The sequence below is a fragment of the Vanellus vanellus genome (genome assembly GCF_965231255.1).
Source record: "Vanellus vanellus genome assembly, chromosome: Z".
Classification (NCBI taxonomy): Eukaryota; Metazoa; Chordata; class Aves; order Charadriiformes; family Charadriidae; genus Vanellus; species Vanellus vanellus.
In genome coordinates this window covers 29587862-29659950 of record NC_138908.1, presented here as the reverse complement: position 1 = coordinate 29659950, position 72089 = coordinate 29587862, and the positions used below count along the sequence as shown (strand labels likewise).

Below are 72089 nucleotides of genomic sequence, written 5' to 3'. Positions count from 1 at the left end.
TTATTGTGCTGCTACTCTGAAGTGCACTCACCCCGACAGTATTTGCTAGAAACACTTTAAAGAGCCACTCCACTCCTCTACCACTACCCCTCTCCCCACCCCTAAAACCCCCTCAGACCAAAGGTGACCACCAGCAGCTGCAGCCCTGCCCCTTGCCTCACATCTGCGAGGAGGCTCATGCAGCAGGAAGAGGACATTTGCACAGCTGGCCACGCTCCTAATTACACAGCATCAGCTACAGGGTCACACCATTAACATCAGCTTTCTACACACACACTGCCTCTCTCTCTCATTGTGTTTACAGTGCTCACAATTTGTCCATTACTTCATTATTACTGATCGCTTTCCTGGACAAAATTTCCTTTCATGTACTTATTTCTGCCAGTTATTTCAGTCTTTATTTCAGAATGCCTTTCATAAGGCAACAAAATCTCTATTCTTTAATTAAAAAAATTATGCAGATATTAGGCACTCACAACGTGTCAAACATCACTGCCTGATCACCTTGTTCTTGCTGAATGTAATTCCCATCCATAATCTAGTCTGACTGCAACAAAGCAACCACAACAGTGAACACGCTCTAAATTCACTGTCTCAGGATGATAAATTTCTACTGGAAGGAAATATTTCAATTTATCCTACATTCCACCAAAGAGAAGCTGTAAATATACAGTTGGCCCAAATCAAATTTGAAAACAAAGTATGTTTTTAAAATATCCACACGAAATGTTTGGGGGTCTTGTTTGTGAAACGGTACACTGAAAACTACTTTGATATGTGCTGGGGAAAACCTGGTTTCACCAAACACAATGCATTTTCAAACAGTTAAAGTCTAAACCACTTCTCTGCACATATTTTATATGTTGCATTGGAGTACAAGCCAAGACAGTGACTTAGCTGACCCTGAGGACTTCATCTAAGTCAAGTAACAGATGCTTGTGTTCCGTACTACTTGGGCATAGGAATTTGTAGGACAGTAATCCTGCCTACAGCATTATCAGAAAGTAAGCTGGTCTCATACATAAGTCTAATCACACTTACCCAATGAGTTTTTTGCTCTGCTGTCTATAAAATAATAGACATTGGTTTTCTACCTGGCCTTCTTTTCACTTTAGGTTGTGTCTCCATCAGAAGAGAACGAAAAGAAAAGCATTCAGGAGAGTTCTTTGCCAGCTGCATCATCAGCTACTTCAACAGCGATATCAGCAAGGGAAAAAATCCATAGTTCTGATGTATACCTTATTAATGAGCTCAGTTTGAAGTCACATGTATTATGGCTCTTTCCTGATTTACAAGGTGTTATGCGTTCAAAAGTAACAGGTTTTGCCTTTTGCAAATTAGAAGTTTGCTTAAAAATTTTATTGATCAGCTTTATTGCTTCAAATGCATTTAACTAATTTGGATGGTCAGCAATATTTCTATACTTCATGAATTAAGTAAATATATAACTGCATGTTTGATCTATCCTACTCTGTAAAATATTTGCTATTTTGTTGAGGCAACTCAAGAATTGGCTTAAACTAGAACCTGTATGCTTCTCTTCTACAGCTAAGGAGAGCAGCGCTGCTGCAAACCAGACATTTTTTCAGAGCCAGAGTCCTGCCATATTGTGTTCTGCCAGAGGGTACTGTCACCTCCTGTGAAGTCCAAAGACTGATATAAATAACAACTGAGTCGTTTTCCATAGATCTTATACTATTTCTTTCACACTGCCTGCATGCCTAACCTTCCTTTTCAGGATTTTGACCCGCAAGTAGGAAACTGTGTCTGTACGGTAAATAATGGTGCATTGCTCAGAGTTACTGACTTCTCGCCCCCCAAGTCACACAATTTTCACGTTGCTCTGCTCTCCTGCCTAGCAAGGTTGGAGCTCAGGACACTGGCAGGTGACCTGGTGAGGATGGAGTGATTGCCCTGTGACAAAAGTTTGGCTGCACACAGGTGTTTTCTCAGTTCACAATGTTTCTGCTAATTCTCTTCTTAATGTTGGTGGGTATATATAAGATACAGACCTTTTATATTCTGTAGAAATTACCAAAGCAGCAAGCAAGCAAGAACACTCTGAGGTGGAAAACACTTTCATTATAACAGTACAGTGTTTTCTTAGTAAAAAAAACCAAACCCATTACGAAGTCAGAGCACTATCTTCAAACTTTCCATTATAAATTTTAGTTAACAGGGAGTATTGCTATGCAGATTAGATCCTCTGCTTAGTGGCCAAGATCCCATTTAGATGTGTACTATATAAAAATAGAAGGACTTTTGTCTTAACTCAGCTACTTCTTTTCTGTCTTTCTGTTGATTTTCATTACGGCAGTAATTGAACTGAACCTGAAATTTATCAACACTTTGCAGTGCACTAGTTTAAAAAAGTCAAGGAACTGCTGAGAAATATACTTTATACAAACTATTTCTATGCCAAATAATTACAAACACATATTTTAATGCTATGTGTTACTCAAATAAACCCACAAATAAACAGGATACAGAGATGAAAAATCTTTCCTACTTTTAGAGAACTACTAATTTTCAAACCACAAAGTTCTCTTTTTCTTATGACTGGTTTCAACAGCAAATTGGAGAAAATCCAAATTATCATTGTTTTTCAGCGTGTTTGCCTGCAAACCAGCTTCCAGACATATTGGTCTATTTAGCTCTAAAAATAAAGATCAGAACAAAACCATATGTTTTTAAAAGATTTTCCATTAATTGACATCCTTTCCAAAATATGAAAGTAACCAATAAACAAGTGTGTCTAGAGTCACTTGCTTCATCATAGTCACCTAAAGGTCTGCTCAAGCCAGAAGCCATGTTAAGGCTATACAACTCTAATCTGGTCTAGTGACTCACAAGAATCTAGGAACAAAATTCTCCTGGGCTGCATGGTAACTCCTTGAAAAACAAGTTACTTTCCCTACCACGCATTCCGCATTATCTTTCCAAACTTCATCATACGCTCGAGATAAGAAGCTACTAAACATGAAAGGGAGACTAGATTTTTACTCACCTGCCTTTGTGTCACAGCTGATACTCCTAGCGCGCCAGGATTTCAAATACTAGCAGTAATCGTAGAGACTGGGAACTAGGGTTTACTTCTGTTGAGAAAATAAATATCTTAATTTTCTTCAGGTATTTTTCTGTCCTGTATATGGTCACGTTGCTCTGTCTTTACCTACAGCTCACTTCAGCCAGGTTTGCTAAGGCAGTAAGGCTTATATGATGTCATTGGCTGTCTGTCAGTTCATCCTAATAACTTAGCCAATGAGTCCAGCACAGGCCCATTAAGATTAAGGGACTGAAGCATATGAGGAAAGACTGAAAGAGCAGGGACTCTCTTCAACCTGGAGAAGGCTCAGGGAGGTCTCACCAATATGTATAAATCCCTGATGTATTGGTCTCACCAATATGTATAAATCCCTGATGGCTGGGAATCATAGAATCATAGAATTGTCTAGGTTGAAAAGGACCTTTAAGATCATTGAGTCCAACTATGAACTTAGCACTGCCAAAACCACCACCAAACCATGACCCTAAGCTCCACATCTACACGTCTTTTAAATACCTCCAGGCATGGCGACTCCACCACTTCCCTGGGCAGTCTGTTCCAATGTTTGATAAACCTTTTGGTGAATAAATTTTTCCTAATATCCAGTCTAAACCTCCCCTGATGCAACTTGAGGCCATTTCCTCTTGTCCTATCGCTTGTTACTTGGGAGAAGAGACTGACCCCCACCTCGCTACAGCATCCTTTCTGGTAGTTGTATAGAGCAATAAGGTCTCCCCTCAGCCTCCTTTTCTCCAGGCTAAACAACCCCAGTTCCCTCAGCTTCTCCTCATAAGACTTGTCCTCCAGACCCCTCACCAGCTTCTTTGGCCTTCTCTGGACTCGCTCCAGCACCTCCATGTCTTTCTTGTAGTGAGGGGCCCAAAACTGAACACGGTATCCAAGGTGGGGCCTCACCAGCACCAAGTACAGGGGGACAATCACTTCCCTAGAACAGCCAGCCACACTATTCCTGCTACAAGCCAGGATGCTATTGGCCTTCTTGGCCACCTGGGCATACTGCTGGCTTACATTCAGCAGGCTGTTGACCAATATGAAGAATGAAGTACGCACTGACAGGACAAGAGGCAATGAGCACAAGTTAAAAACTGGAAATTCCATATGAATACAAGAAAACGTTTGTTTTTTTTTCACTGTGAGGGTGGTCAAATACAAGACCAGGCTGCCCAGAGAGGTGGGGGTCTCCATAGCTGGAGGCATTCAAAACACAACATGGTCATGGGCAAGCTGCTCCACCTGTCCTAGCCTGAGCAACAGGATTTGGGCTTGATGATCACCAGAGGACAATTCCAAGCTAAGTGATTCTGTGATTCTGTCCTAATCCCTTGATCAAATTCAGCCACATGTGCTGTCTTAGACATTTTAAATTTCTAAAACCCTTTGGAAATAAGTAAGTTACAAGAAGTTGAGTGAGCGCTACTTCTGCTGCTGCAGGAAATACAAGTAGCAGTCTGCACTCCCTCTGCAGCAACAGCCCACTCCCTAAATGTGATACAAGTCTATTAGCATGGGCATATTAGGCCTTGTGTAGCTGCAAACTGGCATCATAGGTACTTTTGCTTGCCTGGCTTGTGAGCTTCTCCTGCCTTTGCAAAACAAGTCCTCTGTCCCATGCTGCAATACTGGGTACTGGAGGGATGTGGGATTATTGGAAGAGGAAGCAGCTCAGTGAGAGGATCCTGGAAGACACTGGAAGTAGAAAGGTAGAAGGTGGAAAGGCAGTGATGCAGCTAGTATGGGAGGAGCTGAGGTTACTTCAAGACATAACTTTGTAAAATCAGGCTTTACTCATTGTACTACTCATACGATGACTTGTTTGATGAACAGTTAGAGCTATTATAGCGCTGAATGCTGTTTGTGTATCACACAGCACTCTTCTGTGAGCTGTAGAAGGAGAGCAGAAAGCATTACCATGATGCACTGCCCAGGCTACTCCATCCTTCTTCTAAAGGAAGCAATTCATCCATATGGAGTACCATACTACAATAGCTATTCTTCTTCCAAGCTGGTGCATTGCTACATAACGCTGCCTCCAGGATTCAAATAGTCTCTATTCACACACAGATTTAGGAGTTAGCTTGCACTTGCCAATGATTTAGGAGGAGTAAGAACAGAGAGCTTGGAGAACAAGTGGACAACCCCAGAGAGAAAGGGTGAATGCCGTGCAGTTGGGGGTGGAGGACAGGGACAACTGAAAGCATCTGCTCTTATTTTATTACTGTTTTTTCTTCTTGCTATCTTCATACTATCATAATGTCATTAACCTTCACTTTGACTCTTGCTTTTCTGCAGTCTGAGGATTATATAGAAAAACAATGTGGGTACTGGCTGCTCAGACACTGTTCCTGAACTTACCAGACCGAAAGCTGTTTTTTGTTAGTGCAAAAAAGCAATGGATGGAGACAAGAATTTGAATGCTCCAGAACAGCTGCTGAGTGATGAAGGTGGGTCTGAGAAACCTGACAGCAAAAGCAGGCAGATTCGTTGGATTTATTAGCAGCTGTCAGTCCCTGAAAGGAACAGGAGCTACTGAGAATAATACTCATGAGGTAATAAGGAATCAAAAGAAGTCTTAGAAATGCCACCTGGACAGCACAGCTAGCTCATCAACGAGATTTTTTTTGTTAAGGTACTATTTGAAAAAAAAGGTGTGCACCAGTAAACACACAGCCTGCACCTGCCTACCTTCTACCACCCAGGGAAATCAACCATTCCAGCCCTTCTGTATTAGTGAAATACTTGGTGAGACAAGAAGACCAACTACAAAAAGCACACAACTCCTTAAAGCATTTGTTAGAGATACAGATCAGTATTAGGGATGATGGTGACTATTTGGAAGGATATGTACAGAACATATTTTCAGACAGTCAGGGCCTTGGCTGGTTCTCCATGCCCATTCTGACACTGGAACTAATTACTTTCCCAGCATTACATTGGTCTGGGATTTAACTTCTGGATAGCATCTCAGTCCGTTAATAGGCTTTCTTTTGGCACGGGCATTTCCAGGAACGCCTTTGAGTGTCCATAAGAAGGGGACTATGTTTAAAGGCAGGAGTCGAACTTTAATTCAGTAGACTCGTAATTGTTCTCTGTACATTATCCACACATTAACATAGTAGTAACACTCAGAGCTATTCAACCACAGTAAAAAGAATAAAAAATCCATTAATAATAATGACCTACAAAATGGTCCAATCCTGAGGAGAAATACAACAGTCCCATTTAAGCTATTGTTTTACGAAACACAAAAATCTGAGTTCATCCACAGGTACAAAATCAAAAATGCTATTGTTTAAGCAAAATAAAATGTTTAGGTATTTATTTTTCTCTGGAGTAAATAAAGAGCTGAGAAACTGAAAATTTTCTATATAATTTTTGGAAATGTTCGTACATGTAGTTTTGGAGAATTTGGAGTCCTATCACAGCAGTTTGCCATTCCTGACTGGAAATGTTTTGTTTCATAATGTTTGTCTGAGCTTTATAAGAAATATATTTTGGGCAGGGGTCTGCATTTTCCACTCTGGGATAGAAACCGAGTCTTCACACCACCTCTCAGAATGGAGAACAGTCATGAGATGCCCCCTGGCTCTTCAACAGAGGATGCTTGTCGGTGCACCACAAGAGATGCTAGTCGGTAGAGGAGAAAGGGGACAAAACTTCCCATCTAACTCTAGCCAGCTTTAATAGTAACAGAGTGAAGACTGTATTTCCTCTCTAAGTCTTTGATGTACAGGTAATATCTGACGTGTCTATAGACCTGTTTTTCCTCACTCTTTCAAAAGACTAAATACCATTTTATTTTAATCTCACTCTGCACTGAATGTAATAATCGCCACTATTTCCACTCAAATTAGGGCAATGGAAAATGAGTGGAAAAGGTAAGAATACCTAGAGTACGTATACAACAGTCCAGAGAAAATGGAATGACTGTGAGGAGACTAAGATTCTGACTTGTAATTAACAGACACCTTTTAAGGGGAGATGTTTCCTGTTTGCTCTAAAACAAAGAGCACTGAGACTCAGGCAATGATATCTCCTTGAGAGCAGACCCTTCTCATTCTATCTTTATCATTTTATGTTTCTCCCTTTGGAATACATTTTAGTCTCCAGGAAAGAAGTATTCTTTTTCTTTCAGACCACAGCCTCTCTACTGTGCTGATTAGCTACCTGTGCAGTTGGCTAGCTCTGTTATCACCCGAGTGCCACAAAGGGACAACTAAACTGGAAGTGGAAATTACACCTCCTTTGGCAGTACTCCTTCGAGAAGCAGTCTTTCATATTGTTATTCAGGTTTCTTAAGGCTTAGAAGGAGCACCTGAATCACATCAAATATCTTTAAAGTTTTGCAATAAGAAAACGGTGAAAACTTCTCTTTGATTTATATACCTATTTATTTTGGGACATAAAAAACAAATAGAAGAAGAAGGTGGCATAAACTGAATACAGAAAGGTGGACCTCACAAGGCCACTGTTAAAGGCTTCAGGAGAAAGCAGAGCTGAATATTGAGTGTAAGCAAGTAATGACAGTGCAAGATTTTTTCATGGACAGTTACTGATTATCAATTATGTGCTTATATTTTTGCTGTAGTAAGTAATCAAAAGACAGCACTTTCCCAATAAAAATGGATAGTCATTTAAAATTATCTAATTTATATTATAGAGCTATAAGCAGGATTCAGCAAAATACGGCCTCTTGTGCCTGTGCCATGAAAAAGAACACAGCTCAGCAAAATATTGACTGTCATGGCATTTTAAAATACAAAAAAGCTCCAACAGTGTGTGAAGGCTGAATCTGTAATTGTAGAATAAAAATATCAAATTCATTATGGAAAAGGTTGGGGTTTTTTTTCTATTTTCTATAGCCAGGGTGGAGTTGTGTATTTGTTTTCACAGCATGGCTGGTAAAGTTTTAGAAATATGTTATTGATCGAAACAGGATACAGATTGATTTAATAGGCTTTAAAGCATAGTGTATGTTTTTTTGCAGTATTGTATATGATTTCTACAAGCTATGTTTTCATTTTCTTTTAAATTCTGAAGTGTACACAGTGATTAATTCTGGACCTCATTGGGTAAGTTTTGCTCTCACATGAACCACTTCAAAGATTTTTATAACAGATTGTATCAATGGGGTATTATGAGTGGCTGTCTCCTCCAGCTGCCCCAGCCCAGGACCTCTCCTGCCCAGCTGATGGAGCCCAGTCTGGTGCCTAGGGACCCGGGGTCTCTGCCCAACCTGAGGGACATGAGTGACCTTCTCCCATTTGCAGGCTCAACCAGAAGTGAAGCTGAGCCAGTGTCCCTGTGACACACACAGACACACTCACAGAGGTCATTGACATGGCCGGTCACTCACATGGCCACAGAGGAGACACTGCCCCCGACGGCACCCCAAAGCGGACAGACAGGACCAGGAGGGCAGACAGCCCAGCCCCCTCCTCCTCCTGGACTGGCAGCAGCAGAAGGTCACTGGTGCAGCACACGGGACACTCTCCACGTTCACAAGCACACCCACATTCGCTGATCCCCCGAGCACAGGCACAGACCCTCTGCCCGCCCAGCACACTGCCCCGAGCCCAGCTCCCCGACCCGCCGGCCGGCCCAGCTTGAAGTTTGCTGGCGGTGACACACACACACCCCGCACACACCAGGTTTGGGGAGGACACACACACTCGTCCCCAGCAACCGGCCTGGCACGCAGGCTGTGACCTGCAGTCCTGCTGCAGCCACCAACACTGAGCCCCTCACTCGCCTCACACATGCTGGTGACCCCCAGCAGCTGGTTTTGGGAACACACACCATTGCCACCCCAAGGCTGGAGGTTGAAGACCCCCACTTGCTCCTGTTGCGGGGACTGAGACCCCCCCCGGCTCCAGCAGCCGACACCACAGGCCAGGGGCACCCACACCCCCAGTCCGATTCCCGCAGATGGCACCCACTCCTCTCAATGGTCCCCCAGCAGCTGGCACCGAGTCCTCGCAGCACTCACACGCACAGGACAGAGAGTGAGATTACGCATGGGTTGTTAGGAGAAGATTTAATGGGGAGTTAGGACAGACTGCGGCAATCAGGCGCAGGGCTCAGCCAGGCAAGCGTACTGACCCGCCATGGTTCACACGCGACCGGCCCCTTTTCTGGCTATTCCTCCTCTCTTCGTCCCCTGCTCATTGCCTCACCAGTTTACACAATCCCACCGACCCCCCTCCAACATCCCGGACCCTCAGGTCTGCATCCTTATCAGTCGCACTGTCCCGTTTGCCTGCAGTTTCTTGATAGCTGTTCAGGGAGTGTGACTGGTGAGGTTAGCTTCTTGTCTTTGTCTTCATTATGATTTGCCTGTCAGGTTTGTGTCTCCATATACTTTATTGCTTCCCCCTTTTCCTTTGTATCCCATTTGACAAGGTCCTTGATCAGATAATCTTACTGGAACAAACGTTCCTACACTAACATATCCTTACCAGTTAGTGTGACTGATCGGTTTTTGTTCCTCATCGCTGCTTCCCTCACCATTTGTCAGTCAGGTTTGTGTATCGTTCTTGTTTATGGCTTCCTCCTTTTCTTAATATCCCCTTTTGTGTTGAGAAAGTCCTTGACCAGACACCTTAAAGGAGCAGACACTCTCCTTCCACATATCCTTACAATTAGCACATCATCGAAAAATTTTATCACAACTGTGTTGCAAAGGAATACAGAACAGAATATAGCAGAAAAAATGAAAAAAAATTCTTTATTTTACAGTTATACAAATAAAAACCAATCCCCATAGCTGTACTTGAAATAATATTAACAGTGTCAAACATGACAACCCTGACAGAACACATATCAATACTTTAAACCACAGAAATCGTATTACATATGCTCAGTAGCAATAGTACTGTGCAGGAATGAAGCTCTCTGTAAACGCACTTCCTTTATTTTATCTACATTTAGAACAATTGTGCTTTTCCCTACACAAAGTAACAGTGCTCTTAAAAATAAATAATGTGCAATTTCAGAGTTATATCCTGAAATATGCTAATCTAGATCCCCATCTAAATCCTGGACATGTCTCTCCCAGGAAAGTCACTGTAAAGAGTGCTCAGCACTTCGCTAGATCAAACACTAAAAAAAGGTACCGAACCCACACCTGTTTTTCTTCAAATTGCAGTCAATTAGAGAAAAGGTGCTGACGTCAAGAACATGTTGCTTATATTGTTTAACAAAAGAATGATACAGTTTTTATTACACATCAGACTGTGTAAACCAGCCACGGTTTGAAAGGTTCAGTAGATCTTACATATGTAGAGTTGCTCAGAGCTGTGGGAGAGACAAATGTCCCAAAGCTGAAAACTTAACAATCAAATATATTTATCTATTATTTTTATGAAATATGAAAGACTCTGCCACAGAAACATTAACATGTACTTTAATAAACAATTTACAATAAATTTGTCTGAATGAAATCAAGTTGCTCAATGTAAAGCTGCCATAAGATTTGGAAAAATATACACTGTTTGCTGTCTTGATGTACCTCCCAGTTCTTACTTTTAACAATAATTTAGGAACCATAGCTGGCAATTGACATGACTGATGTGAGGATAAATTTGAGGAACACTCAACTGACGGGCACTCCTCAGTTGTTCCTCACCAGGGCAGATATCATTACAATATTAGCGATCTTTCTTCTTTTTATCCCATCTACTTCATATTAGTCATTGATAATGCTGGATGATAAAAGTGGTAATTATAATAAAGCCTGTTTATCTGATCTGTGCTGTAGGCAGCACAGGAGGTGCAAATATATATAAACAGAAATCATCCAAGGCAGCTATGAAGGCTTGAGCTGTTGACTGCTGCCCAGTGAAGGACCGTGAGTTAAAGTTTATTCCACTGTAAAGTCCCTATACTAAGCTAAGCCTTTGGTGCTATGGAGCCTTTGGTCACCTTCAGGGAAGAAGAGTCACACAGTGGAACTAATCCCTTTTTTTTATTCAGGACCCAGAGTGCCTCAACAGAAATGCACAAAGAGCCCCAGGGCAATATAGAGCCAGGAGGCATGAGGGAAAGATAAGAAAGGGTGTCTGCAATGAGTATACTGCTACAGCTTCCCAGCAGTGAGAAATCTTAACAACCAAGGCCACGTAACCTAACAGGAAAAGCTTTGGGTATGTCCCACCTCAGGCCACCCTAGCGTATCCAGTAACTGGTGGTCACAAACCACCTCAAAACAGACAATTTGTAGCACAACAAACCACACATCAGAAAGCCCCAGAAGCTTTGGGCTCCACATGGAAACAGATCTTATACAAGAGCAATAGAGTGAAATGACTCATAATGCTTGTGAAAACCTGTACAGTCAAAGACTACAACTGCTACTTGCCTCAGAGGATGGTTTGAAATCTGCCACTCACTACATTACACTTCAGCTCAGGATAAAGCTGAAGCAGGTAAGACAGGAGGTGGGTTAGTGAGGAGTCGTATGCTTTTGGTAGGGAGGCACATCTGGGTGTCAGTTTGCGGGGAGGGTACTATAAGAAGGATAAGTGTGGATGACAGTAGAAAGCCATGAGACTATGGCTTATAGTGCCAGGAATGTGCAATATTGAAGGTGGAAGGCCTGCAGGGGATGAGGTTAAGGCCCAGTTTTGAGAAGGTATGGGCAAACTGTTGTCTTGGAAGTAGGTGCCTAACTAAGAGAAACCTTGCCTTGTTGCATCAGATTTAGTGACAAGGTAAAAATTTGGACTCCATGGTTTGTGGACTAAAGTTAACTTCACTCGTAGAGAATCAAATGTGACGTTTGCAAAACAGGCTCAGGCCAAATTTTTCTTCATCTGCTGACTTCTAAAGGCAAACTTTCTTATCTGTCTCCCTATGTATGTCTCATTGTTTTCAGTTATTCAATTACACAAGTATTCATTTTTTTACTACCATAGGAATTAGAGTGTATCTGTCTACTTTGCTCTCAGAGAAATAATCAATTGGTGTATTAAAATCTTCCCTGAGGTGAAAAAAATCACCTGTCAGCTAATATTTTAGTCCAATTGATTTCCCTTTTTGTTGGAATGGCCTGACACTAGACAGAAGAAAAGAAGACATTCCCAGAAGAAAAGATAAAGCTAAAGAGATGCTTCTCTGAGCTTCTGTGAGACTGGCACCTGTAATTTCTTTCTCAATAGAAATTCTGTCAATGTATATGTAATATGTTTTAAAAGATCAACAGCAGCAAAACCCTAAAAGAAAGAGCAGGAATATGCCCACCTTTCATCAAGGAAATAACCTTGTCTTACACTGTAAGTATACACAGTGTACAAGTAACACCCTCTGACTTATCAACAACAAATTAAACACGTTCCAGTCTGTGTTGCTGTTTAGTTCCTCGTGATGCCTTCGTTTCAGTGGTGATCATGTTAGGACCACATCCCACACCTCAACATATAGCCAAAGTAAACTGTCCTGGGCAGGAGAGACTGGTGAATAAGGAAAGACGCTACTGTGTCTTAGATATAGCAGAATGACTTCCTATTTCCCATCAACTTTTGGTAAAACTGCAAGGCAGTGATTTAGCTACTAAATATGCACAATCACAGATTTCTATTCATGCATGATGAAACACATGTGAACTTAACGAGGAAAAATGGGTAATAAATGACACCTTCAGCTAGTAAATGTTTGCGAGTGTTGTGCTACATATGAAATTGCTCAAGATAGTTCAAAATTCACTCGATACATCAAATGTCATATATGGAGATAAGGACCTAACACAGAGCTGAAAACATAACAAGAAAATACCCAAAGATTGTATCTACATGCCTTCTCCTTAGCCTAGCCTGACACAGAACCATGGTTTTCTTCGTTTACCTCCTCCATAAGCGCTATACCATATCATATGCAGACAGGTTTTGTATCTTAATATATGCTGTACTGACATTCCACTCTCTCCTAACCTCCTGTAATTTCTTGTTCTCTTTTTTGAAAGGAGAGAGTGAAAGAATTCTTGGTTTTGTGGATAAACAAGAATGATGCTCAGAAAAATCACTGTGAGATAATGCAGCTCTGTGTTATTTCAGTCAATTACACATCAGAACATCAAGCTGATATAAAAGAGGTATATTAGAGAGACAAATCATCCAACACCATTAGAAATTTAAGTTTTAAAATAACTGTTTGATCTACAGTTCTTTTATTTTCCATTTAGTGGGCTAGGTCTTTTTTTTTCTGTAGATGTGTTCCAATGCCACCTGAGTTCCTTTAGACTTTGTGTTTTCATTTCAATTAGGAATAAAGATTGTGTGTGTATATATATATACTTGAATGTATTAAATAATTTCTTTACTCCTGCAGATTTTTCTAAAGAATGAAATTCCGTATGTAAAGTCAGTAAAGAGGCTTTGCTTTGAGATGCCTAATTCAAAAATTTAAATAACATACAGAATATATTCCTTTCAGCAGCAAAGAAACATCATACTCAATCTACACCTTTTCTTTAAGGAAAGGAAAAAATGTGTAAGAGTAATCTTTGGTACCAAAAATAAGGGCACCTTCTCATATGCCTTCAAATCTGAACACAACAGAAAACCTTCTATTTAAAAATGGATGAAAATGACCTTTGAGTGGTTCCATGTAAGTGGGTATTGACAGCAGTAGCTAGAAAAATGTTAAGGGTTGTGTGACAGCAGGATATAAACCAATAACAATTGATAAAATATTTGATGTTTCCCTCCACCCTCCCACCCTTACAAATTTTTTGCCTAAGACAACTCCATAAGATACATACTTTTAATTACTCATAACATCCTTAAAATCCTTTAAGGGCTCCAATACTTAAAAACAACAAAACCCAACCAACAGCAATAAGAAAAACAGCAACAAAAGCTGAGGTTATAATACAAGATCAGAAACAGTCCTCTGACTGAAGGCATTTACTGATTTGCTTGATCTTAAGGACTTCACTTTCTCTACTCAATTCCAGCATGGTCTTTTCTGCCAAAGCCTGGTTTGTTTGCTCAAGAAAATATTCCATCCACTGGGGATTTCTTGTGTGGGCTGTCTGACCACAGTGGCAAGTCAGCAGTAAGCAGGCTATATTTTTCTTCTTTAACTCATGATGAATGTGTCACTGGATCCTGTAAACACTACTGAGTATACATTCAAGCTTTGTTCTTAGTGAAAGTGGCACTTACTTGAACCCTTGCAGTCAAGATAGCTTAGTTATATAGCACTTTACAGGTATAATAGCTGGTTATGTACTTCTGATAAAATTCCTTTTTCTGATGGCTTAGTGGGTATTGAAACATATCCTCACTGGGATCCCATTGCCATTCCACAACATCTTTATGATGAAGTGTGTATTCTGTACTTCTCTTTGTACTTTACATGTGCTTTATTGCTGTACGCATTTCCCTGTTGTTAATTTAAGTGCTCCTCTGTTATGTAATACATACAGTGTTTTAAACTCTAATGGCATCCTATGAGGACTGGCATTAGAAAAGTACCGATACTTCAGATCATCATAGTAATGATACTTGACTGGTTTTCCATGCAAATCCTTCGGGAATGGCCAAAATCCATACAGGTGAATTTCATCACAAAATCTGGTGGCAAGCGTATACATGAGGAGACCAGTGCTGGGTCGTTTAATGTGGACCTTGTTTGTCAGCCAGTAGCTGCAAAGAAAGAAAAAGTACATTAAGAAATTCTGATAAACTTCATGTGAATAAATCTTGTAAACTTGTTTTATATATTATTCATTCATTTCACACTATAAAAAAGCAAAAGTTTCCTTCTCCTCTCTAAACTGAGCAAATGACGACGCTGTTTTGTAACACCTTTATTCCACATAGAAGAAAAGTGAGATCTTATTTAACACAGTGCTGAAGAAGAGCCGTTCAACTAAGTTCTTAGTTCAGGCTTTAACCCTAACAAGAAGCCACAATGCCTGCAAATGCTAGAAAACTGCAGTTAACCTCCTCAGATCAGGGAACAGCCTCTTGCTACAAACTTTGAACTCTTGCAGTATCCAGTTCACCTCATCAAGTCACCCCTACACTGAGTATTTGATTGGCCTAGTTACTACTTCACAGATTGCTTGTCTAAATAGAAAGTAAATGGAAATAATAAACATAACACCTTAAGAATCTAACTTTCAGGAGTAAGCAGAAGTGAAGCTTTAATTACTTTGCTTGTGTACATAAAGGTTCATGGCTGCTAATGGCACTCTCCAGAAATGCAAAATATTACATGAATAATTTTAAAAAGGTTTTGTTTTGTACTCAACAGTTGACAGATCTGACTGAATCTATTGGACAGTTTTCCTGAGCCAGTAACAACAGTTCAACTCAACCTTGCATGAAAGAAATTTGAAATAAAGTGAAATCAAACGAAAAACTGAGTGTGAGGAGAATGTAATATAAAACATTCTTTTTTTGATCAGGAGTGACCTTCTGGCAAAACGATTGCCCCCAATCACTTGTAGAACAGTTCAATAGTTGTAACCACTTCTTTGCCAGTGGGCTCTGAAACATTTACAACACAGTACAAGTTACAAATCAGGTCTACTGTACATTGGCCTTAAGCCTTGTGTCAGCAGTAAATTGATATGATTTGTGATGATCTGGAAGAATTAAAGGAACCATGAAGGAAAGGAGGAGTATGAGTGGAAAAACTCCTTCTACACCCGAAAACTGTAAGAAAAGCAATTAAAGATGTAAAGCCTGCCCTGATGAATATGAGATACATCAATTTTTTACATCCATAATAACTGTTAAAAGATTGCTTTGACACTTACATTTGTCTTAGTGTTTACGGAACCTCAATACTTTGGCCTTTAAAAATACTGAACCTCTTTCTGCGAGATCAAAACATCACCTGTGGTTTAACCTACAGTCGAAACCACTAGACTTTCACCTATATTTAGCAAGATACCTTTACATTTATAAAAATGGAATATACTACTATCAGTATGATTGCAGAAGAAATATTAATTGAATAGCATGTTGCTACCAGATAATGACGTCTTACAGCTATTGCCAAAAATTAAATTCAAATAAACACAGAAAAACATAGACATCTGTTTTCAAAATAGTTAATGTTAAAATGATCTTCTGACAAAACTCTATTACAATGACTAATATATGCAACAACGGATGCCAATCATTGCTACATTAAATGAATACTGGAGAATTCAAATGGCAATTGTTTACTCTGCGAGTGTGGAATAGATGACTTCTGACTAGACTGAAACATGAGATGTGCTTTCCCAAGGCTGCACTCAAAACGTTATGTGTCATCTCAGACAAGGAAAACCTGATAGAGGAGCTACATTCAAATATCAGATAATTTACCATACTTCACATCTTTATTGGCCATATCTACAAATTCTGTAGGATTCCTAAGTATAAATGAGATCAGAATCTGTTTGTGTATATTTCCATAGATTTTTAACTCCCTTCTCTGGACAGGACTGAATCTGGGGAAACTTATATGTTATAATCCTGAATAGCTCAAAAAGATTATCCACAAAGCTCTGTTCATTGCATGGCAAGCTGATCTATAAGTAAACCCACTCATACATACCTGCCTGTCACTGAATTTCTGTTCCTTTTATCGCCATTACATGAAGACAATATTTTTTAAAAGACCTTTCTGAAAAATCTAATATGTTATTTGAAAATTTAAAATAGTAGCATTAATAAGAAAGTTGGGAAAAAAGCTTGTGAGAAAGAAGACAAAACATTGCAGTGTTACTCAGGAGTGTGTGTATCGGTGAGAGCAGCTAGAAGATTTATATTGTCCCAATTACACTCTCTCAAAAAAATACTATAGAACAGGGCAAGACACAGAGAAAAGCAACATAGGCTATCAGAATAATACAGTAATTTCTGCAATTTCTGAGAGAGTAAACAGTGTAGCTTGAAAAAGAAACAACTAAGTGTGGATATGGCAGAAAGCTCCCAAATCATGTAGTGTGCAAAGAAGGAAAATTGGGGTTTAATTACTACTTTAACACAAGAACTGTAACATAAAAACTGTGGACCCGATGGAGTTATTCAGTGGTAGATCTAAAATAAACACATGAAAGTACTTTTTTATACAATATGCCATTGAACAGTGGAATTCACTGCAACAGGTTGTTTTAGACGATGGCCAACTAAAAAGACAAAGTTCACAAACACAGCAGTGCAGACGAAGCTTCTTCTCAAGAATTTGCTAAGCTGCTGGCCAGGGGAGCACATCTCACAGGGTAAACGCCTGATATTTCCTCTGTTCCGAACTTTTCTTCTGAGCCTCTGTGTTGGCACTTGGCACAGGCAAGATGACAGGCTACAGAGGGATCTATTTAAACAGTCACTTTTATGTTCTTGGACCCAGTGTCTGCTTTCTCTAGAAGGTGTTAGCTAAAATAACTTACTCAGACTCAGAAAGAATAAAGCCTTTGCTTGTGCTTTCATGTCTTCAGTGGGATTAATCACATCAATGATATGACCAATCCTTCAACTGACCCTCTCAATTTATCTGAATGTATTAATTAAAAATGCAGCATTTGTCCTTTTCTTACTGAGATATGCCTTGGGCAGAAGGCTCCACATGGAATCTAGAGTGTGAAAGAATTAAAGTGTGAATAATAACACTGGCAGTATGACAGCCAGCATGGAAACACTGCTGAGTGTTTGCATGAGATCTACTTTACAGTTTTCAATGTACAATATTTTGAAATAGCTTTCACAGAAACAATTTCATTAAAAGGAATGACGCATTTTACAAAGAGCTGGAACACTCCCCATAATTGTCATTTGCTTTTTAGCAAACTTAATTCACTGCTTTAATGTTAAGACTTATTTTTTGTTCGGGGTTTTCTTCCTTTACCACTTCACCTTATACTGTCAAGTAAACTCAAATTTTTGCTTATGAAGGAGATTTCAAGGACCGCTCGAGAATCTGGACTCTGCCTGGCAATCTTCCTTAGAAAGTGAAAGAAAAGACCTGTGATATCAATGGTGAATGCAGTCACATTACATACCTTGCGTTGCCACAGCTCAACCAGAGTGTGGCCAGCAGGCTGCCATTCAGTGTCACTGCCACTGCAGAGAATTTTAACTAGTGTGAGAATAGTCTTTACTGGCTATGGCAAAGTAATTAAGAATATATTAGAGCTCACTTTTACCTGTCTTAAAATAAAATGGTTCAGCTTCCCTGGTGTAGGAGACTATTCTGCTTTGCACCATTGCCCTAGCGTGATCTGGTCCCAAAGCTACTTTAATCAACTTTTCAAAAATCACCTTAATAAGAAAAGGATCTGCTAAGGATAAAGTACTATCAAAATGTAGGATAACATTGCCTTTCTGTGGCCAGTGAATCAAGAAATATTTGCTAAAGTTAAGACCAGTTAAGCCTATGAACTCTTTTCACATCCATGAAAATAATTTGATGTAACAGCTAGAATCCTTCACAGCCATAAGACACATACCCTATATAATATTTAGAAGGATGGGGCAGCAAGGCCTATATACGAAGGAAGGGCCCTGTGAAGAAGAAAGCCTTCAGTACTAATTAACAGGATATGTTTAAGACTGGGAACACGTCTCAACTTCTGTTCCACTTCTGCAATATTTCCAAGCTATCGGAATACTTTTATTTGAACCCACACTAGCTCCTTCAGTTTTCATCTAAAAAAAGAAATTATTTACCTAGGTTTAGAAGGAAATCACAGGATGAATAATCCTCTTTAACCACCTGACAAAAGCATTCATCCAGAGGAACAGACCCATGCTTCAATCCTCGACGAACCAGTGACAACAGTTTTTTGTGTTAAACCATCATTAGTTTCGAAACATAAAATGCCCACGCTGCAGAGACCTTGATTCTTCCTTCATAAACAAGGACTTTGAAAATTGCCCACATATTTTTTGATTTTAAAGTAGAAGCATTCCAGCAGGACAGACAGACAACATCCCTTTCTCCAGCAAAGCCCCCAACAGGTATGAGGCAGAGCGCGACTACAGAAAACGTGGGTCTCAGTCTGGTCAGACGAGGGAGGAGGCAAGTTTGAGCCTGTGCAGGTACTGTGTACCCTGTGCTGCAGTACTAAAGGAGAATGAGAGCCATCATCTCCTATCTGCGTAAACAACTTCTGCAGTGTACCTGTGTGAAAATTTATTTTTAACAGGCACAGGGCTGCCTCAGAGCACACCTACAGGACCAAGCTCTTCTTACAAGGCTATGAGAAGGTCATGCTGTCCACACCTCTGCAAAGCTTAGCAATGAGGTAGCTGGCACCCTGCTCACTGCTGTCATGACCAAGGCATCCCAGAACACAAACAAAAGTTAAACTGTATGACCAAAATTCTAAATTTTTGAAAAATACAAGCTGTTTCCCTAAACACTTATGCCTGTACGCGAAACTGCTTGTACATAACATATTTCAACTGATGCCAGATCATTGTCTTTGCTTTGGTAAATGCTCTTTTATTGTCACACTACTACAAGGTACATTATATCTGTAAAATTGGTTAATGCCTATCTACCCATATGGATATAAATCCATTTAAAACCTACTACAGTAAGTAGAGTGGAGACTCTTTGTAAAAAAGGAAAAACTTTCTAAAAGACGGTCTAAAATTCAAAAGATATGTCACAGTTTCTCTTAGAAACACTTTCCTTGTTTAAGAAGTTGAGCCTTGCTTGGTTTGTTCCAGCGGTAGACAGTAAAACCCCACAGAAGAGACTTTAAGCAACAGGAGTTGCAAACCTTACAGAACAAGAAAGAAATTAAAATGAACCTAAATTTAAGCAATAAAAAATACACATTTATTGCTATTCAAGACAACACAATCCAATTAATTCTGCAATTAACCCACAGAAATGGTTGGGATACTTATCTATGTATATTTTTGAAAAGCAATTGAAATTATCCTGAAAAAGACTGCATGTCAGAAAGAAAACAATGATTTAACAGCTAGTTCACTTTAGATTTCACTGATGACAGTAGTTGCCATCAGTGTAAACAGTAATAGCATACTAACCTTTTCCGGAAGGTCCATAAAGAACCAGACTGTAAAGTAGTACCTTACATTAAATGACAATCTTTAAGCTATGTGAAAGCAACGGCAGTGCGGAGACACTAGCCCAGGCCTGCGTATCTTTTCTTTTGCAATAGTAGGTTACACGTAGGACTAAGAAGAAATGTCTCCAAGTGCTTCTGTGACAAGAGAATTGATGCAGCTTCCAAAACGCTAAACATGTCAAAGTATGAAAGTAATGTCTTTTTTTCAAAAGACAGCCAAGGTGTGATTGAAAATTATTTGCTTTGATTCCATGAGCAATATACCAGTGATCAAACTGGCAACATAACTTATCTGGAGATTCACAGAGATGCTATCATTAACGTTATTTTGACACTAGCTGAGTACATGTACTCTGAGAGCAAAAAATAAAATTGTTTGCTGCACTTCCAAATCTATTTTGCATGAACATCAATAGCCCTTTTGAAAATATATACCGATTTCTTTTAAGGGACAGTATTACTGAAGGCCCACCACTGTAACCCTTTGTACAAATAACCCTCAAGTGCCTAAATTGACTTACACACTGATATAAATGCATTCACAAATAACTTGTTTAAAGATAAGGGACATAGGATTGCCAAGGACATTACATACGCGGAAACTGATTCACTTTGAATTTGAGTGCTATTTACATGCTACTGGCCTGTCAAATGTTTTGAACTGATTTCAGTCTGAAATTGCTATGGCAATTAGCTTGCTAGAAGGGATTCCTTGATAAAACAGTTCAAAGTCTTACATGAGTATTCCTTGAATATCTCTCAAGTCAGATACTAACAGATGCATAAGCACTCCAGTCTCAAGCATTAAAAAAAGCTAAGCTAGTTTAAACACCTGCAAAAGTAAAATATTGTCCTGTACCAAAAATGTTAGTAACATTTTTTAGTCAACAGTTTCTGCCAAATCATATGGTCACAGAATGCCTCATACCAGAATCCATCCTTAAAACTGATCACAACTACAGAAGTGTAGAGCCAGGCTTGCTTTCCTTTATTCGGAGAGGGAGGAACTGTTCTGTCTTTACTATTTATTATGTTTACTTCTACAACACAATCAAGATTACAATGCAAGGTAGAAAACTGTTTTATAGGATTATATCTGCCTTGCAATGCTCCACAGTTGTGCCATCGCCCAAACGCAGAATGGGATGGGCAAGAGAATACTTAAAATCTTCCCAAATAAAGTTACCTGGATTTTTGTCCCTCCCTGGAGTCAGTGACTGGCACTACATGATCAATCAGTGGGGACCATTAGGAGTTGCTCTGTAGGGTAACACAGATGGTGCTGAGTACAGAAGACACCCACACCACACTCATTGCAGGTTTTTTTCACCACAGACTGAGTTGAGGCGTACTTGGTGAGACACAGGAATGCCCCGGGTTATTTGAATCTGAAAATCATGTGCTTTAAGACCCTTCCATGACATAAAGAACAGTGAAAGAGAACAGTCAGGACATTTACTTAAAAAATACCTTCTGATGCAAACAGAAAACACCAATGTAGAGACACCCAGTGAAACCCAGTGACAACTACTGACTTAAAGGTAACAGATACAGTCTCCAAGATATTTCCTGAAGACTGCATTTAGCATGTTTGAGCAATTCTTTGAGGTCTCTCACTAACACTGGCCTACTCAACTTGAAAAAGCAACAGCACTTTTTTTTTTTTTTTGTATGCTGAAAGTCACGCCCCTTGATTCTCATCAGAGACTACACATACAGATATGTATGTGGAATGGAGATCACGAGAAAAATTGCCAACTCTTGTCTGGTAGCACAGGCTGGGTTTAGCACTCATCAGGAAAGAATGACTACAAATCTGATGTTAGCACAATAGCTAGACCTGAATTGCCATTGTCATGCTTTAGTTGTCATTATGAAGAACAAAGTAAGTAAATAACGGAGAAAAAGACAAAAAAAAAGAGTAATGGTGTGCATATGTGTGCCTGTATGTGAGACAGTGAAATAGCAGTTTTGATACAGAATATCCTCTAGGAAACAGCTACATATTTTTCAGGACAGTGAAGACCAAAACCAAAGCAATGGAACAAGGATATTTTAAATGTATTGTGATAAAGATTATTTTAACTGGTCACTAGAGAAGCTTGCAGAATGAAACTTGTTCATAACACGTTGCTATTATTAACAGACTGGGCTTGATCTACTCCAGACTAATTACTGGTAGGAGGATCATCATGTCCACATTTCCTCTATTCACTTCCCAATAACCATCTTCTTATAGCCTTACTGGCTAGGCTGGAATGCATGCACAACCTCTAATGTTGACGTATTATTTTCAAGACCTACTTAACAAGTTCTTTTGTGCATCTTAGAATCTGTATTAAAATTCCTGAGATACTATGTTTTGGTCCATTCAGCATTCCCTCAATAGCTTCTAGTAGCCAAGGTCACTTTTGTTATTTGTTTTCAGTAGAAGGGCTTTTTTTTTCCTGCTTATCATTGGTCTTTCAGATCTTTTATTCACTGTAATCTACGATTAGCCACACAATAATTTTTCAGAGGTGAGGGAAGATACATCTTCTCTTACTTTATTTTCATGCTTTTCTCACAATGCAAGTCACGTTCATGACAACTTTTAAAATAAGTTCGCTAAGCAAACCTTTTGCTGACATCTATGGGACACCTTAATCTTCAGGCTGTGCTTTCAGCATTCTCACAGAAGCACCTGAACAAGGCTTTCCACAGCTCCATTTTACCTCCTCCTTTCTCAAAGCGTTCAAACTTCTGGGAAGTCACTTCAAACACTTCTCTTTTCACTGTGACTTTCAAGCCACCGAAATGACTCACTGTCTCCAGCCGGACCATCAGAGCTTTACCTGCACATGTTACTTCTGTAACAAGTCATCATCTCTGTACCCATACACCACCAGTTAGTATTCCCTACTGCTCCAAACATGCTGAGTTTGTCCAGACTGTTGTCTTCCTCCAGATCTCAAAACACCTCAGAACACTGATCTGCTGCCTGGGTAGTCAGAAATATTCTTTGTGATATATCACACTACAGGAGAGAAAGGGAGAGTAGAGACTGCCTACTTATGTAGCTACTGAAAATCACAAAGAATATCCATAAATATATATTTTTTAAGTCATTTAAGCCCTTAGGAATCCATTTACACCAAAAGAGTGCTGAACCTTTGACAGTAGACATGGTTAGTCTTCTGTTGCATAGTGACTTAAACACTTATCCTTGTTGGAGTCATGGAAGTCATCAGCTGAAACTCATTCTAGTATATGTCTCTGCTGAAAAGCACTGCTCCCTCAACCCAAGCACGAAACCATTTTTTAAGAGTGAAACATATCTAAATTTTAAAATAAGTCAGTTATAAATAATTTATTTAGAGATCACGGGTGTAATAGATGTGCAAACAGGTACATAGCAAAGGTGCAGTAAAACAGAACTAGAGTACATTTCACAGACTAAGAAAGCTAATAGATAAAACTTCTAGAGAGGAGGTTTTCCCTTCTGACAAGTCAGCTCCTTCCTGAGGTCTGGTGGAAAGAGATGTATCTCTCGGTGAGTTGTCCCATGGCTACTCTATTTCTGTGACATACTTAGACAATAACATATTTCTGCAATACAGATAATGGGGCAAAATACAGAATTCTATGAATTATAAAATCACAGAAACATTTGGGTTGGGAGAGACCATTAAAGGTCATCTTGTCCAACTCCCCCCTGCCACGGGCAGGGGCATTGTTCACTAGACCAGGTGTCTCAAAGCCCCATCCAGCCTGGCCTTGAACGCTTTCAGGGATGGGGCATCCACAACTTCTCTGGGCAACCTGTTCCAGTGTCTCACCACCCTCATCGTAAAAAATTTCTACCTTCTGTCTAACCTAAACCTACATTCTTTCAGTTCAAAATCATTGCCCCTTTCCTCTCAATACAGGCCTTGGTAAAAAGTATCTCTCTGTCTTTCCTGTAAGCCCCCTTTAACTATTGAAAGGCTGCAACAACATGTCCCTCTTCTACATTTCTCCAGGCTGAACGACCCCCAACTCTCTCAGACTGTCTTCACAGGAGAGGTGCTCCAGAACTCTGATCATCTTTGGGGCCCTCCTCTGGACTTGCTGCAACAGGTCGATGTCTTTCTTATGTTGGGGGTTACACAGATGGATGCGATACTCCAGGTGGGGTCTGATGAGAGTTGGGTAGAGGGGCAAAATCACCTCCCTTGCCCTGCTGGCCACGCTTCTTTTGAGGCAGCCCAGGATACAGTTGGTTTTCTGGGCTGCAAGTGCATATTGCTGGTTCATATATGAAGACATATTATGTTTCCTTCAGGTTAACAAATTCTGACCTGCTCAAAAAAATGATTTTTTTTTTTTCAATTCATGGCCATAAACTAGAACCCCTCAGTGATAAATAATAAAATTGCATTAATTACTTTTTATTTTACTCCCCCCCACACACATTGTAAGTGAATGAACTACCTTCACACTTACAAGATAAAAGTCAATGTGTCAGTCTGTAAGTTCAAATCAATCTACTTTTGATTAATATAGACAGAACCTGCATCAAGTAAATTATTTTTTGTTATATAGTGGCTAAAAGCTACTGATATTATTGGCCTTTTTCCCCTTACACTTCCAATATTTTTTCATGTATTTTATTGTTTCCCCATGGAACTGTTTAAACACATGGAAATATTTAAGACTAAGATAAAAACTTAAAAAAATGATGGAGAACCCTCAAACACAGTGTAAAACAGGTGTAAAAATGGGGGGGGGGGGAGCATGTATGTGAATTTGTGAGGATTTGAAAGGGAAGATGGGAGGTGTGTTTAGATGGTTCACAAACAGTCAAATCCAAGCTAATACAAAATAAACATCTGTAGCAAGGTACAGTAGCAATGATAAGAAAAGAGAATAAAACAAAAAAGTGTTTGATTAAGTAGGAAAAAAAATAGAACCGACAAGTTGAATACCAAAACCAAGGAACTATTTGCCATGATTTGATAGTCATCCTTTTTCCTTTGTTTCATTCCTTCTACCTGAATTCACAGAAAAGAAACCATGCTCCCATGTTTATAGCTACAAAGCACAGCTGCAAACTGATGGATGGATGTTCCCATTCAAAACTTTTCCATGACTTGTCAGTGTACTAATTTAGCAAGCTGCTTCTTTTTCTCCTCAACTTACTAACTTAATCCCTGCTCCAAATGCTAACCCTATAAAGGCCAGGTTATAAAGGTGCAATCTCACTTACGCAGAAGTTCACAAGTGTATTCTGGTTTGTTTCACCCACATAATCTAATAGGAATCTTTCCTTATGACACCCTTTCATTTCATTAACTCTATACTCTCTGTTACACAAATATCTTCCTATTTCCTACAACACAATTGGAAAGAAATACCTGGTTGGAACTTCATAAACAATCAGTCTGTGTATAATCTAAAAGGCAGTTCAGCTCGATCCTTTCTAGGCTCTAGAGTTTTGTGTGAAAGTCCAAGCTTTCACTATCTGCCTGTCTTTTATAACCAAGGGGGAAGGCGCAAAATACCCAGCCAAGCTTTCCTGAGTGAGACAGTCTGTTGACGCCTCTACCATAAAGTCTTACAGACCTACATAATGGCCATCAATAATAGCAACAGTCCTCTCTCACTCATGATGGGAGAAAGGTGCTGTGATGCTTTGCTTACACAGTTGTGCTGGTGTGCTTCAGTTACAGCATGTCTCTGCTGTTCCAGATGATCACACTTCTTCAGATCAGTGACTTTAAGTAGTGCTGAGCTGTGCAGTTTTCTTTTGTGATTAAACATACATTAGGGAATATGTAAACACCTCTAAACTCATTGTAAAGGGTTAACCAAATCGGACTTCTATACAAATCTTTAGAGGCTAAAGACTAGAGCGTCACTATGTCTCCATTCCCCAGTCAACAGCTCAACACAAGCAAATAATGCTTACAAAGTTAAGCATACTGACAGTGCAAACTGGCAGGAAAAGTAGTGTTGGATTTCCATTCCAGAAAGCATACTGGGCCCGATCCTAACAAAACAGTTATAACAGAAAGCAAAAGAAAGCAATTGCATTTTAAGTAAACAGGGCTAGAAATGCAAGTATGTTTTAGACGGAGTCAATTGCTATTTTTCTTCTCATATACATTGTAAATGTAATTTATTTCCTTCTCTAAAAAGACTACTGGCATTAGTTTGGATTAAACAGAAGTGATGGAGCAAAGGGATGAATGGGAAGAAGAGAAAAATCATAATCAGATTGGAAATGCCACAGAAACATTTTATTGACGTTTAGAGAAGGAACTGCCTTTGCCTTCACAACTGATTTTCTACTCAGTAAAATAAGACTACCTACCAAACACTTTCACACAGAGAAATATAAGTAGAGGTGAGGGAAATATGGCAGAACATGAGTTAAAGTATGGAATAGTGACAGACAAAAGAAAATGTGTAGTGGATAGAAAAAACAGCATTTCCAAACAGCAAAATGAGAAGGCAGTCATAGAAGACAGGTATTTTACTTCACTGAGATTTTCAAGTTTTTACGACACTTACAGCCTAAGCTTGTATTTTGAATCACAATCATTCTCTGTCTGTTTTTGAAGTAGAACTCCCTCCTCCACTGAAGGAAAAGCTCTGCCCTGGGAGGTAACCACTGCTGGAAAACCTTCCTTTCCTCTCCACTCATCTTCTGGGGCTCCCTTCCCATTCAGGGGTGGCACAAGAGACAGCACCGCTGCTCCCTGCTGCTGGTACGTCTCATGGACCTAGGGGTTGATCTGGACCAACTGCGAGAGTGGGCTAGCTCCCTGGGCAGGCTAGCTTCCGAGCAGAAGCTCGGTCTGCAGCATCAGCAGGGTTGATACAAGAGGTCAGCCTCCAGCTGAACGGTGGAGACACAAGCCCACGCTGGGACCCCTCCTACTGCTGGAGCTAAAACTGAGAAATCGGAACCTAAGAGTACCTCTGATTTCACCTGGCCCACAGGGGCAATTTTAACAGGCAGAGATTGCGCAGAGTGATAAATCAACAGCCTATTTTATACCAGCTACATTCCCTTCCGAAAAAAGCCTTTATTTATATGTCTCAGAGTAGCTATTCAAGCCTCAGAAAGGCTATTGAAGCAGTTCCTTGGTAGGAAACCTTTATAATGGCTTGAATCAGCAAAGATACTGCAGCCAAGAAATGAATTTGACCCATGTCCTGCACGGTAATGATGAATCCTCTAATAAATGCAAAATGGTAATTTTCCTGTTGCATGACTATTAAATATCTATTACATGATGGCAATTACACAGATTATATTTCAGCTACAAGAGAAGTTAAGTAATTTTGAATTTTAATTTCAATTGAAATAATACATGCCATGTCATTGAAATAAGATATAATACAACATAACCACATGTTCACGTTAATCTTGAACTTACGTGCTTTGTCAAACTGTGCCCTGGGGTCCTGACTTTTTCTTGGGATTGGTGAGGGCATGACAAACTGTTCATTAAAAATTACCACGTGCAAAGCTATCTATCTCCCATGTCAAACATAGGCAAATGGAGTGGAAAAGGAATTTGGTTTGCAACAGTACAAGAGTGGGACTGATTGGATAAGACTCTTCAACCACATCAGCCTACGGTTCTCTGGGAAAGCCATGTCAAATTAATAACGGGGAAAAATCTTTTGTTTGAACAAAAATAACAATTCAGCTAAAGGCTAGAGAGGGAAAAAGACCAATGTAGTCTTACTGCAAAGTTGTAATAATAGTATTGTGCAGCAGACTGGTGAACATTGCTAAGTGCTTGGAAACACACAGGTAACTTTCGTTTAAATTTATAAAATGCACATTTCAAAAACTACAGAATTCTTAATATTTTATGAAAGCATTACTACAACTTACAATTGATTAACATTTTTCCTATGAAAATTGCAACAGAATGTTATACTGGAGTGGTGTAATTGAAGTTAGTAACTTGCACTAATTCTAGCTTTCACCGTTAGATCTAGTCTTTCCTACCAATGTGAACATCTGTTCTTACACTAATGCCTAGTAAACATTTTTCTACAACAGAAGCAATCCTAACCAATTTTCTGTCTTTTCAAAACAATGCAAAAGCTGTCACATTCAGCAAATAAAAAATCAAATATATGAGGAATAAGAATAAAATACAGTGTGTCCACTATCTATATCATGGAATTAGGTACACAATAATGGAAAGACATACTTGAATTGTTAAATTCTGTCTTTGTCATTTTAGAAAACCCTGGAATAATTTATTTGTTCCCCAGAACATCTATTCCACAGGACTGCATTCTTGAGAGACCATTTTCTACACCTTATATTATCAACTGTTAAATCTACCCTAAAAAAGACATAAAGACACAACTATGGGACATTCTGCTCCCTGCTGTGTAATATTATATTCTGTGTCCCTGCAACAGGGGGAAATTTGTAAAGCTCATCCCAGGATGACAAATATGCCCTGTACCATGGAGCATTTCACTAATGGCACTGATACTAAAAGCAATCCTGAAAAATGTAGCCCATGAACTTATGAATATGTTCAGGATGCTCTTTGCTCATTGGACTGATAAACAGTTTAAAACTGCTTTCAGCTTGTGCTAAACTCCTCTTGAAGGATGAGGTCAATAATGTCTAACATCGGCTCTGGATAGATACAGGAAAACAGTATGTTGAATGCTATGTTACTTGTTAGACTAACTTCAATTATATAGAAGAAAATCTAACCTCTTTTGATTTAATCAATACAATCTGAAGTCTCCGTTTTAGAGATTATTATATAAAATATCCATTACCGACCCTTAGATTTGGTCAATGCAATGAACCAGATCCAATTAATCAGATATAAAAGCTATTGATTTTACCATAATAAATCCCACAGCTGTTATTGAATTAACCAACCAGAAGAGCCAGGCTTCATACAAATAAAAGTAAACTACTTCAGTAAAATAAGGAGGCAGAATTTACTCCTTAGGATCAAGATTACACAAAACCTTTAAACAGTTAAAAAGCATTCACTGAAGCATGTGCAAGAAGGTGATTGAACAGAAACAACTTTCTGCATCACAACTTAATGTAGAGCTCAAAAGTAAGAGATTGTCTTACAAAGTCTATCAAATATGAAAAAAACACTTAAACAATACACAGGAGTCCACACGCTGCCATGCCAAAGGACCAAAGCCTTTAAAGAATGACTGTTGCTCACTTTTCACATTCTATTAAGCTCTAGCTTCACTGCAAACAATGCCAACTGAAATGCCAATTAGCAGCAATGAGATGTGATTGGAGTTCTGCCAAGCCCACCAAGTGGTTTCACAAGGATATGCAATAGACCAAGCAAAAACTGTTTTTGGTCACTGCCTCTATTGGTCAGAAACAAATATATGATACCTATATGAAAGTCCCAGTACTGATTTTACAAGCAATAACTTCCCAACAGAAATTCCTGTGGTTTTCAAGTAAGGAGATTAATGGCTGTTTTTCCGCCAGAAAGATTTCCCGTCTTTAGCTTGCTTTCCTACAAGATTTGCTGATACGACAGCCTTCTGCATCAATTTCTCTTTCCTACTACATATTTTAGAAAGGATTTGTAAAGTATTTGCCAAAAAATTTAGAGATATGTCCTCTCCGTTGTCCCTGTTTTATTTTCTATCTATGGGTTTCATGCACTTTGAAATGTACCAATAGAGGCATCCAGCAGGTAGGTGTCTACTATTATTACTGCTGTTATAAATCAAACAAAGAAGAAAAGGAATTACGACAATCCCCAAACAAACCAGCTAGCCAGCTCACTAAACTGTAAGATTACAATGAAGTTTAAAAAAAAAAAAGAAAAAAAGGCTGTGTAAATGCATTTAAAAAAAATCTTTTAGAAGGAAAGAAAATACTTGCCGCTCTCTTGATTAAAGCCTTTAAGCAAAAACTGAACTGTCTTACTGTTACTTACTTACTATTATGCTAAAAGTCATGGTATATTGCCAGTGGCTTTACTAAGTTACCATCATCCATGTAATTAACAGTAATTTGAAGTGAGATCTTCAGTTTGAATTCAAGCCACTCAACTCCAAGTCATCAGTGTTATAGAAATGAAGTGTGTTTACACATTGGCACATTTCCCAGATATTTCGTGCCTGGAACTTGCTTTGCATATTACAAACAAGTTTATAGAAATTGAAAACAAAAACAGAAAGACAGATTTCCTCTTCTCTTTCACCTCTGTTTCAGAGGATGATCATCGTACCAAAATAGCAACGATGGCTAAGCAATCTCACGAGTTAAAACCAGAATATGTCAGGCAAATTTTGCACTCTACAACTGCCTTTCTACACTACTCTTTTCAGTGAGGAGCTTACTGTTCTCTAAACGGGTTCAGCAGGAAAAGGACAGATGTTCACTAGTAACAACATCAGAGAGTTGAGATTTCCAAATGCACAAGCCAAATCTTCCTCTACCCATCTCCTCTCAAACCATATTTCTCCCTCCCCAGAATTTATTCAGTTCACCTTTTAATTGACTCCACAGCTAGCCAGTGTCATCTCTATGGATCTGCTCCCACTGTTAAACGTCCCTGGGGACTCGGAGAAACCCACAAACTACAGCAAATCAATACCTCTATGAAACCCACGACAAAGCCCCTGCAGGCAGCAGCAAAACCCAATTGCCATCAGTAGCCTAGAGGTCAAACCCTGCGTTTTGTTTCCAGTGCCAGCTTACAGCAATCCCCTCTCCAGCCAGCCACGCTCCACCATCCCCTTGGCACACAGTCTCCACGGCATGGCTCACAGCTACGCTTGTGAGGTTTCACGCAGCCATGCAGCTTCCCAGCTGCTGCAGGCGTGTGTACCTCACCGTTTAGAGAGGAGAACACGTTGCAGCCTTGAGGGAGGGCTTCTCTCCTCAATCCTGTCTGTATCAGCCCTCAGGCTTTCTCTTAAAATGACTGCTGGCTCTGCAAAGGAAGATAAACACTGAGATCATTTTCTGAAAGATTCTTGTCATTGAGAGGTATGTTCTGTAATCTACTTTCTCTCTGCTGCATCTTCTTCTGTACTCTGTCCCTTACAGACTAAAGGTGAGAAAGGCCTCATCTGGAAAGTTCAAGCCAAACATGAATCTTTCAAACAATTTGCAAAGTCAACGATGGATTTTACATTGTAGGAGCAGTCTGGAACAAACAGGAGGATACTGTCCTCTTAGCTCTTCCGTACGTTACGTTTCATCTGAAGCTAAAGATTTTGATACAAGCATAAGCTGTACCACCTGTTGGTTTCAGTATGACTGCTACACCCACTGCTTCCTCTCTGCCAACACTTCTGGTGAGTATGCCCACATTTATACTGAAAAGGAAAAAATAAAAATAAAAAAAAACCCTCATAAGCCTCCAAAATGTTCTGAAACCAACAGTTGCATTTGTTCTTGGTTAGGGTCTTATCTCAGATCCTTTTACAGGTCGTCTTTGCTTTAAAGTTGTAAGAGGAAATGATTACTCATTCTGGTTGGAAATTCCCCTGCATCCCACTGCCAGCCAATAACGTACAACTAATTTTAAAATGAAAAAGCAAGTTCTAGTGATAACTTTCTCTAAGTCAATTTTCTTTGACTACTTCACTAAATATATGCTTCAAAAAATGCAAATGATGACTCTTGTTCCTACCACATACAGAATGGGAAATGTAAATAAGCTTTCTCCACAGTGCTCGTGAGGTATATCAACTATTATTTCAATACAGAAATACTGTTAAAAAAAAGGTAGAAACAAAAGCAGTGTTTTTTTACATTTTAGAAGTAGTGGTTATTTTCTTAATATTTCCTGTGACCCATTAATTCACTTGTTGAAGACTGAAGGACAAATCTCAAAAAAGGAGTTCAGTGTGTCCAACTTATCGTGTTAAACTCATAATGTGAACCCCCCCACACCGTTAATCTACCGTACATATATACGCATGTCCTTACATCCACACATCAGCGTAAGGATTGCAGGACACTTAAGAACAGGATTCAAGGAACAACGTCTGCTGAAAGAGATGTGGAAGACAGAATGCACAGAGGGGCAGAGACTTTAGTCTAGCCTGGGGGGGAAATCGGGACTGGTGAGAGGTTTAAATCTCATTCCATCCAAAACACTGGCACCTAGCATCTAACTCCACTATGGTGTGCCTTCTAACGCCAAAGAAGCAGAATCCAGATCCGTCGCCTGAGGAATCAGTTATTTTCTTTCAACACATGTTCTGTGCGTAAAAGATCACCAGGCGTCACAGCGTGACCTAACGACCTGGGCCTCTTTTTCTCCCAAGTGTCTGAAATACAGCAATGCTCACCCTTTTTCTCACTTTCTAACTCAGCCTTTTAAAATTCTTTGATGTAAACTGGAAATGGCTAGTAGGCTTCCCTTAGTCTCTAAAAAGCCTATATTTGGCTGATGTAGGCAAATCATCCCACAAATTCCTTCCGTTACATGGTGGGTTGACCCTGGCCACCAGCCAAACACCCACACAGCTGGTCTCTCGCTCCCTGCTCCCTCTTCAGTGGGACGGGGGCGAGAACAGGAAGAGCAAAAGCAAGAAAACCCATGGATCAAGATAAAGAAAGCTTACGAGGTGAATGAAAGAGGCGGAAAAAATGCAATCGCTTACCACCACCCACCAGCAGACTGAGGCCCACCTTGTCTCTCAGCAATGGCCACCCTGGAAGACAGCCCCCCTCTCTCTTCTTCCTCTGCGGCAGCGTTATTGCTTGCTGAGCATGATGCTACATGGTATGGCATCTCCCCTCGGTCAGTTCAGCTCAGTTGTCCTGGCTGTGCCCCTTTCCAGATTTTTGCCCACTACCAGCCTACTCACTGGTGGGGGGGAAAGTGAGACATGGAGAAGGCTTTGAGGCTGTGCCAGCACTGTTCAGCAACGGCCAAAACATCAGCCTGTTACCAATGCTGTTTTACCCACAAATCCAAAACGCAGCACCTGTATTTTGGCACAGGGCTGCCATGAATAAAGATAACCCCATCCCAGCCAGAACCAGTACACCTCAGAAAGCAGAATGAACAGCAGCTTTTCTCCTACACAACAGAGAAATCCTCTAAACCTTGGACTCCTAAGGTAAAAGGAAGAGAGGACTGCATCCCCACAAGCTGTGTTTGAGAGGAAGGCAGCCATTAGCCTTGGCATTTGGAAACTTCAGACATAAAATGCCCAAATAGTACTCAGTGCTTCTGACTTGAAGCACCTCAGTCTTGCTCCATATATGAACAAGAACCCACGCACATCCAAAAACCCCATTAAAGCATTCTTGAAGAAACTCATGTGCAGTAAAAAGTGAGGCTACAGAAGACACTAAGCCAAACTGCTCCTTCCTATACCGCACCACTGTAAGGATTGTCCCAGTGTATTATTTCACTGAAGGACTGGACTGTTTTATTCATTTTCACAAACAACCCAATGGCTAGAATTGGAGTATAAGGTAACTGACAGCACCTGGTGGCATCATCCATGCAGAAAGAAATACCATACTTTGCTCTTGATCTAGCTCTGCTATCGCCAGTGTAGCAGCTAGAAGTGTAATACAGAAGAATTACAAAAGGAACAATCACAGGCGTGTGTATCCATTTCTATCTTCTCTCTTTTGGTTTGGTTTGGGCTTTTTGTTTTGTCATCCATTCCCACCCTACGCCTGCCCCAAAAGTACATAACAAAGATCAAATGAGAAAAAAAAAAAAAACGCGTAGTCTTTTAAATGTTCTTTTTCTAAATTTTTATTATTTTTTTCCAGATGAAGGGATCAATTTGGAAAAAAGACTATTAAATAGAATTTGTCATATGGTATCATAACAACTATCTGCTTTTACTGAGAAGTTCAGATGCAAAGGCATTTTTAGCCAGATGGTAGTGGGTAAAAAGCTGGCAAGGAAGACAGCCAGGACAGCTGACCTGAACTGACCAAAGGGAAATGCCATGCCATACAGTGTATAAATTTATAGCTTTGTTTGCTTATTTCCATGTTATCTCAGTAATTAACTAAGCGTTTGAAGAAATCTGTTACTGGCTGGATGCTCAGTACAACTGCTCCTCATCACAAAAGTTCGGTAAGATCAAAATTAAATGCACACAGCTTTGAAAACTCTTGGTAGGCATTACAATCAAAACAAAAAAGTAGCAGAATTGTTATTGTAAGTTTTACCTTAGAAACATCACTTTAAAAAGGGAAACCTGACAGAACGTTCTCATGCATGCATGTATCATAGACACTCAACAGACAGGTCATTTTCCGTGTCAAAAAAAAGAAGAGAAGCCACTCTCCACCTTATTAATACTATCTGCCCAACATCAGTCTCTAGCGACTCCAGTCTTTTCTGTACTTTGGTTCTCAAAGACAGACTGTAAAAACTGTTTCTGGTTTGCTTCTTAGCTGCACAGCCACAATTTTTGTTACATGAGTATGATATGGTCAAACGAGTTAATTCATTTTGCACATTTTTACAGTTTTCAGAAACACAGAAACTAACAGATTTTATGGAAGGGAAGATAAAATTCACCCTCCCCCCCCCAAAAAAAAAATAATTCAGTAGTAAAATAATTTTCAAAATAAATACAAATCTGCCAATACACTGTATGAATAAACTGTGTTATTCATTCCTTGTGTAGCTGCTAACAGTCATTAGCATTAGGTACAGCACCGCTGCTCCTGGCAGATAAACTAAGCAGCAGAACTTGAAAATGGGCAATTTCATGACTATTTTGCTTATGACCAATTCTGTCACTCTCCTGCAGTTGAAACCTGAAATTCACCTTTGGAAGAGTGTTAAGAGTCTTAAGTATATACTATGCTGATTATCAGGAACAAAGCAGTTGCCACAGCAAAAGGGATAAAAAAAAAAAAAAAAAAAAAAACACCAAAAAGCCCAAACTGAAATCTCACAGAATTTTATTATCAAAAGGTAAATAAAAATAAAATAATGGTTCTCTCCCTACAGTCATGACCAGGCTCTTCATGGCCTACTTTGCAGAATGGACTAGACAATGAACAATATAAAAAGCAGTTTAGTGCACGTTTAGTTTCCCCTACGTGTCCTCCTCTACTTCAACAGTGTTTGCCCCCATCGAAAAAGCTGTCCTTTCTCTCAAAAAATGAGATAGGAGATCTTGTGCAAAGGAAGTAAAAGCTCATCCCGAGAAACTTTGAAGTAGATGAGGAGGTACCCTCATGAGTTGCACAGGCCCTGCAGCCCTGGTAATTATGCTGATAGGCTGAAAGATCAACCCCAGAGTGTCTCCACTTCAGCAACAGGAGCATCACCGCCTGCTCACCTGTTAGGACAGGATCCTGGGATCCGAAGAATGACTTCACACAACAGGTTAAGTTCTGAAAATCCAAACTAACTGGCATCCCATTTGTTCATATAACTAATCAAACAAAGCCAGCTCTACGGATATGTTACACAAGGGCACGAGGGTACTGTAATACAGAACTCCTATTTTAACGCCCACATATATGAAAAATGGGACTGTGCTCCACTGAAAATATTTTTATGACATGACGCAAAACACATGGTCATTTTATATTAAGTATAGTATTGTATTTTTAGCTTAATGGCCATTTTTAATATCTTTTGTTTTCTGCAGTGATTATTTATTTATCCACGTACTCCAAAATGTCTTTCCTTAAGAAATGTATTTTAGCAGTGAAGAAAAAAGCGAAGTCTGTAAGCAGTAACAAAAGAAACAGAAGTGTTTACAATATAGATTGCTCCCATTAGTTGTTTCTTTATTAGCACAGAGCTGCTGGAGAACTAGCATTTTCTCTAGCTTTTTCTGCATGTTTCAGTTTCTCAGAGTACTTTTTCTGTAATTCCCACAGCAAAGGACTCTGGAGCTGTGGTGAAGTTGTGTAAAAGGTCACTACATTCAAACAACAGCTGTTTGCTTTCACTAATAAAGGAAAAAAGACCCCGCACTGAGAAGTGACCATAAATAGGCACAGCATACTCTTTACACAGGCAAAACACAGACATTTCAGTGGGAATTCTGCTGTATTTAATGCAGGATCAACTCTAATACCACTCTTTCGCAGGCAGTATCAAGGAGGAAATAAGCTGAGCACAGGCAAATCCCACAGGATGTCCGCGCGATTGTTCCATACCCAAAAGACGGGAAGGAATCTTATGTGAAGCAATTTCAGCGATAATGCTGCTGAGTGACTAATAGTTCATGGGATGGCTCCAATACGAAAAAAAGCCAAGAAAGCATTCTTACACATGAAGATGAGCGTGAGAACTTTGTTTTGTAGAGTTGGGAGAGGAAACATGAAAAAAAGCTTCTCAGAAGAACTTCTGTATTGTAAAAGACTATTGCTTGGTGTAGTGGTGGTGGTGTTCTGCCTCTTCAGCAGATGTCTTCAGATATTTGCCAGCAGAAGAACAAGAGCTGTGCAAGGCTCTGGGAGCTAACTCTGGCCTCCACCTAATGTAGCAACACCACACTTCGTCTCAGGGGCCCTCTCTACTTCCTCCAGGGAACTGCAAGGACCCATAGCAGAGAGCATCTGCCGATCCTACTTTCCGGTTTGGTTGTCTGCCACCGTTGGAAGTAAACAACAAGATCTGGACTCTAGTTCCAGCAGGCTCAGTTCCTGTTTGCCTACCATTTAACGTATATTCCATTAGAGCTCTGCTATTGAGACCAGACTCTATACAGACGCTGTCCACACCTCAAAGAGTGTCACCTCATTTGGAAAATATTATTCAAAATAATCCTAATGAAAGAGTTCAGCATCAAATCTCCGGCCTATTAACAAATCAAAGTTTCTGAAATTTTTTGTTAAATTCAACTTAGGAAAAAAAAAAAAAAAGTTCTGCAGTTTGCTCATTATAATTACTTTATAATTAACCTTCCTGGCAGTGGCATTAGAGAGCAAATAAATCCTTTTAATCAGTTAAACTCTTCATTTATAGATTCTACTTCCATCTTGAACTGTTACATATTGACTACCTCATTTTTTTTGTCAATAATACATGCAAAATTACATTAAAAGTTCCATAAAACAGCTTTTAGAAACAATTTTTGAAAAAATCATGCAACTGCCCCCAAATCACTTTCCAAATCCAATATTCTAACTTCAAATACAAACTTGTTGATCAATAAGTGCAAAAGCAAAATACAGAAAATAAATTAACACATGAGACCATTCGATCTAAACCTACTGATGTAAAAAAATCTGAATCCAATGACCATTTAAGACATGCTACTGATTAAAAAAGTAGTTACCATGATGGGCTTAGTATTTATATAATCTGTTTTTAAAACTTCAAGTCCCTCTGAGATTTTAGAGGACCGCCCATCACTCACAGAAGTTTAATAAGGCATGAAATCTGCAAAAACATAATTTCTTTTTCCAACATCACATTGCCTTTTTCGTGACCGAAAAAGTGCACAAATAGACAGGAAAAAATAAAGTTTTTTAACATTATCTCCGAATGCGGTCATTGTTCTACTATCTGATCAAGAGTAACACCCAAATACTATGGGGAGCTCAGAAAATTTCTTTCATTAAAGGAGTAAGAAAAATAGGAGACAGAATTTCAGTACCATATGTGATTGCAGCAAAACTGTCCTGTTATTACGTAAAACAGTACACAGGAATACAGAATTTGGCCTCACTAGATCAGAACAGAAGTCTACGGAAGTCAATGCTCTGCCTTTAGAAACTGCCTATGCCTTATACTTTAAAGACCGATGAAGGAAAGACCTAATTTGTCTGAACAATTTGGCAGTGTGATACACACAACAAGAAATAGAGACAATATTTTCCAAACATGGTGGCTATCAGCCTGTACACTTCAGCATTAAACGTCTCTATTGGTACTTAATGTCCAGTTGGAATTATGAACTTCACATTATTGATGATTAGTTACTAAACGATTTAGCCCACAATACACTACATTTCCATATTTTTAATAAAATTTTAGGTCCATTCAATCAAAGAACTCTTGATAACAATATAAATTTATGACGGGATTTTTTTTTTTTTCCCAATTAAAAAAAGAAGACTTTATAACTTTTTAGGATAGACATCTCTTTTTAGGCAGTTTTCAGGCCTGTAGCAGAGTGTTTTCTAATTTTTAGATTATGAAGACAAGTAGTTGCAATGTAATACATTAAAGTTTCAAATAAAAAGGCTTATTTCAACCAGCTGAATCACATGGATATGGTATAGCCCTGTGGTATACCACAACTACGGATATATCTGTGGTACAGGAAAACCAGCATGGGTGCTTAAGTCTTCTGAAAAAGCTCAACTGAATCTTTTAGCTTATTAAACATGAAACTGCACCTTTTATTTGTCTCTGTAAGAATATGCTTTCAAGTTGAGGACAGTTCTTCAGTAGACTGTCCTGGTATATGGTTGCATAGCCTAACAAAAATGTGTTTAAGTTGTTACAAATTTGGGAGGGTTTCAAGATGTAAAAAGCAACAGAAGACCCACACTGACTTTCTTGACCGATTCTCTTATCATTAAGGTCTAATTTAAAACATCTCTACCCACCTTCATATAAATTATTATTTAATGCAAAATATGCATACTCAAATAAAGAGTAAAGCCAGAACGCTTTGGAATTATCATGGCAAGAAACTGGAAACTAAAGAAGTGAATACTTACTTGTGTGAAGGTTAAGAGGAGTTTGGGGATGCTACAAATATTAACACAGGACAGTGACTGCAAACGCTACATTTACAGGCGTCTGCTCTGAACTTTTGTAGCCTTGAATGAAAATCATTGAGCCACATTCGAGCACAAAGATACAACTACCTAAGAATGCTCACAGTCTACAAAACAAAGGTTGCAGATGCACATAGTTTCCTTGTGTAAAGTAAGACAGTCTACAAAAACTGCTTCTTGCAGTTCAGCTTTCCTTATCATGCTTTCATCAATAAATCAAACTCCATTTCCCTCTTATGGCTTCAGAGGCTGAAAGATGTAGCATAAGCCTTCCATTCTCATGGTCTTGCACATATGGTCAGGCACCCTATGAAGGAGATGCTCTGCACAGGTCTTACTGTGTGTTTTAACATGCAGGTTTTGTGGGTAGATTTCCTGGGTTTGCTTCTCATCCAACTAACAGCAATCTTCACATTCTGTTTATTTTACCCCTTCTGTTTTGCAGAACTACAGGCCTCCACCAGGTGATCACCATTAACATGGTCACAAAGACTTAAACTTGCAAGCAGAGGGCTTGCAAAAGCATCAAATATACAAATAAATACATCAAATATATCAAAACAAATTCACAAAACCAGTTCAGATTCATAAAACAAGGAGCATTTTATAGGAGTTCTTTTTAGGTAGTGTCTCTTTAGAGGCTCATAAATCATCAGTTTACATTGAATTTGTAATAAACATGAGCACAATAGATAGAATACTGTATTATGAAGATATTCCTTAAAACAAACAGCATAAGGTGCACTCATTGTTTTAAATGGCAGCAGGCTTAGCTGTCCATTGGTTTCAAACTTAAGTTAGCAGTTACAACTTGCTTAAACTTTCCCAAGCCTTACTGCTCATAATCAGGTTATGCAGCTTTAAATTTTACTTTTATTTTTCAAGTCACTTTACTTATTTGTAGAAAATATTAATTTTAAATTTAAGAACAGTTTTTGCTTATCAATTTCTCATACTACCATGGTATTCTGTTTGATATTTAAACCTAACAGACTTTTGAGAGATGTAATTCAACCTGTAAAGAGATGATACTCTTTCCCTAAATTTAGCTTTGCTGTAATACAAACCTCATTATTACGGGCTGGTGTTTTAAGATTGCCATCTAAAAAATCTAAATAATATTTGTTCTACATGCATTACTGCTGGCAATATCCCTTACAAACTCGACTCACACAGACATATTCACCTCATGCACCTCACTTCGTAAAGTCAAGAGCTAGATAGATAAAACATAAATTTGACTTACTCAAATTACAAAAAAAAAAAACCAATAAGGCTACATGATGATACTCAGCTACTTCCCACAAGAATAAAAAAGGGAAGTGAGGTGATTAAAGAAGTTTTGAAGTGGAGGACCTCAGGTTTAGAGCACAGATTCAACCACCTGACAAATTTATGCAGCCATATCAGATGACACTGCTAGATATAAACCGAAATACAGCAGTCTAAATTTTCAACACCAATTCTGATGGCAGAGCTTTTGTTAACTTTCCTTCAGAGAGACAATGTAGGTGCTAATTCTTTTTTTAAGACAAAGCCCCCTTAGAGGACCTTCAAGTTGGCCAACTGAAAGACTGCACGTTCTGAATTACCATTCACATTTGGTAATTTTGCCCAGACTTAGCAGACAGAAATGAGAACAGCTGTTTCTAAACTGGAAGCAATCTTATTTCTTCAGATTTATACACACATAAAAAACACTACAAGAAACACTACACCTATCGATGTGTTTGTAACACATTTGGAATACTTGAAAATTCAACACAATCAAGGCCTAGAAATAGCTAAAGTGTAACTATAACAAAACAGCTACCAAAACAACTATGGAAACAGAGCAACTGGGTAAAATAATTAAAGAATTTCCAAAAGATTTCCAGATTCCAAAGGGAACAGATTTTTTTTTTTTTTTTTTTGCCAGTGCTAGAAGTGTACCACATAAGTATACAGCAGTTAAACTACCTGAGAGGACAAAAGGAGAAAAGCATATTCAAAAGTCCTAATATTCTGAAGAACAACATATTTCTAAGCTTTATTCTCATACTCTTATACTAGATTGGGGTAACAGTTAAAACATCCCCTCTGATCTCATCTCTGCTGCTCTAATAGTAACAACTTTTTAGGCAGATCAGTAACTGGTGTACAAGCCAATACCAATACTTTAAGGCATCTCCCAAAACCCCACAAACAGACAGCAGACAGTTCAAGGAGACCAAGCTGAATATTGTCATACTTTTATAATTCACTGCACAAACAGATATTGCACTGCCATCATCTTTTGAATGTTTTTCATGCATATCCCTATATACTCTCACTTGTAGTAAGACACTGGAGCCTTCGTCTGACAGTCTTGTTTAATTATGGGGTTAAAAAAAAAAAGCCTCTGCACAAAGCATGGATGCATTTTTTTTTTTAACAACTGGTTACATTAGTGTTTTCAGTGACTCTAATGAATGTTTTTGAATTGGCCAAGCATCTGTCCAAGACTGCTACAAAATCCTAGACGTTTTAGGAAGGAGCTCATTATTTTCAGATCTGTCAGACTTCATTATGTACATGGTTGTTACCTTACCCCCTATACTATTTAAATTATATTTTTTATCTTCATAGTCTTGCCAAAAAGAAGACATGTAGCACTTTCATTGTCCCCCGAATTGATGACTCACAGATATCCTTTGAATTCAGGCTATTTTTTCATTAACTTATCACTATAATGATCATAAACAATTTTTGTACATAAAAGTGAAAGTGAAAAATTATTGTGCTAATGCATTTCAGTTGTTTGCATTAGAGCAGGCTAAATGAGTGGATAACATTCATTACCAAACAAACTTATTTTATCATAAAGGCAATCCATTACAACAATAATGGAAATATCACATTCCTTTTAATGTTTTACTTTTTTCTGCCAGGTAAGAATTCTAGTTATGAGCTTCATTGTGCCAAGGACAGACCAGTCTTTTCCAGACACTTACCCTCTGACAGCATGAATAAGTCTCAGTGATGGATAGGCGGTTCGCACTTTCAATTTATTCTTAAGGATTAATGCATTAACCCACTCCACATGCTTCTCTCCGCCTTTGACCATGAAAGCAGGGATCCAAAGGACACTGTCATTCAGCATGGATAGTCTATGCACAAATTTTTCTCTGTCACTCTCATTCCGAAAGCCTCCAAATGCTCTTTGTACAACTGATGGGTTCATGGTAATAAAATCAGATTTAGTTCCCACATCGGCAGCAAACTCCACCACAGGAGCTAGATTGCACCTGAAGAGGGAGAAATTAATGGAAAAATGAAAATAAATATGAAACATTAACTCAGAAAAATGTGTGCATGAAGGGAAAGCTGAAAATGAACATGCAAGCCCATTTCAATTTAACGTGAGAAAAAAATACCAGTGATAATAAGTGGGATAACACTTAGCTTTTTACCCAACTTGGACACTCATTAGACAAACTTTTTAAGAACATTAAATGTATATAACGCTGCGAGAAAAAAAAAAGTTTTTGTACCTTTGGAAACCATGTCATCATGCGTTAAAACGCATCAACAGCTACAGTAGCACTTGTGAATAAGAGTATGCTTTCTAACACCTATTACCTTTCACTAGTGTTCATTTGTCATCGTATTACCAACAGCTTACACTCTTAAAAGAAGCCATGCCAGCCAATTAAGGTATAATTTATACAGGTGAGTCACTATTTTTTTTATTTTTTTTTACAATACAATATTTATATATGATTTCCAAATGTACTTTACCCCATGCTAAATGAGTTTTTGGTATTTTGGTTTACGGTATTATCACTGCAGCTGATTGGATGTTTTGAAATTCAGTGTTTTCATTTCATTTAGAAATGAATTTTTTGTAAAAAAGTATTAATCTTTCCATTTTTCCTTCATGTCTCATTTTCAAACCTTGTTTAATTTTGCAGTAGCTTTGTGCTTTTTTTTCTAGGCTCGAGAAAATGGTCTCATCAACTGTTCAGCAGTTTTTTACCTCATTATATAAATACATATGTATGTAATCACACAGAGGCAGCATTCTCCAATGGCAGCAAAATGCAATTCAGAAATTAATCATGATTTCAGTGACCAGTATGATCCAACTGAAGCAAATCACCTCCACGTCATCCTCAGTAAATTAGCCTGTAGCTGGTATGCCCCAAATAAGTAACCTGACACAATATGTTCACAAAGTTAAAATTTCAGCATTAACAAACTGCTCTGTTGAGGCAAAGGATGCTAAGAGGCCATGTCGGAACTAGGTCCTTCAAAACATTTGCAGGTTATTATACTCCTAATAGAAATAGTATTCTCTCAGTTCTGCAAGTCTTTTCTGCTACTGTAAACTTTTTACTTAAGCTTATCCCCTACCATCTTTTAAGGGACAGATCTCCAATGTCATATAAAAATAACAGAAGTCAGCAGGGCAGTATTGATTAACACCAACTGAGGACATAGTCCTGACTGATAACGCTAATTCCTCAGAACATTATTTTCATTCTGTAATTATCAACTAAAGAAGCAGTCCTATCTTCTTCAGAAATAAATGTTCTGAAGACCATAAAGCCTATATATACTTAGGAGACAAAGCTGTCCAAGTTTCTGATGCCATGTGGGCAGATGTAAGCTTTCTTAGGAAACGGATTTACATTCTTCAGTATTTTATACATCTATTCCACAAACCATCTGCATGTATTACAGGCTGCTAAGAGTATTATATTTTAGAAAACGGTAGTTAGGGCACAAGAAAAACTCCCACTGATTTCAATACTGGCTTTGAAAATTGTTTCTAAAAACCTTAATGCATGAACCTCTAACCTGGAATTGTCAAAATCTAAAAATTAAAAAAAAAAAAAAAAGAAGGACTAAAAAATCAACCAATCAAATCCACTGAATTACTGCTGATCTTGAAAATACCTCTTCTAAAGGCAGACTGCACAACATAATGAAGGATTCATGCACAGCAGGGTTTTCTTCAGTAGTCACACATATATCCACATGATGACATCTATTACTTACAATCTGTTACTTACAAACATAAGACAGAGCTTGACACTGCAAAGCCTGCTCTCTCTGCGTCCAACTTTGAGAAGCCCCAATGTACCAGCAACACCTTGTTTGAAAAGCTGTACGCCATATGCAAAGTGTGCACATATAACATAGGCCCTATGCGTCTAATATGATTCCATGTCTTTTGACAGCTCCTCTCTGATCTGCCAACAGCACCAGTGCCTAAATCTTAGAAGTGTAGGTAGTTTGAAACTAGCATATAAATGCAATTTCACCTAAATCCTGTAAAAAAAAAAAATCATCATAGGCATACCAAATACAAGGTCTACCTACCTTGCATGTCATTATTGCCTCATCAGTAGTACACTTAATATCAAATACATATACCTTTCTGGAATACAGCATAAGCAGTGTAAATTCTTAACATATTGCATATTCACATTTTTCAAGTATAACTTCAGAAAGTAATGAGTGATCCAAATGCATTCAGTAACAATGGGGTTGTCTATGAACAGTTATTGAAAATATTAGTTGCATTTTTCATGCTTTAGTGTCTCAAATTAGACACCTGATCTTAACCTTTGATCTTTTAAAAATTCAGTAATATATGGATGGATTAGTAGCAGTGCCAAAGTTTGAAATAATGTGATAAGTACATCTGCACTTTGAAAGGCTCTGTTTTCAAAGAAGTAACTAGATGCTCTCAGCAGCATACTGCTGAGATTGCTATTTTAGTAGAACACAAATGTAAGACAAGCTCTACACAAATCTCTAGCTCTGTTAAGGAAATAAACATTACTAAATCAGTTGTAGTTGACCAAGTTATAAAAATATTACCCTCGTTAAGCCACTTCTCATTTTCTTAGATGTTACTTCCTTGAAAGAATGATTTTAGTGCTCATTAAATTAGAAGTGTCAACATTGAATATTTACTCTATACTTGTCCATAAAGTTGGAAAATACAAAACACCTGCTAAAACACATCAACTAAAATCAGCACATTCTTCAGTAATGAGTAAATGGAGCAGGTACATCAAAAGTGTTTCCACATGAGTTCAAGAGTTTATATGCTCATGATGAACTGTAACACTTACCCTGAGCTGCTAGTACCAGATAATTTATATTTCCAGATGTGTTCAAGAAAATTTTATAGAAAGGTATCATAGAATCATAGAACAGTTTGGGTTGGAAGGGACCTTTAAAGGTCATCTAGTCCAACCTCCCTGCAATAAGCAAGGACTTCTTCAACTAGTTCAGGTTACTCAGAGCCTCATCCAACCTGACCTTGAATGTTTCCAGGGATGGGGATCTACCACCTCTCTGGGCAACCCGTTCCAGTGTTTCACCACCCTCATTGCAAAAAGTTTCTTCCTTGTATCTAATCTAAATCTACCCTCTTTTAGTTTAAAGCCATTAATCCTTGTCCTATCACAACAGGCCCTGCTAAAAAGTTTGTCCCCATCTTTCTTATATGTTTCAAGGCTAATAAAACTAGCTATTGTGTATTTGCATATAGACCTGAGTATATGTAAATAGCTTTTGTTACCTGTTTCAGAGCTTTTATCTTAACCTCTAATGCATCTTTATGCTATGTCACAGTTGTCAGAATTTTTAAGTTTATCTTGTTAGCAGACGTCAATGACCTCCTGTCAATTCTCAGGACTCTTTCAAGAAAACTTCGTATTCAGAGACACGCATAACTCACACTTACTTTCTTTTAAGTCAAATTAAGAAGCCTATTAACTGAACAACTTTGAAATCAGCAATGCAATATCCTTCCCTTATTATCCTCTTTAACTCTAGCTCATTTGTCATAAGGCACAGAATGCCGAATATAGCCACAACAGTGATGAGGATGTGAGGGGGACTCTGTACCATGAGCTGCATCATTACATGCCCAGGAATTTGTACACATCAAATGAAACCTTACCTTTTTTTTTTTTTTTTTTTTAAGTTGTCATTGCTATATCAAATCCATCAGGAAGAATAAATGGAACACTGTAATCTACTGAGTTTCCTCCCTCTCACATGTTGCGTTATTGACACCTTGCAACTATATGACTGCTTAAAATTTGGCTCCAAAACACAATTGCAAAATTTTCTGCAACATAGCATCATTTTTCATTAAAAAAAAAACAACTTCAGTATTGCCTTCATCTTAGTCAACCTGAAAGTAAGTGGGCTGCAGGTCAAAGCAGAGCAGGACAAACTTGCTATGAGGTTACTTAACGCTGAGAATATGAGAACAGGTTATAATTAACAGTCACACATAGCACTGAAGATTGAGCAATTAAGCAAACAGCTGTAAATATGAGCACTGAGAATATACATCACATTATACAAAAGTTTGTAAACCTCATTCTCCTGAGCCCAAGATCTTGATTGTTTCCAGAGAAAATGATGAAATGCAGCTTGCCCCAGCAAAAAATAATTTTGCAAAATAATGGCTTTCATGAGTTCCTTTGGTTTCTTTTTTTTTTTTTCCATATAAAAATTCACTGTAAGTGTATTCTTAAAAACTGACAAGGTTATTCTTTCTATATAACATCGTTTAATCAGAAGCTCTAACTCCTTTTTTCCCCTTGCACTAAACTAGCAAGTAAGTCAAGATTTGTTCCCTTACTACTTCTAAGCACTATCTACAGTAGAAATGTTCAGAAACTGGTCCAATGGGACAAGATTGGTACATTTGGGAGAGAGGGTTAGGAAAAATCCTAAGGGGGAAACATTCATTATCTGTGTAATTGGTAGTATCGTAGGCAATAATATGCAAGATACCTCAAATTAATGCTGCAGTTCCTGTTTGGCTGATGACATCATCCCAGACCATCCAAAACCTCTGTGCAGCCATTTCAACAGGGTAGTTAGTCTAAACTTACTATCAGGCATCAATTATATGATTTAAATAATCAGTAAGTTCACAGGGCAACCTAATTTACATAGTATTGGTGTATAATCAAGACACTGAAAGGCAAATATATATATATATATATAAGAAATATTTATAGTAAAAATGCAGAGGTCCCCATACACAAGCTTTCAGTGTGATAGCAGAAGATTTTCAACAGGAAGATGCACTGCAATGGTATCACTAAAAAGAGATCTGGGACAAAAGGGAAAAATTACTTCATGAAATATCACATGGCATTTGGGTATCTGAAGAGTAACTGAGGTCCTAAGATACACAGACCAAAAAGTCACAGCGATTGAAAACCTTCTTCTTCCACAAATTGCATATATTAGTTACAGTGGCATATATTAAGAAAAAGTGTGGGAGAAAAAAGAACCAAACTGCCAATGGCTGGAGTCGCATGCCATGAGAAAAGACTGAATAACAGAGTAAGTGCTGCTATACCACACTTACATCAAAATAATCAACCCTGGGTTTGCTGTGATACCTTTATGGCCCAAAGAGATCCACAACATACTTAGTCTTCTGGAGAGCAGAGCTTAACAAAGAAAATAATGAAGTCATATTCACAAAAATACACTCAAATGAGAAGTCAGTTATTCCAGAGAGATTCAGTTGAACTCGCTTGGTCACTAATAAACACACAGCTCATGTATATGCATGCAAATGTCCAATACATAATATTCATAGGTCATATATTGGTATTTTCAAGTTGATTTTAAATAAAAGCCATAAAAATTTGCTTGAGTAAAAGTGATTACTATTTCCATTTTATTTGACATTGAGAACTAAAAGAATATTCTTCACACAGTAATAACACAAGAACCGGCCATGAAACTGTACACTTGTTAATCCTTTTACAATCCGTGTGCTGGAGGTTTACAGGTTGAAATAAATATTTAGAAAACACTGTAAAGCCTAAGCTGCACAAAAGTGTGATAAAAACGTGCTTTGTTTCGTTAATATCATCTCCTTGTAGAGCAAAGCCAAAGATATCCATCACACAATATTAACCACATACACTCCGAGAAGCCAAAAAATGAAATTAGATTGTTGCTGGAAGACATAATATTAAAGCTCTCTGAAACATAAGGCATTACCTAAACTATTATCAATAACATACGCTCTTTCCTGAATAGCCTGCAAGCTTTTATAGTCAGGTTCATATCCAGATTCCTGTAAGAATCAAAACTGCAATCTTCAGTTCAAAGATTCTTGACATTTTAAGAAACACCTAGATGGGAAAGTAAAATTCAAGGCTCAAGCACACAGAAGAAAATAAAAAAAAAGTTAAGTTCAAGGCAGCAGACAACAGTTGGAGTACTCTCTACCCAGTCTACTTGCAGGAAGCACATCACGCTAATACCTGTCTATACGTAGCGCATCGTTTACCTGGTTCTTCAAACAAAGGTGTACAGCAGCCCTGTGATAATTTACACCCAAGAAAGGGAGATTTACAAAAAAGAAAAAAACACGTGCACAAAACTCCTATCTCCCCCTACCAAAACTAATGATCAGTAAAATGTATGGATTCTCACATGTTCTGTATACTTGTTTGCCTCCTGATAAAAGCAAAATTGCTTCAGATTAACTACAGGCATGTGGATTAGCAGGGAATCCCCTGCAATATCCCACTTCATCCCAGTCCTTATCCTCTGCATGGCACAATAGAGAACGTCTCATGAGAGCTGCAAGATGTGTAGAGGCTCAGGTACAGCACAATTATGGATTCTACTCACACACAGGAATCACAGATGTCTTTTAAGATGCGCCATGTAAAATATACCATTATTGACCTGATACCCCCTTTTATAACACAAGTCCACAAGAATCCTGAATTTATCACTGATTTTACTCTAGTTAGAAGACACATTTTGTAACATCATCTGCTAATAAACTTCATTACTTCTTGTTGCCCAAACTAGAACTTATACTGATAATCTTTAAATTCTTTCTTCCTAGTATCTTCCTTAACACCTGTGACTGAAGTGCAAGTTATCCTCAAGTGACACAGCACAGTGGAGTGACAGAAAAGGTATAAGTTGCATTTTAGAAACAGTGGCAAAGCCCATTATTTAGCTCTTTATTGTGAGTCCTTGCTGGAACATTACCCATGAATTACAGAATTTTACTGTTCTTTCCAATACCATTACTTTGACACTAAAATAAACAAATTTATATCACTGAAAGTTTGTGGTATATGGAAAAAAACCCAAAACCCTACAGCAGTGAAATATTGAGAATGCTATTTTAATGTAAGAAAACCTGAGAAAGAGAACTCAGAAGATTCCTGAATACCTGTATCTTTGCCTTTTTATGTGAAAATACTTTTACACATGATTGTCTATAAAAGGCATATTCTATAGGGCAATTATCAAAATGCCAAAGAAGTGTTACTATTCTGATATAGAGAACTTCAGAATAGTTCTGCAACACCATGAGGACAGAAAGGGTTAAAAAAATTTCATTATCCTTGCAATAAATTCAGGCAAAATGATCATGTTCATTGTTTCGGAGAAGCACTTTGGGGTCATGAGTTTGGAACACAGAAAAAACAGTAGTTTGAACATTCAAAAATTGGTAACAGCAAAAAAGGCAATGTTTAGAGGAAGACTGTTCTGAACGTTGTCAGACCTCTTAAATGAAACACTCTGTCAATGATCAAATGGATTAGTGAAGCTTTGCTGCATTTGAAACTGTTCAGAAAACTACTAAATTAAAAGCTCTGTATTATCAACAATAGGAGTAAGCAACTTCAAATAATTTTATCCTTTTGTCTCAGGATAATTATAAAAAGAGTCAGGCTAACACTATGTGCTCTACATTTGGATGGTCCTAGGACACCTATTTATTTAAGAAACCACTTTGGAATCTTTGATCATTTTGTACATGGGTTTACAGAAGTCACTTCTTACTGATCATAGAATTGTTTAGGTTAGAAGGGACTTTTAAGATCATCAAGTTCCTTAGCCTTCAAACTTACATCCTTAAATCTCCTCCCGTATCACCTACTTAAGAATTAATTTCCTTTTTTTTAAAAAAAAAAAAAAAAAAAAAATAGGAAGTTGCACCAAAGTTGGAATTATAAATGCTTATGGAGAGTACCCAGTACTGTGGCCCACCAGCATAGGTAGCACCAGGTGCTATGTACTGACTGAGCAAGAGGTTCAGCTCCATAAGAAGACATCTGTGTATCAGCTCTTGCCCCATGATGGGCTGCTTGGAGTAGTGGTCATGCAAGGACCCTTCCAGCCGCTGAAGAAGTTATGGGTGAAGCCAAAAAGGGAAAATGTGGCCACAACAAGTCAAGACTTCTCCAAGGCTATCCTGAGGTGGAGGCGACCAATGTCTACCTTGACTTGAAACACGGAACAGCTACACTGGCGCTCCCCCTTTGTCAGGCAGCCAAATCACTGAGCAAGAACATCTGAAAACGATGGCTTTCCGGCTTTCTTCTGCTTTCATTTAATGTCTCAATGTAGTGTAACAATTTGTAGGAAGAGACAGAGGGCAAAAATAGAGCTGCCACATTTGCAAATTGAAAAAGTCTAATGAGCTACTCATGATGTATTCAAAATAATTTTTAAGAGAAGAATCATGTTTTAAAATAAGTCTGTTAAATTGGCAACTGTCTTTCAAGAGATTTGCTAGCTCTGAGCATCCAGCTCTATAGGCACGGTGGTTATGCTCCAAGCAAGGTGTATTAAATAAATATTGGAACATAAAAGCTGATATAAGTTACAAAAAAAAAAAGTTCCAGAATATAAGTACATTAATATCCTTAATATTTTTATTCTGACAAATTTATTATTGTTTTTTTTCTATCGGCTGAAGGAACAACACAGAAGAAACAAGTTACTACCACTCTCTCCTTACATACTAATAATAGCAGAGAAATTTAAGTTGTGGTTGCTCATTTCAGAACATCTCCACAGTATGGTTAGAAGGCCTATCCTTTTCTTCTTCCTGAATAGTTAGGCTGTCTTCTGCTCATATCACAATTATTTGCCCACAAAATCAAGACATCGGGAAGCCAAACAGATTATCCTCTTTACATAGGATAAAACAACAAATTTACTAAAGGGCTACAAGTTTTTTCCATGTCAACTTCACTAACCACAAGTTAAAAAATGAAAGTCAAAGGACACTGGCAGAATAGGAGCTGCATTTGCCCAACAAAATTTTATCACCAGTGATGGCAAAAACATTCATTCAGCTTGATTCCCAGATGCTGACAGAGTTAGCAGGAAAACACTCCAATGGGAAGAAGAGGAGTTGTAACATATAAACCAGGCACTTCAATCCAAAGAGAGAAGCAATTAATATCCTCTCATGGCTGTTAGCCTGGAGAAAAGGAGGCTCAGGGGAGACCTTATTGCTCTCTACAACTACCTGAAAGAAGGTTGCAGAGAGGTGGGGGTCGACCTGTTCTGTCAAGTAACAGGTGATAGAACAAGAGGAAATGGCTTCAAGTTGAGCCAAGGGAAGTTTAGATCGGATATTAGGAAGAATCTCTTTACTGAAAGGGTCATCAGGCATTGGAACGCGTTACCCAGGGCAGTGGTGGAGTCCCCATCCCTGGAGGTATTTAAGGGTCATGTAGATATAGTGCTCAGAGACATGGTTTAGTGGTGGGCTTGTCAGTGTTAGGTTAATGATTGGACTAGGTGATCTTACAGGTCTTTTCCAATCTAGAAGATTCTGTGATTCTGTTCCTTGTCAGAGCAGCCCTAAACTCATCCAGCAGCTTCACTCAACAGGCCTGTTCTCCATACAGTCCAACTGAAAAGAAAGGGACTTTACCAGTAGTAGTGCCACCATGAGAAAAAACGCGTGATTATTTACTAGGTTGGGGGGGGTGGGGTGGGTGGTGTTTGGTTTTTAGCCAAGTAACTCCAAAACTCTACTTGGCTTTTGAATAGTTCTCATCGTGACTGCTGAATTCCATTCATAAAAAAAAAAAAAAAAAAAAAAAAAAAAGACTTTTTCTGATCTTTGGCGTTGTTCAAATTCTGAACCTAAAGCTGAATTCTTTTTGCTACTGCCAGAAGTAATTCCAGAAATCTGAAAGTTATTACTTGGTAATGTTTAGTATCATTATTTTACATCTACCCAAAATACATAGGACTTCCTGAAAAACAGAACTCTTAACTACTGCATTTCTAAATGTACCATTTACTATAACAAGTTCACTTGTTGTGTAAGACGTAACAGCTAACACAGCCCTGGCATAAGAATTTCAACATGAGAAAGTATAGAAAATGGGGGAAATAAGATGTATTACATTCAAATCTCACAGGGAGTGAGCACCATATATCTGACCCAACAGCTAGAGAAACAGCTGAAAACAGTCCCGTGCAAAAATCAGTTCCTGCAACAGCACTGTGCCATTTATACATTTCAAATGTAACCTGGTCGTTTATCTCTTATTTACATTTTAATTCATTTTATGGAATCAGAGATTCTGGAATGCTTCAGACCCTTTCTGGCTATAGTATCAAAATGCAGCATGTTTTAGCTCGCCACGACAAAAGCAGCAGAGGTGCAAGCCTTAACAGTCACTTAACAAGGTGTAAAAACCTAAGAGGCAAAAAAGAAAAGGGATACAGGAAACAGCGAATAGTTTATAGCCAGCACAGGGTTATTTAATAACAAAGAGTCTCCTTGCTTCCGGTTTTAACTAGATGGGTCACATTTTCCACTGTCAAAATAGGCATGACCACTAAACTTGTGGAACTAATCCATTTTATGCTAGCAGAAGATATGTCCCTAGACTCTTGATTTCTGATGCCATGAGAACAAAGTAAGGCCTTACGTGACCAAGTAATTAAAACGAAGCCACTTTAAAATGTTCAGTAAATACAGTAAATCTGCTTATGCTGACAAGATATTACCTTGCTTGCAGAAATGACCGTTATTTATGCACTTTCAGAGATGCCTAAAGAAGACAAATTGTATTGTTTTATTTGTAGAATTTGCTGACAGGATTCTATTTTGGCTTGCAGGCATGCTTATTATTTGACTCTAGTTCAGGTGCCTATTTTAAACATTTTTCATAATAGGAGTATTCTAATTATCTGATGTCTCTTGGATCAATGTTCTTTGAGAGGCATTGTTATATAGAAGGCACTGAATATGCGGGAATGTCTCAAAGGAAGATAGACAGCTATTAGTAACTGTGGATGACTTTCAAAGACATCAACAGATACTATCAAACTCAAATTACTTAAAAGTGCTAGGTACTGACATTCTTCTTTACCCTTAATAAAGCCTATCTTCTGTGTCTTTATCAGTTATTACTAACACCTTCATACCACTGTTATAGGGGCACTAAAATTCACAATATTGAGTTTATTGTACTGTCATGCAAATACTGCTGGATGTCTGTTGTGTCCTTTTCACTTTCACAGATCTTCACTATCAGTTTTATCATTAAATTAATGGTATTGATGGTGTTGGATCTAACATTAGAGCTGCTGCTCTAAGAAGTAACTCTCTCAAAAACACATACTTTTGTTTCAGATCTCAAAAAGAACATACAGTACTATAAAAATCAACCAGATAATATATTTAACCAAAGTAATATGACGTACTTGTCACAGCACATAGGCATAACCCACTCAGCACCAGGGGATTCCACAAAAATGTCGTTCATCAGCCTATACACCAAGATGCATACAGTACGTAAAGTAACTGCTTCTCAGAACACTGTCAGGTGGGAAGTAGAATGAGTGCATTTTACTTCTAGAGAAATCAGCTGAAAGCAAAGTAACACAGTGTCGTGGTACACTTTAATACCAGAATCCTAATAGCAATAGAGGTGAGTGGTTACCAAGTATGCCAGTACCATTAGATCATGGTATTACATACCATGTTGCATACAACTTCTTTTAAATGGGAGAAGAGGAATGTAGGAAACTATAACCCTGAAGAATGGTTTGCCTTTTTCTTTAACTCAAAATACAAATTAATTTATTCCTATTTACTTTAAATGGATGTTATGTACCTATGCACCCATCCAGACACACATAAATATGTATCATATAGTTTAACCTACAAGGTAATCTGTGCAATCCTAAAATGACTTAACTTCGATTTGTAAATCCAAAAAATTTCACTGTATTAAAACACTCTATAGGCTACAGGGTTAAGTATTCTATTCTCAGGACCTTATAAAGATTATTATGTGCAATATCATCAGACTACCTAGTTGTTAGACTGATCACTTTACTAGCCATACACCATACAAGGGATGATTCTCCAGTCTAAACAACTGATTGCAACAGGAACTTCCTGATGTTCCTATCAAACTTCACCATTCTTCTTTTATTCATACACAGATCTTTAAGAATATTATGTTTCTCCACATGGCTTGAATTAGTTAAGAACTCCTATCAGATACCATCGCCTAGTTTCATGACTAGTTAAAACATGGGGAAGAGCATGGAGATGACTTCAAAGAAATCTGGCACATGATTTAAGGAAAAGCATGTACCTTGCCTTCTGAACGAAATTTTTCATTTAGAAATGTAGTCCTACTAAATGAATCACATTTAACCTGTGAGAGAGCACAGAAGCATGCCATAGGCTAATTGCGGTTTAAAAATGTGGCATTTATTTTTGGATTCCTTCTGCAATAAGGATGCTAATTTGAAAAAGCAGTGGTACAAGCAAAACAAATAAGAAAAGTGAAAGAGTTTTGTGTTATTGGTTCAGTTGCCACTTGCTAGTACACCTTCCAAACAAAATACAACTTTCCTGTGCAAATCCTGGTTTATGTACTGAAAAACTATAGTTTTTCTTTTCCATATCCTTTTTTTGGCCACCATCTTTCTTCAAGGTGAAAAAAGAAAAAGCAAATAACTTGCAATGACAACTATTTCTATATTGTCTCTCACTGCCCTTCTATTTTCTGCCCTTTCACCCTTCTCAAACCATACCAACTGAAACTTCTGCTTCTAAAGCAAAAGGACCTATCTCTTGCCAAACCTTCTTTATATCCATATAATGCCAGGCTGTCAAATGAGGCCAGCTATTCCTTTCTATTTCCTATTGATACATAAAGTCCAAAGTTATTCTATTGTCCACATTTGAAGAGTGAACAGAAAGTGAAGCGTATCAACATTTTTGCCCAAACTGCAAGAGTACATTTCTGGAGTGATGCGAAGGGATTTAGATGTGTGACTTCCAATTACTTTAATCGCCGCTATCTGGTTCAACATCAATACCTCACACCGAAGTTTTAGCCCATGTTGCACGTAAGTAATGTAGTAATTTACCGTAGGCCATCTTTATTGGCCAAGAGCTAAGAAAGAATATTTTTGAAAGAGAAAACATTTTGCATTTATTCTATCAAGGCCTCCATAAGAATATTTATTTTGTCTCAAATAAAAACAATGAACAGCAAAAATAAGTATCTCAAACCTCTCTCCTCTGGCCCCTGTTTTACTTTCACTGTAAAAATAATCTTCTTGTCAGCCATATGAGCATGCATTTAAATTTGGGGAATCACACAGTGAAGGATACTGTTTCAAATTAATATCAGATAATGCCTGAAATCTGTATCTCAGATTAAAACACTTCTCCCAGCTTTTCTCCAAGAAACACAGCAGGCTGTATCTTCAACAGCAGATGAAAACTCACCTTATTACAAAGTCATGGCTATCAATCTCTTTTCCACATCCACTGTCCAGGAGGATGCCAGAATTCCCAACAACTGCACAGGTTTTAAATCGGCGATTCTTCATTGGGGAAACTTCGGGGAGAAGGCTGTGCAAATCCTGAGAAATGTTTAGGGTGCGGCGCCTGTCCAGTACATAATGGATTACATCTCCCGGCTTGAAGCTGCTTTTGACCACTGAGACATCTCTTTCAGCATCCAAGAATCGAAGAATGTTCTTTCTGGGTTGACACAAAAACGCACAGATAAAACCCAACACTAACTGCTTGCATGGAGTTTATCTAGCAGTAATACAGACTGTACGGAGCATACAACATAAAGCAGAGGGTAGGTAGTGTCAGACAGACTAAGGTCATTTCCCATGCTCTAGGATGGAGTTAGAGCAAAGCTGTTAGGACAGAGTTCAAATCTTGGTTACGATATAACACGTAAATGCTACAGTGACAGAGCTTAATGACTTCCTACAGACAAAGGCACTGAGAGACCAAGGGAAGATGACTTCGGAAATCAGAAGGCATACGATTTTTGAGTATTTTACAAAACTTTGGAATTAACACATATTTGAAAAAGGACCAGAGCAGTGTGCTTTCATAGAAATCTTTCAAAGAAATCATAGTTAAGTACATGGTATTTATGATTTAGGGAATAAATGCTTCACTACACTCTCATCTCTCACAAATCACCTTGGTTCAGGAATGGCCATGTTTTCTTATAGATTATTATTTCGGCATAAGAGTAATATATTCAGTTTAGCATAAACTTGCTCTTAATTAACCGAAGTTCAGCCAAGGTTGTCCTAATTAACTCGCAATAAGAACACCCACAGTCTTCTGTAACAATTTAAACAGAATCAGCTTCAAAACACACTGCAAATTAAACTACTGCAGCTCAGGGTCTAGTCAAGCTGTTAGCTGAACTCACAGAAACACTTATGAACTCTATCATCGCTTTAAATCAGTTTAGTCCAATCCTTTAAAGAACTAATTGGAGAGAAGCAAGGTAAACTATTAGCTGGGTTCAGACATGTATGACCAAGATACGAGGGTTTAACAAGCCAACACGGGTCAAGTGAACTATGGTCATTAAACACTTGTATACTCCCAGTCCACAGGAAGTAACAGGTGAAGAACGTCTGCATAAATGTGAGCTGAAGAAGTTAAGTCATGGCAATTGTACCTGCTTACGGGGGTGGGGGCAGGAGCCTAAACACTGACACGCTTTCAATACATAAGTTCAAAAACCCAGTCCTTTTAATGACAGCAGCTAAATAATGCCTGATACCTGCACAGGCAGCACCGAGCAGTTTTCAGTACACACTTATCCTTGGTATAAAAAGCTGGGAATGACTCCAAGTCAGAGCTGGAGGAGCCACTGGTAGCTCAGGATTGGAAACGAGCAAAGCCTTACAAGGTTGTGTCTATCCCTGCTCTGCAAAGCATGTACATCTGTGAAGAGGCATAAAGATCGCACCTGAACTTAAGCACATACTTCACCACAATACGCTTATGGAACAGATGGGGAGCGCTGAGCTGGGGCAGGGTGTTCACTACAGGTTAATTCGAATACAAACTTTTGCCTCTGCAAGTCTAACAAGGCAAGAAGAAAAAAAAAAAAAAAATTGTATTTTCCACTGCCATCAGCAGGTAAGGTGGAATTTAAAACAGAACAGGCATTTTGTTGAGTAAGAAAATGCTATTTTTACGTAGTAAGTTTTTAGGGCAGAACTTCCTTAGAGCAGATCAAAACAGCAAAAGATAACTAGAGATGCCACTGTAGCGGCTGCAACACACACAGCGAGACATAAAGGGGAAACACTCCCCCACAAGCAAAAAGGGATGAACTATAGGAACACCATGCTCACACCAGCTACTCTTTTGTCACTGCCTCAAGAGGGAAGAATATGTCTGAATGTTGCAACCAATGACACAAAATACACACCCTGGAACTGACCTTAAAAGCCATAGGGGAAGTGAAACACGATAAAAATATTTTTTCAAGTGTTTCCTCTCATTTCTTAAACTAGGACAAAAAAAAAAAAAAAAAAAAAGAGGAAAGAATGTCTGTCTTGGACTGTCTGCTACAGCTGTCATGTACAAAATGAAGCAGCATCAGAGCAAAGACAGCTTGCGCTAAGGCACATGAGGGACTCAGAATAACAGAGCAGGGTAGACAATGTTAAAATCCTGAGTGTCCAAAGCTTTTGGTAAAGCCAGGCAAGGTATTTCTGCAAAAGGAAGATGAAGACTTCACTTTAGCCTGTAAGTTGAATGGATTTAAAATCTTGATGAGTTTTGATAAGCTTAATTTTCTGGGTACTCTGCAAGAGATATATAAATTGCTACAAAATGAAGAAGAGCAAGAAAGAAGGAATTGCCCAGTCTAGCAGTATTAAAAATGACTAAAATTCATTACTTAAGAACAGAGCTACCAGAGCTGTGGATGTGAAAAACAAGATGAATGCATCAAAAGTGAGCAATAGTATCAGCCAAGCTATCCAGAGACTCATTTCACACACACTCTGACGTGAGAAGGGCTGACCACAAAGCCTCAAAAAGCAAAAAAAAAATCATGTGAAATGTACAGAAACCTAGGGCTCTAACTAAAAAAAGTCACATGTGATCACCAGAAGATTCACTTTAGTAATTTAAAGCACCCATCCCTGATACTAGAATGAATGTTTCTAATACTGTTTCTGTTAGCAAACAAGTGGTAACATTTGTACATTAATAGAGCATCTTTGTGTATTGTTTTAAAACATAAGAGGAACGCAGTGAAGTTATGCAAACAGTGCCAAAAAATAAAAGCACTTTGGCTTCCATTATTAATTTGTTTACTTACAGTCAAAGATTATTTATCTCTCTATGTGCTTATATATGTTCACAGAATTCCTCCAAAGGGTTTCAAGTGGACCTGAATTACATTCAGATAATCAATAATAACCACTAATTTAAGAGATCTGAAATTTCATAAATGTCTAAGGAATTATTTTTCAATAAAGTTTTGAGATGGCCAAAAGTCACTGAATCTTATATCTTCTCACATATTTAAAAACTTCTTCTTATCTGAAGTTGTAAGTAGCATATTCAATTAAATGTACGCACAGGTATTACACTACGTATAAGAATCCTCGTGTTACAGATGTGTAATAATGCTAACATTAACAAATTTTAATTGATTCATCTGACTGTATCCAGATATCTTTTAATACTGAAATATGATTAAGAATGCAGAGTTCATGCTATTGTTTTAAGTTCCTCTGTGCTACTGATTCATCTGTACCATGGGGATAGTAGTACTTCCCCTTTTTAACATAAGCATTTAGAGAAAAAAAAAAAAAAATACTAAGGGATATGACAAAAACTGGAAGTATATACACCAGTGCCTCAGTCAGTCCTGATGCTGTTTAATAATAACAACTTGTTTAAACCTCTGTTCTGTCCCACAAAGAGCACTGAAAATAGCATAACAAGGTTATTCTGATTAAACAGACATGACAAAATAAATTCAAATAAGTGCTAATCCACATCCAGCTGCACATAAAATTCAAAATTAAGCTCAATTGGAGGAAGGAAGAAAACCAGCATTATTTTTAGTAAAACTTGAAGCAAAGGTGTTCTGCAGCCTCAAGTTAAAATGTATAAAGAAACTGTTTTTATTTGAGGTGATCTTCAAGTTTTGTTTTGATGAATAAAACTGTGTCTGGGGTGTGGCCTGAGCCCTTTGTGGGCAGGTGAGGCAGATGTGGCTCGCTCTTATCTGAAGACAAGCAGCTGTTTGCAACATGTTTACATGACTCACAGAAACATGGTGTCACAATCTGTGGTTGACCCAGGGTTTTTCTTTGATAACCAGAAACAGATGTTCATAATGTTTAAATACCAACTAGAACTCCCCATTATCTGATACAGAACATGTAACTGACAGCATTGTCTCTGAAGAGCTTTCCAAATGATATAAATGTGTATTACTGTGGGGCAACAACATGACATTATTCTACTTGTGTGCATTTTTCTGGTTTTATTTTCTACTGTGGTCTTTGTACTACAATGGCGAACTCTCATCTGCCTCAGAATTGCGTGGATTAAAGAAAGAAAATAAATCACTTAAACATTTGACTTTTAAAATTATAAATAAATTTACATTTTCAGACATTGCCAAGAACACTGAAATATGACCGACGCTTTTCCCGGGAAAATCATTCCTTTCCAGCAAGGCAGTGCCTGAAATCCTCACTGCTGGGGCATCTGGACTTGCCTGGACCCCAGCAGTGAGGGGAAGCCCCTGAGGTGCATCCTCAGTATCCAGGAAGATGGGCTGGCTCACCAGCAACCACATTATGGAAACAGAGGCAGACAAAGGGATTACCTAGTGCACACTCTGCCCCCACTAAAGACGTGCCTTTACCTACTTCATTCCCAGCCCATGTTTAGCTAACATATGCCTAACAACCTCCCATGGTGGGGACTCGGCAAACTCCCCACACAGTCTAAATCAGTGTTTCTCCAGCCTTACCAGCAGCACAATATTCCTTGCGCTAGCTCCGATCTTTCCCACAGCAACCAAAGCCTGTTCTTGTTTCTTATACCTTGCCTGCGGAGGACTGACTATTCCCTACTCTTGGCAAGAGCCTTCATTTACCTGAGGCTAAGAAGCCATCCAACTTTTTTTAAAAACTTTTATTTTTCAATTGGACCGGTCGTGTTGTAGAACGCTGACCCCTCTTGTTGCTCTCCTGCAGAATTTCACTGATTCAGGCAGGTCTTTAAACAACCTGATTTTCTAACTCGAGCAAGTCCTGATGCTGCTTTGCACTCCCCAGTTGGAAGGAAGAAGGCGGCTCTCAGCCTTCGAAATCACCAAGGACTACGACCTAGGTAAAGCATACTCTTTGCATGCTAAATTAGTTTAATTGAAAAACAAACAAAAAACAAAATAAGAACAAACTGTGGTAACACAAGTTCACAGGCTGCCCTTGTAGGTGGCTACAGCTACAGCTCCTGGTGGCCTCCTGAGGAGGCAGCGGGGACTGTGAGTGTTTGCACCTGTGTTGGGTTTGGCTTTAGTCTGACTGGAAGGGAGTTTTGAGAACACCTCTTCAAAGAAAGCAGCATTTAGAATCATAGCATAATTTTGGGTTGGAAGGGGACTTTAAAGGTCATCTAGTCCAACCCCTGATTTGGGTTTATTAGAAACACACCCAGCTGCAACTAACCACGGAAAGGTTCCCGGTGTTCCCCAGCCCATGGAGGATCGCACAAACAGAAATGCCGTATTATGGGAAGCTGCTGTCTGGCTCCGTCCCCATTAGAGCCCTCCTCGTGCCCTTCGGGGCACCCCACTCTCCCTTGACCAAAAAGGTCTCTTCAGTAGCTGAAGCACATACTAATCGGGCACAAATCTTCAGTGGGTATGACTCAAGTACTGCTTACCGTAGAAGGCCAGCCAAACCTCAGGTTTTCATGAAGTTAAGCAGGTTAGAGTCAAAAGAAAGGAGTCAAAGGAGTTAATCACCCCAATTGACAGTGAACACTGACTTACAGCTGAGGCAAGGGTCTAAGGAGACAAAAAGCCCTTAAGGTTTATTATGACTAAACCAGACTAGAAAGCCCCAGTTTGCACGTCTTAGAGACACAGAAGATCTGAAGGAAACAGTGCAACTGGCCCCAAAATGTTGCTTCAAAAGTTTCAGAGTGATTGTATTGCCCAATTGCTAGTTCAGTATTTACCGCTTGTGCTTCAGAGACTTATCATAGCAGTTTCATATTAACTTGAAAGACAAACAACGATAATAATCTGAACCTTTCTAAGGAGGAAGTTGCACTTTTTTTTTTTTTATGATGCTGTTAACATCTTACAAGTTCTCACACTTTTCTGACAGGAAATTTCCACTCGTCGAGTTCTCTTTTACATTGCAAAGAGATAAATACGCCCTCAACACTTTTTTTTTTTTTTTCATTTTGCCTTCCTGCAGTTCAAAACCTTCATCTGCTCTCTCCAACATAAACGACCACATTTAATCAAAAAATAACTGGAAGAAGAAAGTCACACACTGAGACGTCAGACTGTAGGTCATTTCACAAAGGTCACAGATGTGCTGGCATCAATCCTGCACAGATGGCTTCCCCAGATAGGTTTGTACTATCTTAGCCACACCTCTCCTTTCTGAAAGTATGGCCTTCAATACAACTTGAATTTCCTAATTTCCGTAACTGGAAAACCTTCACATTGCTACAGAGAGTAGAAAGGACTTAAGACACAAAACCTCGCAGACAGTGGATTCTCTCTCTTCTTCATGACTAAAACCATTCAGACAGAAGGGGAGCCAAGCAAGCAGTCTTCTTCCCTTAGGCACAGGAATTACCAATTATTCTTCAAAGAACTTGCCAGCAATCAGAAGGTAATGTCAGTTGGAAAAATCCCTCTCCCACTAGACTAATCATGACTGGCAAGGCGGCAAATTTGATAGTCTCAAGTAACTAATAATACCTATCATTTCCACATCAATCACAGAAAGTCTAGCTCTTTCTTCTAATGCCTGGTTAACACCTCCAAAGGACTGTCGCCCTCCCAAAAGAGATGCTACGCTCACTAGGCTACCTCTTCTGGCTGCAAAGTTCCAGAGAGCATCTTGTGACACCAGAAATCCAATGGAAGCTTTTCATCCTCCCATGGGGTCCTGACAAAGGAGCTTTTTCACTCATTGACTCCTGTCAGAGCATGGCCTTGCCAAGAATTCATAGGACCATTAAGGCTGATGGCCAGAGATGATGCCCACGGTCAACAAAGCAAATGGCAAAACATAATATTCCAGCTGCCAGCCAACCAGGTCCAGACATACCATTGATCAACAGTCCTTGCACAAAGCAAAACTCATTATCAAATATTTTCTACATTTTAAAATTGCTAATGTGGGTGTAAAGCCAACGTAAGAAACAAAAGCAGCTGGCATTTATAGGTGATTTTAAAGTTTATGAAATGTCTTTATGCTGTACACTAATGGTTTCACAAATTATTTCTCCACTGCTAAGAACTGATAACTTTTTATACATTATTCAACAAGGTCTAGCTTTTTTTTTTTTTTCCTTTCTTACTGTTATTTGCTATGGTCAACCTCACATCACAAGACCACCGCTGTTCACATTAACAGTTGCAATAATAGAGTATGAATCATCTTCATGGTCTACACAGTGCATGTAATGTACTTTGGAGGGCTGAACAGTTAGTTTAACCATGAGAACACTCTAGGAGATTGCTAGACACATTTGAAGTTAGTCCTGATAGGTCTGTAAGTGGGAAAATATTTACAGCGAAGACACTTCTTACTGCTGTGACAGGGAAGAAAGGTGTATAGCAAACCGCCTGTAAAAGTGAAAGAAGAATGCACATTGTTTAGTCAGCATCAGAGTGGAACACATATCACAAGGGGCTGCATGTGGGTTCCTCAGGGAAACGCATGCCAAACTTCCCTCCCTTAACGCTGGGTACCATAACTGATAATGCAATGCATGTTAGCAAAGAGGATTTCTGGAAATATGACTGGCTGGTAGCACTGATACCTTTCATATAGTTTATGTCAAATTTTGGCCCTAAATTACATTAATCTAAAATCTTTTACTGGTTCAGTGAAAACACCTGCTCTCTGCCCCAGTGTTTATGATAGTACCTATTTCACCTCAAAACAAGACTATCGAGGTGGACATCTAAATAAACTCATCTTTATCCTCTCTACTGTACAGAAAATCCTTACGCTGATAAAGTGGAACCTTTACTGCTTAAACCAGCGTAGAAGATACACGTCTTTCTTCACTGTACTACTGAGACAAAAAAAATCCTTCGCTGCAAAATTTTTAAAAAACACATAATCACATCATGATGCTTCTTAAGAGCACATTAGTAATTTATAAAATGAGAGAACTTCCCCCCCTCAGCCAACAGTAAATCAAAATACTAATTTTTAAACTCATGATTTTAGTCCATCGAGATCACACACGTGTAGTAATGGGCTTAAAAAAAATATATATCTAAAGCATTCTCTGCTGTTTTACCTCTTTGTCTGAATGACGTATTTTGCTTTTGAAACAGATGAAAAGTGAGCATAACCCAAGCTTCATTTTCTTTCTTAATTTGAAGCAAAAAGTTATTGTAATATTTTCACTTGTTTGTTGATTAACTTGAGCCATTGGTTTTCAATGGTTTTGAAATACGACACTTAATTTTTCAAGAAAGTGACTGAAAAGAGTTCTCTGTCCCTGCTTATAGTCACTCAATGGCCTCCAAATCAGTCTACTTCACAAGTAAAACAGTGTGGTATTTTCTTCTAATTGTCAGAATCATAACCTATGAGTTGAAATTTCAACCATATTCTTCTGAAGTTACTCAATATTTCTCCAACTTAAATTGTCAGTTATATGCATATCAATTTTAAATATTGTTACAGATATAGAAAATCTGCTTATCTTTCCCAGACTACCTTGGAACAGAACTTAGCCTTTACTGAACAACCATACACTGGTCAAACAGGCTGCATCTGAATAGATGGTCCTGGAAAAAACTCCATTCCTGAGCTGCACTTCAGCTGCATGTTAGGGAGACCACCAGGTCTTCGCCAGTAGGAAACCCAGGTGCCCAGGGAACATCCGAGTGCCCAAGAGCCCCTTAGTCTAGGCAGTCAGGGAGTGGGGATTCCACAGAGCTCCACAGAGCACTTGCCAGGCAGTTGAGACACAGGTACAGGCTCCGGAGTATTAATTTGCCTACCCAAATCCTGCCACTCCTTCCATCCCTGACGCTGTTCCTCGGCTTTCGCAGCTAAGCCACGTCCAGCATAGCACAAGACTTCCAAAACATCAATCCTTTACTATAGCTTCACAGATTTCTAAGCTACCCGTATCTTCTGCATGTTTTAGAATTAGGGACATAAAATAGCAGTCATTAAAAAAAAAAAAAAAAAAAAAGCCTTAAGTTCCTTATTCAGAGAAGCCATGCTTTCGTACATGGAAACAGTGCTTGTCTAAGAGTTTTGTAAGCTGTCCTTGCTGTCCTTTAATTAAAATAAAAAGGTAGTAAGGGAAATTACATAGAAACCACGTTTTAATTAGATCAAATTCCTATTCAAAATCTTAACATTCAGAAAATCAAATCTACTCTGCTACGTCATTGCTGCTAAAAATAGTTATTTTCTACCATTTTTCACAGAACGTGACAGTCCTAGCCCTCCACACTGCCAACTCATGCTCCATACACTTCTCTCACTGACCACCTTCCTGACAAAGACAGGGAAGATACGAGGACAATGCAACACACTTACAGGCCTCTGCTTTCTCTTCTCTCAAGCCCCAAGGTGAGTAGACCCACTGTGACTACTGAGACACATCAGAACTACCACTCACTTTAACGGTGCTACTGTTTCTCCCCCCTCAGCATGAGCCTAAGGCTCTTGTTGGCCCCTCTGACTTCAGGAAAGAAAACTACGTAAGATATGGGTGTTGTCAACGTCCGACCTTGTGACTTGGACCAGCCACAGACAGGGTTGGATTTGCAGCACCTGACATCCTAGCTCTTGACCCCTAGGTCTAAGCTGCCTGCCTAAGCTCCCTTTGTAGCTGAGGGAGAAAAATGGGTATGTTCAGGGCCTTCCATCTGTTCTATTTCAGACCTTTAGGAGGAGAGGAAATCACATCCTAAAAGCGCCAGCTTCTCACCACTGACTGCAAGAGAGTTCCAGACAACCAGCTCAAATGTGGACGTGCATAATGTAGATGCTGACTGCATGGGTCTGATTGTCACAGCCAGATGAAAACATCTTGTTTATTCTTATAAAGGATGACTTGACTGTGGAGTCTAGTGTAATTTAGTTACATTTATTTTGAACCCTAAATACATACAGTTATAAAACATTCACCTGCAACCGTAAATCAAATGACTGTTTTCCAGACAAGAAGAATTATAGGCAGTGTGAAATTAAAAGAATTATAGTTGATATGAAATGAACTGCTTTTTAAGACACTCACCTTATTTCCAGTACCAAAGAAGAATTGATTTTCCAACCTTCTACACCATGCTGGAAGATTGAGGAGCCACCCTTTCGAATTATCTTATCAGAGCTATTGATCATTGATCTACTTAAACTCAGTTCACCATCTCTGCAATGCAATATAGAAAAGACACAATTACACCAAGGTTAACTGTAGTTATAAATAATTTAAGTCACAAGCACCAGTGATATTTCCTTTTATTCGCAACAAAAAGAAGCCATTATCTCTCTGCTTGCCAAAGCAAATAAGCTGTACCTGTGAGAAATCTATGGGACACCTATATCTAATACTTGAATATGCAAATTAAGAGCTTAAATATGTTTCTATTTGTAATGAAATAGATGAAATAAAAATCACAATAAACTCCAAATTGTGAACCTGGACCAAACTTCAGTATGCTTCTGAGGCAAATTCTGCGCTTCTATGTTTCAAATTTCCAGTATCAAACTAAGGATTAAGTGATAACTTTCAAACCTTCACCCAGCAATTGCTCATGTTCTACAATAATGGCCTAGCAGATTCCCTTTGCATTCTATTGATACAAAAAGACTTTCATGCACGGAATTTGGGAGTTTAACAGCATACAAACCACAAAATTTCCTCAAGAATTCCTCAAATTTTTGTATGCATGCATCCAAACAACCCTAGTTGTCTTATCCTCTTCATCAATCTTATACTCATAAATTTTGGTATGGCAACCTTAAAAAAATAAAAAAACACAGTAAGCTGTGGGTGATGACCACTGAACATCTGATGAGGTATCATAATGTTATTTAAGGTGTTAGGTCTAAAATCTGTTTTTATCTCCATGTTTCCATTGTCTTCCATACTGCTTCTATTTAGGTGACAGAGCAATGTTCAGCTGAGCTCGTACATAGCTGTTAATGATAAATACACCAAAGTTGTTGGATATAACATTCTACCATGTAGAATGTCTTGTATCTCAGGAGCACATATACCAGTAACATACACAAATCTCTATCTGTTAACCAAGTGTGCTCTGAAATACTGCCAACAACAATAACTTCACTTAGCTTGCAAACAGAACTTTTTGACCACCAGCCATTCAACCAACAAAATGAAAAACATGTGCGACTGTTAAGATTTTTAGGGAATCACTGACTCCTGTCTTCCCATGGCTCTAAGTTCTTAAACAACTGCAACTGCATCCTGGCCCTTAGTAAGAGCTACACCAACATTACTGATTATATATATATATATATATATATATATATAAAGTATTAATACTTGTTAAACTATTTAAGTAGACTGAACTCAAACAAACCTGCAATGGGACATTAACTAAGCTAATTAACAAATCTGGTAACATGTAGTCATTTGCAAAAAGTGCTGTCATTGCAAATGCGCCTGTAACTAATAAACCAGTATTATACACTTCATCAAAAACAACCCAGCATCACTAGCAACGCTCTCCCTCCCTCATCCCCTTTATGCCAACACGCTGCAGCACTGACACTGCCCTGACTCATAGGTAAGACTGCCACCTACCGAAAAACCTACAGCTCTAAGCAATCTTGTAGGTAGATCTGTATGCAACTTATCCAAATCACGTTAATTGAGGGCATGGCATGGGAAGATGCTGCAGAAGTAAATTCAATAACCAGAATGTAATTAATACTTTTTGCTACTTTAAAATGGTTTATTCCTTAAAAAACAAAAAAAACAAACCCATAATGTTTGCAGATATTTTTATCACGTATATTTTCCTGCGTATATTTTCTAGATGCATAGAGTGTATGCATCTAAAGGAATATTACCAAACAACATTCAGGTAAAGTACTCAGTCTAAAAGTACTTCAGAGATGTCTCCAGTTTATGCCGGGTGAAACATTATCCAGTATAGACTTTAAGTTGACAAAACTTAGCAACAAAATACGTTGCCAACACCTAAAGCACTGTAGCATTCGAAATGTAGTTTTTACATATTCACAACCTACATCTGCAGTAAACTATACATATTGTAGAGTAAAACAATGTTAAATTATGTTCTCATGAGCTAAAAAAAGACCCGAAGCACTTTGTGTTAAAGTTCTACTATGAACATATTGGTGTTCACTCACACGCTCCTCTCCCTTTTATCGGTATTATTTAATGTTCACTTAAAGTAATATTAAATAAACTAACACATAAAAAGCTAAATTTATTCCAGAAAAATCTTCATTGTGTAAACAACTGTGAAATAAATGTGGGCTGCTTTGTATCTTCTAGAATCACTGCAAATCTTCTTTGATATAAATTAAACAGCTTCTGTAGTGACAGCAACTTGTGGCTGACAGTGTCAACCTTCACTCTGAATTACCTTGCCTTGGTCACCAATCAGGCCAATAAAATATGAATCTCTCTTCTCCTCAAGACCTTTCATTAAATTTAAATAACTGTCTTCAAGCATATTCCACACCAGTGGAAGATAATGCTGTTTAAGAAACACTGCATTCCACATAATATGTGTGTTTCGTTACTTGCTTGACCTTTAAAGGGACACTACTGTTTAATTAAAGAAGGGCATGCTTTCGCAATTATTGTCCTAGCAAACTTTCCTATAAGAACACGGCTGATTTAGGGTTTATCACATACTTTGAAATTGCACATAGTCCATTTTGGAATGTCTGGGATTTACCTGCAGTGTTGCTAATAACCTTAAAATGGGCCACCTCCCGCATTCACAGTTCTGCATTACTGGTACTTCTGGAAGTAAAACATCCCACGGAAAACTGACTTTGCTTGCCCGTGTCAAAAATAACCAAACAGCATGAGCCCTTCCTTCAGGAGAAAGGCAAGTGTAACATCACAGGGGCAGGAGATACCAGTGGTACACTTAGGGTTTTTTTTTCCTGCTTCATACAGTAATGGATGGGATGACAGGCTGGGAAAAGAAGCTGTATTCCAATATCCTTAGCCAAAGTGAGTTGCACCACACTGCACAAGAAGTCTCACAGAAGCAGAGATATCACTAAATGACCTGGCAGAAGTACATTGCAGCTACACTTTAAAGTGTTGCTAGGGACACACACATTTATGACTAAACATACTTATTTTCTTTTCTTTAATACTAAATCATCAGTTCATTTTAGTACCTTTTAAATCATGTCAAACAATGTATCACAAGCTGGAGGGGCCTTTTTTTTTTTTTTTTTTTCAAATATACATGGATTCTACCTTGTGACTAATTTCTGAATCATTTTAGGAGCTACCTCTAGTCTGACAGGAAGGAACAACTCTTTAATGCTGATTCTCCCTCACACATTTGTTTTCACATGTTTTTTTTTTTTTTTTTGGCACACCTACAACCCCAAAATTTTAAACTTCTGAGCATCTTGGAAGTATGCAGATACCACAGCACCATGGCAGAAACTGGGCTTACACCCAGGTTGAACAAGAGGGAAAGTTACCAGCAAGTTGTGAAAATCTTTAATGCCAAGGATAGCAAACATCGCATCATTAACCACACACACCCATAGGTAAGGCCAGCCCCTGCTCCTAGCAGGTGCCAGGACCACTGCCACCCAGTTGTGACCACCTGTACCCAGCTGCCTGCGCCCCACTCCCACACAGACCTGCCTGGTCAAGGGCTGGGGAAGAGGGATGCATTTTCTGCCTTTAACTCTGGGGACTGCGGGGGCAAAGAGGGGACCAAGCAGGTCGTAAATTGCCCCAGTGTCCTCCAGGCTCCTACCAGAACTTACAACCTCCTTGTGCCTCCTCCTCAAATTAAGGCTTACAGCAAAGGATGAAAATCTGCTGCGAATGCATCTACCCCCTGCCCCCGCCCCCACGCGATCTGCACAAGCACAGAGAAAGTGTGAGCCCCTTCCCCGCCTTTGCTAATTTCACTAAGCCAACACGGAATTTACATATCCCTTCTGTAAGGGGAAAAAAAAAAAAAAAATAAAATTATACACACCCCCCTCAAGGAGAAACAGGCTTGGCTGAAAACCCAACATCTTCACAGGATAGCTGCAGGTTGGGAAAAAATGAGGAATACACGCATGCACAAACACAATGCGCGACAAAGAGAAAGCTGAGGTGCAAGACAGGAAAATGGCAAAGGGACTTTTCGCCTTTTATTTCCAACGGAAAACGGGCAGGAGAGGGAAAATACCTATCACAGGGTCGCAGGGAGGGACCAGAGTTTCCAGCGGGGGACCCTCGGGAGCTAAGGGGGATTGTCCCGCACGCTCTCAAAGCAAGCTTCCCCAAGGAGCACCGAAGTTAAAACTTCAAGGAGGGAGGCAGGGGCCACCCGGAGCTGCCAGCGGCCGCGCACCCCGGCAGGCTCGCCTCTGAGGAGCTCCCAAAGCAGGAAAGGCGGCTCAACGCGCTCCGGCGGCCACCGCCGGCATCTCCGGCCACCCCGACCCTCGGGGAGCAGCCGCGGTCCGGCTGAACTCTTACTGGGGCTGAGGGCGGGAGGGGGGGGGGGGGACGGACACGACCAACCACAACCCCAACACTGGGCAACCTCCCGCTCGTTCCCCTCGCCCCCCGCCGCTGAGCTCCGCCAGCCCAACCCGCCGGTAACCCGTCCCGCAGCGGTACCCCAGCCCCGCACACACATCCCCCGCCCCATCCTCCCTCCCCACGCCGACCAGCGAGAGCCCCAAGCGGTGGTGGCACCGCAGGGGAGCGGGTGACAGCCCGGGGGACCTGAAGAACCCGGGTGGGGCTGCGGAGAAGACCTCGGGCAGCGACACGGCCCCGCCGCCCCCTCGGGGAGCCCTCCCGGCGCGGCGCCCCGCAATTACCCGGCGAGAGGTGCCTCCTGGCGCTCCTCGGTCCGCGCTATTTCTTTCGTCTTATAGAAGATGAGGAGGAGACTTATCGTGCACACAGTCCACCTCTTCCTGACTGAACGCATGTCTTCTGCGAAACGCGGTCCCCCTCCCCCTTTTCCTTTGTTTGTCAGGGGTGTGCGGAAAACAACTCCACACGCGGCACAAATTGCCAAAAGCACAATAAAAAAAAATATATATTATATAGATAATTTCTTTTTGTCCAAATAATTAAAAAAAAAAAAGAAAGAAAAATAAAAACCAGGCGGGCGCAGACGCTGGGGGTCGTTTGGCGTTTAGTTTGTCTTTCTTTCACCCTGTCCTCCCCTGCCCAGGAGCCGGGCTCGCAGGCGGCGGCTCGCCCTCCTCTGCCGGGGAGGCGGCGGGGGGACACAGGACGACGGGACGACAAGTCCGTGGGCGCCGCCGCTGCGCGCCCGCCCAGCCACGCCGCTCTCCTGCCGCCGCCGTCGGCTCCGGCTCCCGCTCCCGCTCCCGCTCCCTCTCCACTGCGGCCCCCTCGCGATCGCGGCGGCGACGGCCCGGGGGCGAGGCTGGCGCCTCCCTCCCGGCGGCGGGGCGGTGGCGGGCGGAGCGCGGCCAATGGGCGCTGCGCGGGGGCGGGCACCGGGCGGCGGGCGGCGGGGCAGCCCCGGCGGGGGGCTGACGGGGATGGGGTCGGCGGCAGGAGGACCGAGCAGCGGGATTGGGAGCGTAGGGGTGGCACCCGCTGGGCCGCGGTTGAAGCTCCCCTCTTTGTAGCCCCGCTGCCTTTTTTGGGGGGGGGGAACGGGAAAGGGGGGGGGGGGGGCTGGTGGTGATGCCTTTCTCCCCCTGAAGCACTGTTGGGTGCCAGAAAGTTTTGAGTAAAGGACCGCCAGCGCAGTGCTGCTAAAAAGAAACGACACGCTTCCTTTTCTGAGAAGGATAAGGGTTTGTTTTTTTTCTTTTTTTTTTTTTTTGTTGTTTGGTTTTTGCTTTTTTGCTGTTTCTTTTTTTTTTCTCTTTTCCTTGTCTCCTTTTTTCCTGTTTTCTTTTTTCTTTTTCCTTTTTCCTTTTTTCTTGTTCCTTTTCCCTTTTCCCTTTTTTTCCCTTTTCCCTTTTTTTACCTTTTCCCTTTTTTCTTTTCCCTTTTTTCCTTTTTTCTTTTTCCTTTTTTTCTTTTTCCTTTTTTCTTTTTTTCTTTTTCCTTTTTTCTTTTTCCTTTTTTCTTTTTCCTTTTTTCTTTTTCCTTTTTTCTTTTTCCTTTTTTCTTTTTCCTTTTTCCTTTTTCCTTTTTCTTCTTTTTTCTTTTGTCTTTTTCCTTTTTTTCTTTTTTCTTTTTTCTTTTTTCTTTTTTCTTTTTTCTTTTTTCTTTTTTCTTTTTTCTTTTTTCTTTTTTCTTTTTTCTTTTTTCTTTTTTTTTTTCTCCGCCCCCCCCCCCCCCCCCCCTTTTCTTTTCTTTTATTTTTTGTCTTGTTTCTCTGTCCCCCGGTGGACGGTTGGAGCTTGGAAAGGACATTGGAGTTTTTTCCCAGCCTCGGAGTGCCGCCGCCTCGGCAGCGCCCCCGGCCCCGACACCCGCAGGAGAATGCAGCGAGGGGGGCGGGGGGGTTGGTGTAGGAAGGGAAATGGCAAGGCCTCTGCTGCACACCCCCGCCGGGGGGTTAGCCCCGGAGCCCGGCCAAATCCACCGCACATGCCCCACTCCGCAGCGTCCTGTCTCATCTATACGGTCTCAACATGGCCGTTACTTTCCTACTTCTGCTAGGAAATGCACAAAAAAAAAAACAAACCCCAAAACAAACCCAAACCTTTAAAATGCATAATGCAACATGGGGAAAAAAAAGCTCATGAGCTATATTCACTTTTCT

General features: G+C 39.3%; 1 protein-coding gene across 1 annotated transcript; it reads right to left on the bottom strand.

The window, feature by feature from the left end:
• Positions 1–14365: 14365 nt before the first annotated feature.
• On the bottom strand, positions 14366–70466 carry ST8SIA4 (ST8 alpha-N-acetyl-neuraminide alpha-2,8-sialyltransferase 4). The gene is made up of 5 exons (XM_082497620.1): positions 70210–70466; positions 65423–65554; positions 55376–55633; positions 41781–42074; positions 14366–14709 (listed from the first exon to the last, which is right to left on the bottom strand). The coding sequence occupies exons 1-5, from the start codon at positions 70320–70322 to the stop codon at positions 14427–14429; spliced, it is 1080 nt and encodes a 359-aa protein (XP_082353746.1). The 5' UTR covers positions 70323–70466; the 3' UTR covers positions 14366–14426.
• Positions 70467–72089: the final 1623 nt, after the last annotated feature.

Bases quoted from the DNA above. Each gene is read 5' to 3' on its own strand.
- ST8SIA4 (XM_082497620.1), bottom strand. From the start codon at position 70,322: ATGCGTTCAGTCAGGAAGAGGTGGACTGTGTGCACGATAAGTCTCCTC. The intron at 55,634-65,422 runs GTGAGTGTCTTA...GTGTCAACCCAG, and splicing joins TCTTTGGTACTGGAAATAAG to AAAGAACATTCTTCGATTCT. The intron at 14,710-41,780 runs GTAAGTGTCTGG...CTTTCTTTGCAG, and splicing joins CTTATTCATGCTGTCAGAGG to CTACTGGCTGACAAACAAGG.